Source organism: Chlorocebus sabaeus, chromosome 26 (genome assembly GCF_047675955.1).
Source record: "Chlorocebus sabaeus isolate Y175 chromosome 26, mChlSab1.0.hap1, whole genome shotgun sequence".
Lineage (NCBI taxonomy): Eukaryota > Metazoa > Chordata > Mammalia > Primates > Cercopithecidae > Chlorocebus > Chlorocebus sabaeus.
In genome coordinates this window covers 5,305,132-5,377,220 of record NC_132929.1, presented here as the reverse complement: position 1 = coordinate 5,377,220, position 72,089 = coordinate 5,305,132, and the positions used below count along the sequence as shown (strand labels likewise).

General features: G+C 44.6%; 1 pseudogene; it reads left to right on the top strand.

The window, feature by feature from the left end:
- The first annotated feature begins 15,201 nt into the window (after window positions 1-15,201).
- On the top strand, window positions 15,202-21,526 carry LOC140710424 (putative golgin subfamily A member 8I; annotated as a pseudogene).
- The last annotated feature ends 50,563 nt before the right edge of the window (window positions 21,527-72,089 follow it).

The window sequence follows — 72,089 nt, the reverse complement described above, 5'->3', positions numbered from 1 at the left end:
ACAGTGGCTCATACCAGTAGTCCTAGCACTTTTGGGAGGCCGGGGTTGGGGATCCCTTGAGTTCAGGAGTTTCACCAGCCTGGGCAACTTGCTGAAACATGGTGGTTGGTCCAAGGGAAGGGGGAATTTTTCTAAACCTGAGCTGTCCAAGCTCAGCATGAAGTGCAGTGGGCTGCTGAGTCAGGCTAGCAGAGGCAGCCAGGAACCCTGCAAATCTGCAATCCCTTCTGCCAGGTCTGTCCCAGCGAGTGTCACTAAAAGGCAGCCCTGTGTGCTTCTGTCACTGTGGCAGCCTTGACAAGGAAGGGAAGGAGACCCAGTGCTGAACTCCAAGCAGAGATGGGGCTTTTCTCTCTGCATATTTTCTCTCCCTTCCCAGCCTGCATTTGCAATAACACTGATTTATATTTGTATTATCAATCAAAAATGGTTGTAAGCAAGTGTTACACACAATGTTAACTCCTATTTACATTCCTAACTGAATAATGTCTAAAGAGGTACTTAAACTGACATAAAACACAGATGATCTTATGATCAAATGTTTACTGCAAGAAAAAACTTCAAATTCCAAGGAGTCCCTCCAAATATAGAAAGGACCAGTATTTTAAGAGGTACGTTAACTAAAATGTGGGAATGTAGGAGCAGAGCAGGAAGAACCTTTAAGTCCAAAACTTACAAGAAGTCAATTTCATAGTGAGTTTCCTTGGTCCTTCCACAACAAGCTTTGGCATCTGTTTTCTCTACAATGGAGGTAATAACAGTAGTTATTTCAGGGCAGGAAAAGTCTTAGAGCTGTGCTGGAATATGATCTTGGCTATATAAAGTTTCACTATTTGTATATTGTAACAAACGTACAGTGTATTTTTTATTGGTAGTCAATAACAGATTTCTTTTGGAAAAGTAGCAGCCTCCTGTCCAGGGAACACCTGCAGTTCCCACTGAGTGAACATTGGTGTCTGCTAACCTTTGCCTCTATTTCTCTCAATAATATACTGTCAAGCTGTTCCTTGATTTAGCAGTTTTATTTACTTTCCTTTTCTTTTCCCGTTTCCATTTTCGAGAGAGAGTCCCTCTATGTCGCCCAATCTGGAGTGCAGCAGCACCATCATAGCTCCCTACCACCTAGACGGCTGGGCTCAAGCAATCCTCCTACATCAGCCTTCAGAGTAGCTGAGAATACCTGCACAGCCCACCGGGCCCAGCTAATCTTTGTGGTTTTTGTTTTGTTTTTCCATTCTGGGTTTCACCTGGTGCGGTGGCTCATGCCTGGAATCCTAGCACCCCAGGAGGCCGAGGCGGGCAGATCACCAGAGGTCGGGAGTTTGAGATCAACCAGACCAAATGGAGAAACCCTGTCTCCTCCAGAAAAATAAAAAATTAGAGAAGCATGGTGGCTCACACCTGCAATCCCAGCCACTTGGGAGGCTTAGGCAGGAGGATCACTTAAACACGGGAGGTGGAGGTTGCAGTGAGCCAAGATCATCCCATGGCACTCCAGCCTGGGCAACAAGACCGAAACTCCGTCTCAAAAAAACAAACAAACAAAAGACAGGTTTCACCATGTTGCCCAGGCCGGCCTAGAACTCCCAGGCTCAAGTGATCCACCACACTTGGCAGTCCAAAGTCCTGGGATTACACTGTGAAGGTTCATTTTATGTGCCAACTTGACTGGGCCACCGGTGCTCAGATGAAACATTGTTTCTGGTGTGTTTGTGAGTGCTTCCAGATGACATTAGCCTTTGAGTCAGTGAATTCAGTAACGTAGATGGCCCCGTGGAGATGGGCATCATCCAACCCACTGAGGGCTTGAGTAGAACAAAAGGAGGAAGGGAGAATTCGCCCCTTTCTTTCTGCCTCTGTGCGTGTGCTGGGACATCTCATCTCATCTTCTCCTCCCCTGGGACTGAGATGGACACCATCAGCTCTCCTGGTTGTCAGGCCTTCTGACTTGGACACAATTAAATCACCAGTTTTCCTGAGTCTTCCAGTTTCCAGATGACAGCTTCTTTGCCTTCATAATCATGTAAGCCACGACCCCATAATAAATCTCTATTTTTTAAATTATACTTTTTTTTTTTTTTTTGAGGCGGAGTCTCGCTCTGTTGCCCAGGCTGGAGTGCAGTGGCGCGATCTCGGCTCACTGCAAGCTCCACCTCCTAGGTCCACGCCATTCTCCCGCCTCAGCCTCCTGAGTAGCTGGGACTACAGGCGCCCGCCACCACGCCCAGCTAATTGTTTTGTATTTTTAGTAGAGACAGGGTTTCACCGTGTTAGCCAGGATGGTCTCAATCTCCTGACCTTGTGATCCGCCCGCCTCGGCCTCCCAAAGTACTGGGATTACAGGTGTGAGCCACCGTGCCCGGCCTAAATTATACTTTTTAAGTTCTAGGGTACATGTGCACAACATGCAGGTTTGTTACGTATGTATACATGTGCCATGTTGGTGTGCTGCACCCATTAACTCGTCATTTACATTAGGTATATTTCCTAATGCTACCCCTCCCTGCTCCACCCACACCACAACAGGCCCCAGTGTGTGATGTTCCCCGTCGTGTGTCCAGGTGTTCTCATTGTTCAATTCCCACCTATGAGTGAGACCATGCGGTGTTTGGTTTTCTGTCCTTGCGATAGTTTGCTCAGAATGATGGTTTCTAGCTTCATCCATGTCCCCACAAAGGACAGGAACTCATCCTTTTTTATGGCTGCATAGTATTCCATGGTTTGTATGTGCCACATCTTCTTAATCCAATCTATCATTGATGGACATTTGGGTTGGTTCCAAGTCTTTGCTATTGTGAATATTGCCGCATAAATCTTTTTAAGAAAATGTGACATATATTCACCATGGAATACTATGAAGCTGTAAAAAGGAACAAAATCATGTCCTTTTCAGCAACATGGATGCAGTCGGCGGCCATGATCCTAAGGAAACTAACACAGAGACAGAATATCAAATACTGCATGTTCTCACTTATAAGTGAGAGCTAATCATTAAGTCCTAATTCTTAGAACTGGTAAATGTTACCTTATTTGGAAAAAGCATCTTTTCAGGTATGATTAAGTTAAGGATCTTGAGGGGAGATTATCCTTGTTTGTCTCAGTGGGCATTAAATCCTGGCACATGCTTCCTTAGAGAGATAAAGGAGATTTAAGTTCAGACAGAAGAGAAGGAGGCCATGTGACCACGGAGGCAGAGACCAGAGTGGTGAAGCTGCAAGCCAATGAATGCCAGCAGCCACCAGAAGCTGGGAAAGTCAAAGGATGCATTTTGCCTTAAGCGCCTGAGAGCACTGGCTCTGCTGATACCTAGATTTCAGCCCAGTGGTACTGATTTTGCACTTCTGTTACCCAAAACTGTGAGAAAATAAATTTCTGTTGTTTTGAGTCACCAAATTTTTGGTAATTTGCTGTAACAGCCACAGGAAACTAATATACATGCCTACCTGGGTCCAGCTGTGTCCTGTGACTCCTGCTTTCCTGGGACAGGCTGGTTGCTCCATGCCTGCTGGCCACCCTCCTGGAACTGGACACTGCAGGTTGCTCCATGGCTGCTGGCCATCCTCCTGGGTGCTGGACGCTGCAGGCTGCTCCATGCCTGTTGGCCATTCCCTTTGGTGCTGGACAGCACTCACATTGTGAAATGCACTGGCCGTGTGAAAAACACCTGCAAATGTTGCCAGGAGAGGAGTTAGTTCTTTTGTTGGCAACCCTTGCTTATTGCTTATGCCTTAACCTTTGTGCCTCCAAGATCCCTTCTCTCTGCCTTCATCGATGCCAGGAAGGCAGTCACCTTTTGCCTTCCTTTGCCTCTCAGCAAGTGGCATATCTCCATGTCACTTTAAGCATCAAGCACACAGAGCCCAATAAGATGCTGAGAAGTGTCTGCCTGCTGTTACAAGCTGGTGGAGACATTCTGAGCCAGTAAATCCAGGTCTCAGGAAAACAGCTGCAGGAAACCTAAAGTTCAAAATGCTGAAGTGAAAAATGGGTAATGACAACAAAGGGAATCACAAGCCCCTTCTTTTAAAAATGTTACGGTGATAGTCCGGGCGCAGTGGCTCAGTCCTGTAATCCCAGGACTTTGGGAGGCCAAGGCAGGTGAATCAGGAGGTCAGGAGATCAAGACCATCCTGATGAACACGGTGAAACTCCATCTCTACTAAAAATACAAAAGAATTAGCACAGCATGGCGGCGGGTGCCTGTAGTTCCAGTTACTCGGGAGGCTGAGGCAGGAGAATGGCATGAAACTGGGTGGCGGAGCTTGCAGTGAGCGGAGATCATGCCACTGCACTCCAGCCTGGGTGACAGAGTGAGACTCCGCCCCCACCCAAAAAAAAAGTGCTGATAAGGCACAACATAAAATTTGCCGTATTAACCATTTGTAAGTATACAGTGCAGTAGTATTAATTATATACATGTTGTTGAATAACGAGTTGCTAGAACTTGCTGCTCTTGGAGAACTGAAACTATACCCACTACACAGCAACTCCTCATTTCTGTATCCCCTGGCTTCTGGAAACAAGCATTCGATTTTCTGTTTCTATGAGTTTGACTAATGTCTAACCTAATGTAAGACAAATCATACACTATTTGGTTTTGTGTGACTGGCTCATTTCAATTAGTGTAATGTTTTCAAGGTTCATCTATGTTGTAGCATGTGACAGGACTTCTTTCTTTTTTAGGCTGATAATTGGCATGGATAGACCACATTTATTTATTTATTTATTTATTTATTTATTTATTTATTTAATTAGACAATCTCACTCTGTTGCCCAGGCTGGAGTGCAGTGGCATGATCATGGCTCACTACAGTCTGAACCTCCCATTCTCAAGCGATCCTGCTGCGTCAGTCTCCTGAGTAGCTGGGACTACAGGCACATGACACCATCCCTGGATATTCATTTTTCTGTGTAACTGGTTGAGAAACAGGGGTAACAGTAAAGAAACTGTCTTAGAATAATCTGGTGACAGCGGAAGAGAATATGAGACACATTGTCCTCACAGAGCCTTGAAGAGTGTGACAGTAGTTGAGGGCCACACTGTTGTCTTATAGTGAAGTGAGGAGAACACACACTGGTTTGGTAGTCCTGGGGATGGAACGAGGAATGAAATGTGAACCTCATTGGCGGCAGAATCAAAATGTCTTGGGTCTTTGTAGTCAACAATTAAATGAGAAGGAGGAATTATTGACTGACTTAGGAAGAAGTAAATACCAAGAAATACCAATAAAATACAAAGCTTGCAATTTTAGTCAGGGCAAAGATTAAGCATTGTGTGAATCTAGATAGATTACTGAGCAGTTTTGTTGCTTGTATTTTATATCCTGTATCTTCTAGGTATGAAGCTATTTCTTTATATCTAAACATAGCCAAACATTTTTTAAACTAACAGCTTTATTGTCATACAGTTTTTATATGATAAGGCCCCCTTCAGGTGTACAGTTCAGTGGTTTTTAGTATATTCGGAGTTATGCAAACATTACCACTACCTAATTTCCAAACATTTTCATCTCCCTACAAAGAAACCCCATACCCATTAGCAGTCACTCCCTGTACCCGTCTCCCCCACCGTTGATCCCGGAAACCTCTGATCTAATTTCTATCTCTGTAGATTTGCCTATCCTGGACATTTCATATAAATGAAATCATATAAAATGTGCCATTTTCTGACTGGCTTTTCTTTACAGAGATTATAAATCAAATGCCAGAAGAGCCTAAGCTTAGGATAGTGTTTGCTGTACAACTTTGACAACTCAACTTTTTTTAAAGTTGAAAATCTGACTGTCTGTATATGTAGCATATTATCCTTAGGTGACCCTTCCTTTGATTATTAAGAATTTTTTCCCTAGTATTATTGAACTGTTTCAATATTCAGCAGGAACCCTTCAGAGACAAAGAGCAGTAGGAATTTGGAACACATATTGACAAAATAAATGTCACTTAATACAGTAGTAGAGTCGACCACTTTTAGGTGTCGATGCTGCTGAAAGTGTATATTGAGGAAAGGTTTACTTATCTTACTTTTTGTGGAGGTGCTAGAAGTACTTTTGTCTTGTGTTTATATTTTAAGAAACCTTTGCAGAGGTACTATGTGGTTGTACAAATGTACTTTCTTTTGACCTGAAAATGCAAAAACTTCCTGTCTTTCCACTTTCTGAGACTCTGCAACCTTAAAGGAAGAGTGGGATACATTAAAGGAAAGGTGGTGGTGGCTGGGTAATGGGTAGCAATGTCTACTATATACTTTCTTTCCCAAAACAAGTCCCTGTCTACTGTCAGCATTTCCAAAATGTGAAGATCAAGTGTGGTGTTAACTCACTAACTAATGACTAGACTTTGAGTGGTTGTGGAAGCAAAATCTCAGTGAGTGCCTGGAGGTTCTAATTCTGTTAAATCAGTGAGTGCACATTCTATACAAGATTCTCTTAGCCCAGTGGCAGATTTAAGGAGTGGGAGATAGATTTCTATGTTTCAGAAATCAAACACACAAAGAGTAAAAATTTTTAATCCCATGATTCTTTGCCCAAGTTTAATTTTCTGGAGAGTTTTTCTTTAGATTTTCTTTCCTTTCCATTAAACTGTTACTTTGGAATGTCTCAGGGTTTGGGAAAGCAAGTGGGAAAGACACTGGCTTGGATTCTCCAGGAGAAGGGAGTGAAGAGGACTTCTTTCCCTCATTTTGTTATTGAATCATGTCATGATAACAATTATTAAGGTGAATGAATGGTCTACAGTAGAAGTTTTTAAATGCCTTCTCTACAAAATAATTTGGTTTAGTCAATGCAAGGATGCCTTTGGTTAGCTGGAATGGAAGATGTGCCGGCTGGAGTGGTCTTGGCAATTCTTCCGGGGGGAAATTCAGCATTTGGAAGTGTAGGAAGCAGAAGGAATCTCAGGCAAGGGAAAGGTGTGGGCAGAGACCCGGAGGACAGAACAGGTTGTGGTGGACATGGTGTCCACATAGACCTCATCAGTGGTCTTAGCTTTTGTGTTTTCAAAATTACCACAGTTTGTGTTCTAAAACTGTCATCCCCTTGATTTTATTTTTGGCATGCTATCTGTGTGTTTTCAAATTTAAAACAACAGTAAAGGAGAAATGAAATTATTTTGTTTGAGAAAAAGTTAAGGTTAAAACATCTTGATCTAAATAATTTTCTATGGGGAGATTTGATAAATCCCCAGAAGCTATCTGTCGTTCAGAGAACAGTCTTCAGACCTAGAAAGGACTTGAGGAGTCCCAGAGAGGAGCTGCATGGTCTGAACCATTTGATTCTCATGACAGAATGGGTAAAAACAATTTTAACCATGAAACCATGCAGATGTTCATATTCTGGATAGGGTAAGGTCAATGCCATTGTCAGAGGAAAAACTTTTGGCCATCACAGGATAGGAGAGAAAGTTTGAGTTGTAAACAATACTCTAATGCCATTTAAGGGAATGGGTTTTTCTGCCCCTATTCTTTGGAATATTTAGGGTTAATTTCTTAGTTTTTGACATCACAAAAATTTCCAACTATTTTGTTCTAAGAGCCATTTCAAACGATGGACTACAATTTCAGAGCAATTACATGAGAGTAATACCAATAGAATTTTTAAGTTACCCATAGTCTTATATCCCTAACAATTATGTTCATGCTTGCATGTTCTCTTTTCATCTTTACTGTGTGCATACTTTCTTAGTAACGACGTGTAGACATTTTTTAAGCAGGAATAATTCTCGAGATAATTTTGTATGTTTCCTTTTTTCTTTATAAGGTGTGTATTGGGTGGGGGAGCATTATGTATGAAACTGCTCACAAAACAGGTGATTATTTTCTTATAATACCCAATTTTCACCCTCAATAGAGTGTTTTGATAATGTAAGTTAGATTGTAAGTAGAAATTTCTCTTAAGGAAATTTTAGTTTTTTTTGGTTTTTTTTTTTTCATAATCCCTATTTTCAAGGATGAAAAAGGTAAACCAGTAAAATGAGATTGTACTTGGTGCTGAATCTATGCCAGGATAGGCATTAAGAGTGACCTTTATTTAAGGTTCTAATTTGCTCATGTTGGGCACTTAGAAAATTGGTTTGTTGCTTTTTGTGAGATTCTAGAAATGTTCCAATTTTAGTTTTCCCCCTTGACTCCGGACTTTTTAACACCAATCTGCTGCTGTGGAGGCATATGCCATTTTGTTAGGCCTTCTCAAGTGGGAATCAGGAATGCTGCTGTGTTCTAGAGATGTTTTGTTCTTCCTATAGGGATGAAGCAGTGCCTACTCGATAATTGGTCATTGTTCAAAGAAATGCCTCCTGACTCAAAGGCAAAGCCAGAGTGCAGCTTGGAGCAAAGAAGGTACTTTTATTAAGAATTTTAATAAACCATAAGATATATTTCGTATTACTTTGTGAGCCTTCTTCCTGTCTTGATTTAATTCTTTTTGAGAGAATTCATTTCATTTTCATTTGGTTTGTTTTCTTCTTGTTGCAAAGATGACCTATAGAAAATACAGAAGTATAAGAAAATTTGAAGATACTAACTGATAATCACTTAATGATTTAGTACCTGCTTGTTTAGTCTTTGTTATATTGACTGAAGACAAACATGGCTACAGTTGTAAATTATTATTGGTATGTATACCCTAGTAAGTTAAAAGTTATATGTACTTTGAAGTTTTGCAAAATTGGGTTCATATTAGGAATTAATTCCTGATGAACTTTTACGTGCTAGGCACTAGTCTTTTTATTTATGGATTGATTTTTACTTTTTTTTCCCCTCTGTGCCTATGCTTACCAAGCCTTTTTAATTTTTACTTTTTATTAATTCTTTCAATCCTCTTAATAACTTAAAAAGAGGGTATTACTAATATCTGCATTTTGTAGATGAGGTAACTGAAGGTGGGTAACTTATCCAAGGTCACAGGTGGCAAAGCAAGGATTAAAACCAGACAGTCTGGCTGCCCAAGGCCCAACCGAGAGGAGCTGAGAGCACGCCATGGGGCAGAAGGATGTTGTTCAGGCCGGTTTTCTGTTCAGCTAACATGAAATGCAGGCTGTAACCTTAATTCTAGGACATTACCGAGAAAGCCTTCCAAAGCCATAGCTTTTTTACCATGACCATGACTTTTAGCAAGAATTTTTGGTTTAAAGGCCACATGGTGCTCTAAGAACCTTCTGTTCACTTTTACGGAGGGACTGATTGTTGAGCTAAATAGAAATGCTGGAGCACACAACCTTTAGGGCAGCTTTGGACCTATTTCTGTGGTCAGGAAAGACACCTGTCTTTCCCTGCTGCCCACAGCCTCCAGTTATTCACCTTCAGAATCTCCTAGTCTGTGATCACATTCAGATGAAAGATCTGTTTTGTTTTTTCCAGGGTAGGAGGAAGGGAGTCACCAACAATACTAAGCAGTCTCGTCTTCTGTGTATAAATGAGCAAAGTTAGGGAGCCAAATTTGAAAACCTTGTGTAATCCTGAGATTTTCCAAGAGAATCTAAGAGAATGTCAGCATTATGCATGGTGGTGAAGTGGTCTTATATTAGTTGTATCCACAGCTCTCATCAAAAGCAGACACTGATACTTTTTGAGGGAAGTTTTCTCTAACTGAAGCCTATAGGTTGCCAAAGATTAAAAGCAGGCAACTATGAATTCAGATAAATCATAACATTCAAGTAGTCAACCCAACATGTTTGAGAATTGTTAAAAAGAATGAATAACATATTTCCCAAAGACTGTAGTTTTTGGAATTATCAGATACAGAACACAAACTTCAAATATTAAAATTGTGGGAAAATAGTTACATGTGAAATCTAATGTGTGTTTAAAATATATATAAATTCATTCATAAAATTGAGCAAGCAGGAAGACCACCAGAAATGATGAGGAAGACCTGAAAGGAAAATGTATGAAATAGAACTTACAGAAATAAAATACATAGCCTGGTATGGTGACACACACACCTGAAATCCCAGCACTTTTTGGGAGGCTGAGGTGGGAGGATAGCATGAACCCAGGAGTTGGAGACAAGCCTGGGCAACATGCTAAGAACTCATTTCTACCAAAAATACCCCACCACCACCACCAAAAAAAAAAAAAAAATTAGCTGGGTATGGGGCACCTGCCTATAATCCCAGCTACTCAGGAGACTGAGGTGGGAGGATCACTTGAGCCCAGGAGGTCAAGGCTGCAGGTTCGTGCCACTGCACTCTATCCTGGGTGACAGAGTGAGACTCTCTCTCTGAATAACATAAAATAAAAAATGTAATCGTTGAAATAAGAGACTCAGTGGATGGATTAGACACGAGAAGAAAGAATTAATCGGTTAGATGATTCTCTGCAAAAAGTAAGTCAGCGTGTTAGAGAGACATGAGGATAGATGATAGGGTAGAAGTTGGTGGACTTGGCGGGGACAGGGAGATCAGAATGAGGTCTAAAATATGTCTTAGTGAAATCCCTGGAGGACGTATTAAAATATTAGAAAGTGAGAGAAATAGAAGTTCCTTGTTTTGTTTTGTTTGTTTGTTTCTTTGTTTTTGTTTTGAGACAGAGTCTCGTTCTATAGCCCAGGCTAGAGTGCAGTGGAATGATCTCGGCTTACTGCAAGCTCTGCCTCCTGGGTTCACGCCATTCTGCTGCCTCATCCTCTCAAGTAGCTGGGACTACAGGCACCCACTACCATGCCCAGCTAATTGTACTTTTAGTAGAGATGGGTTTTCACCATGTTAGCCAGGATGGTGTCAATCTCCTGACCTCCTGATCCGCCTGCCTCAGGCTCCCAAAGTGCTGGAATTACAGGCATGCAACACCGCACCCAGCCCAAAAGCTTTGGTTTTTACAGATATTAAACATGATTTTTAAGACAAAAAACAATCTTAACAATAACTTAGGAGAATAAGAGAAACATTTTTCCAAAAATGAGAAACCATTGTGATTATTTTTTCTTATTGGAATGTTGAATAGTATAGTCTGCTTCATTAATCATCAAGCATGCTATGGATTTTCCATTTTTATATGATCTGTATCTCAGTTAACGTAATACTGGTAATTTTTGTACTGTATGAAAAATATAGGCCAAAATCATAGACCTTGAATAGAAGCTGGGTCATGAAGATAGCTCTGGAGAAACACATAGATACACAAAAACTGAAAAACACACATATAAAGTATACACACATATATTTTTTAAAGTTTTAAAGCTTTTAAAGGAAAAGCCAGCCCCTCACCTCTCCCAGAGTGGGTGGCCTCTGCCCCGTCTTAGACTGGGTGGGGACAGCAGTTGCATGGGCAGCTTTCCTTGTGAGCCACAGGGCCCTCTGGCCATGCTACTGTCTGGCCACACCCCCTTTCCCTTTCATCTTTCTCATTGACCAATGGGCTTGGAGCATTAAGGCCACACCCCTATTCTGCATTCTACTGGGGCCCTGGTTACGCCTCCTCTGGCTCAGTCACACAGCAACCTGGTCGGTGACTGGAGGTGTTGATCAGTGCTCGCTGGGATTTTGCTGATGTGGCCCCAACCCCGCCTCCCTCCCCACCCTGCGATGGCAGGAGAAACTCGAGAGAGCAAATTGGCAGCAGCCAAGAAAAAGGTAAAAACACACTAGGTCATGGCCCCCCAACCCAGTCACAGATCCCCTCCGATGACGACTCCTGCCAGAGTCCATACCACTTCTGAGGCACACCAGACTGGGTCCCCCACCCCAGTGCCTCTGGGCTACCCCCACCAAAGTTTTGTCAGTCAGCCCCACCCCTTCAGCAAGCAGCCCTGTCCCTGCCCTCAGCAGTCACCCCAGGGTAACTTTGGGCGGGTGACTCCTGGGGCTCCCCACTCCATTCATGGGCCCTCATCTCCTGCCGCCCCAAGTTTGACCTCCCTTGGCTCTTTGGGCTCACGTCTCCAAGAACCTGGGTTCCCCCAGCCCCAGGCCCCACCCTTGCCAGTCATCCCTGGGTGACTTTGGGACTACGGGACTTTGGGATGCTGCTGTCTCCTGGGGCTCCCTGCTGCGGACTCTGCCCTCCACTCCTGCTACCTCAAGGTCGCCCTCCCTGGGCTCTTTGCACTGGCATCTCCAAGGACCTGGGTCCCAACCCTGTTTTTCCCTCCCCCATTGTGGAGCAGTGACTCAGACACGCTACTGATGTGGTCCCTCCCCCCGACCTGGAGGAGTGGAATGTAGTGATGTCACAATCCACCTAGGAACTGTCATTACTGGAAGACCGGCCTTTGATCTTATGACCCAGTCCCCTAAGCGTTCTCACCCCATTTCTGGTTCCTCTGGTCACAGCGCAAATTTCCAGCTGGAAGGGGAATAGAGACTGTGGGACCTAGGAGGAAGAGGTTCCAGGCTGCCTCACTCCCTTAACATCGACATTGACAGGGGGAAAAGCCTACACTTCCCCCGTGAGCACAAAACATTGACAGTATCTCTGGGTGGCAATGGGAGAATGGGTTTGGTTTTGTTTTCTCCCAGGTTTCTACTTTCCAGAGAGATTTTAACATTTTTTTCTGAGTTCTCCACCTCATATTCTAATTCTCCATGGTTCTGGGACCAGACTGCCCTTCAGTCAGTATTCTCTGAAGTGAGATTTGCTCATCTTCTGAGGAATAGATCTTGGGGAACTGAATTTGACAGCTTGAATCTTCCTCATATTATCTCAACCTGCGGTACTTTGAGTGCCACGGGATAAATATGGGACATCTTTCTGAAGCGTCAGGTTCCCTTGATTCTCTTGGGATCAAGAGAAAAAACATTAATGTACTTAGGGATGACAGTCACATAGGTTTCTAAGAGTATACCAGACTTCTCTCTGAAATGAGGTTTGGGTTGTCCTCTTTCTGATAAATTCCCAGATTTCACAGAAAGGCTGCCTTCTGCCACGAGGACACATTGATATAAAAGTTTGAGAGGTACTGGTGCACTTCCTGACACTAACAGATGTGTGAGGATGTATGACTCTAAACCATGCAGTTCCTGCCTACCTAATGTTTACTTTTCTACCTCTGCCTCTGGTTTTGGTCCCTGGCAGTTGCTGATTCTTGGTAAAACCCCAGAGCTTGGAGTCAGAAGACTGAGTTTCAAAGTTCCAGTATTGCCTTTTTCTTTTCTTCTTCTTTTTTTTTTTTTTTCTATCCATATCGATCCCTCTCAGTCACTAAATGATGGTGACAACACCTTGTACGGTTGTTGGTGTCATTAAATCAGATGGTGTATAGAGTATTTTGTAAAAACTGTAAGGAGGATGTGGCTGTAGGGGCTGATGGTTCCCATGAGTATCACTGCTCTTCTTTCCCACAGTTAAAAGGATATTGGCAGAGAAACAGCCCTGGTTGTCCAACAGGAGCGAAGAAGAACGGGAAAACAAATGGCAGTGTCCCTGAGACAGCCACTTCTGGTGGTTGCCACTCACCTGGGGATGTGAGTCTTGGCTGACCAGGCTCCTGGGGACAAGGGGCGCAAGGGGCAGTAGAGGGTAATTATTAAGATTGTGGATGGACTACTGGGTACTGGTTCAGAATTCTGGGTTTGAATCCTGCCTCTCCGTCTGCTAGGGATATGATTTAGGGCAAGTTGCTTGAGCTCTTTGGGCCTCTCTTTGCACATCTGTATAATAGAAGTGGTATTGTTTGACTTCCATTTGTGAGGTTTAAATGAGATTTGTTACTGTTGTTTTTATGTTAATCCCTAGTACATGGCCTGCGGTAAACACCCAGGACACCCAGGATATGGTCATTGCTGTTCGATTTTCCTCATCCCCAGTCTCAAGGGGAAGCCAGGACAATGAGAACAGCCACTTGTCATCAGGATTCACTGAAAGGGACCCAGGGTGGGATGGTGGGGAGATAAAAAGCATGGGAGAAGTTGGCACAAAGGAGTTATGGGACAAAGGGTTCAAGATAGGCAGAAAAGAAAATGTTGCCAGTTGATGGGGAAGAAAGGAAGTCAGAAGGCTCTGACACTGAGGGGGACAGAACATCTCCACGTGCACTCTCATCTCTTGTAGTCAGCAACGGGTATCGATGGAGAGGTCCCTACGTCATCTGCACCCCTCAAGGATCTGGAGGTAAGAGGCTCTGGGCGGAGGTGCAGTGACCCTGCAGGCCAATCCTCCAACCTCCTCCCACAGCAGGGAGTGGGTGCCCCTCTGCCAGCTGAGAGAGCCCACACACACCCCAGCCCTAATGATTGTTCTCTCTACCTCTCCACGACTCCTCCTCCACCTCCTCCTCTCTGCATGTGCCTCAGAGCCTGTGCCAGGAACTACCAGCAGCCCTGGACTCGAGGTCCGTCAAAATCAGTCAACTGAAGAACACCATCAAATCCTTGGTAAGAGTCCAGTGGGGTCCCCTGATTCCACGCTGCCAATCCTGGGCTCCAGTTTTCCCTTGGGGCCCTGAAGAAAGGGGCTGGGGGCCCTGGTGCCAAGGACAAATAGGGAGCTGGGGTGCCCAGGCCTCACATGGAGGGACCCCAGAGCACGCAGCATGGCTCTTCTTTTGCAGCCCTCTTTGCCGACTGTCTCCTCTCCACACACCCCTGCTCCAGTCCTTGCTACACACGCCCTGGGGTCATTGCCTCTCGGGGAAGTGCTAGCCTGACTGGTTGTCAGGGGCCCCGTATTTCTGCTGTGACTCAGTCCCTAATTTGTTCTTTGATTCTGGACAAGCCGCCTCTGCTTTCTGGACTCGGGTTTCAGAGGAGGTAGTGAGTATCAAAGGTGTCTGTTAGCTCTGAGAGTCCGAGATTTAAAGGCCGCCTAGAATGGGAACCTCAGGGCCAAGGGCTCCTGACTGTCCTTTTCTTGCCTATATCTGCTGTGAAGAACCGTACCTGGCCCATAGGTGCTCAGTGAATGTTTATTGAATGAACACACTTTTCTAAATGACAAGCTGGCAGAAGAGGGGGCCTTTCTCAAACTCCATCTCTAGAGGTTTATGTTCTTGTCCTCTCAAGAGATTCCAGATTCAGACTTTGAGTTCTGTGGCTGTGGGCAAAAACCAACAAAGACCCGAATTCTCTGTCCTTGGGCGCTTGAGGAGAGTTGACCAGTTCGTGTTCCCACTGAGTCTGAGAACTCTGCCTTTAAAATCCATTCCTGGCCCCACCTACCGCTTCCTGGTGTGGGGAATAGAGTTGAGGGGCCACCCTCCATCACCTTAATTTGACTCTCCCCACAGAAACAACAGAAGAAACAAGTGGAACATCAGCTGGAAGAAGTAACGTGATTTCTTTGTTTCCTCGCGACATGACTGCTGGGTTTGGGGGGCTCTCAGATGTAGAGGCCCCAGTCTCCTCTCCCCTACTCCCAACCTGGGGAAGAAGGCTCACCCCTCAGATTCCACCCCATCCCCACAGGGTCCCTGATAACCTGATCCCATGGGTGGGCCTGTCCTGGGGCATCGGTGGCTTTCTGGGGGCATGTCTCTTGCTGTGCCATCTCTACCTCCCCCTGGTAAGAGCTCTGTCTTCCTCTTCCTATAGGAAAAGAAAGCAAACAACGAGAAACAGAAAACTGAAAGGGAGCTAGAGGTGAGTGGAGGGTATGAGGTTTTCTCCTGTCCTCCACGGAATGCTTCTTTCCTTCTCTTTCAGCACTTGCTTGGCTTTTCTCCCAAAGGTTCAAATCCAGAGACTGAACATACAGAAAGGGAAACTAAGTACGGACCTGTATCACACGAAACGTTCTCTCAGATACTTTGAAGGTGGGAATCTGGGCACCCTGTCATCCTTCAGCCTGGCACTTTGACAGGTCTTTAGCGGGAGTCCTTTGGGCCCCATCTCAACTCTCTCATTACAGAGGAGTCCAAGGATCTGGCCGACCGCCTGCAATGTTCATTGCAGCGTACAGGAGAGTTAGAGCAGGTGCTCTGTGCTGTCACTGCCACACAGAAGAAGAAGGCGAACCTGGTGAGTCCAACCACCTGCCCCGTCCCCTGGGAGCCCGGCTTCGCAGATAGAGGAGTGAGCCTAAGGGTCCCTTCTGCAGGATGGAGTGTCCTGCCCAGGAGGCAGCATGGCCATGTCTCGCTGCTTTTGTGTGTGGTTGTTAGAGGCAGCCTGGGGCTGAGTCAGCTGCTGTGGATGAGTTGGGGGGGCGCAGTGGGGGGTGAGCACTGGATGCAGAGCTTGGAGGCCAAGTGCCTGCCCTGCCCTTACCTGGCTGTGGTCTTGGCCAAGTCCTAGGTGGGGTATTGGGTACTTGTTCTGTGAAGGTACAGAAGATTACCTTTAGTATGATACCATTTCTGTAGAGAGAGGAAACGTGTGTGTGTGTGCGCACATATTATGATAGTATACGTAAAACATGTCTGCAACCGTTCAAAAAAACTCGGGAGAGAGCAACAGGGTGGCTGGGAGATACTTCCCTTCTGTACCTTCTGAGTTTTGGACTATGCAAAGGTATCATCGTTTCAAAAACTGAACAAAAGATTATTTTTCCCCTTCCTATCTGTGCTTTCAACCCCAGCAAGAAAATGGGCTTAGAGAATCAGATAGACCTGGGTGTTCAAATCCCAGCTCTGCCTAAGTGATGTTAAGCAAGCACTTAACCTCAAATACTCCATGTTTTTTCATCTACACAATAGAGGTCGTCATAGTAACCGTCTCCTATGGTGGTTGTGAGGATTAAATGGGATTGCTAGCATGGTGCCTGGTGAAACACTCCATAAAGGTTCAGACAGTGGTAGTAATAACAGTAATAACAATAGCAATATTATCTGATCTCTCTGGGCCTCTGTTAGGCAGCTGTAAATTCCATCTCATTCCCTATCCCTTCCAACTTTACTGAGTTCTGTTAAAAACCACACCATGGGCTTGGAAATGCCTCGATGTTTACTGACCGAGTTGTATATTGAGCCTAGCCCTAGCTCTTTTAAGGGGCACTGTGTGGAATGGCCCAGGCTCCCCAGATTGAAACTTCTCACTCTTCACCATCCAGTCCTCGAGCCACAGGAAAGCATATATGGAGTGGAAGTTAGAGCGGTCCACACGGGAGCAGGCAATTCTGAAAGCACAGCTGACGCAGGTGAGGTTTTGCAGAGGGAGGGATGTGGAAGGAAGATGACCCCAGGTGGCCAGGAGCAGGTGAGGACCAGTGACAGCCCTTCCTAACTTCTGTGCCCATTCTTGCAGTTGAAGGAGTCGCTCAAACAAGCCCATCTAGAGCGGGGCGAATATGTGCAACATCTGAAAGGAGAGAGGGCTCGGTGGCAGCAGAGGATGAAGAAAATGTCGCAGGAGGTGAGATCTGACCCTTCAGCCCCCTGACCTTAGATGGGTCACGGAATCTTTCTGGGCATCTGTAAAATGGGAACAGTACAGCCAGAGGTGGTCATGGGTCTGGGCTTTGTGGAGGTGGGGGCAGAGAGGGAGATGGCAGCCACCAGCCACCAGCCCCTCTCTCCAGGGCCCTTTCCCCCTGTGCTTTGGGCAGGTTTTCACCTTGAAGAAGGAGAAGAAGGGTGACATGCGTCGGCTAGAGAAGCTGGAGAGGAGCTTCTCCAAACTGAAGAACCGGATGGGTGAGATGGGGCTGGCGTGACCTGGGAGCAGGCCTGGCATCAGAGGGCTGTGAGGGGGGCTTAGAATGCCCCAGGGAGGTGGGTGGATGGAAGGGCTTTGAGGCAGAAGGAAAGAGGTCTGTGCCAGGAGACGGCAAGTCTTGTCATCTCCATGAGCCTCAGTGTCCCCATCAGCACAGAGGGCCCATTGTCAGCCACCCACAGTGCTCTGTATTGAAAGTGGTTGGAAGATTGGCTACCATCCGGGTGCGAGGAATCATTAGCAGTGCGGCCAAGTTTGGGGAGCCTGAGAGGAGCTGTGCACCAAGAGGAGGGGTTTTGTTGTTGGTTTTTGGTTTTGGAGAATACAGAGGCCCTTATTGACCGCTTCCTTTCTCAGCTGAACCCCTGCCCCCGGATCCCCCAGCAGTGTCCCCTGAGGTGGAGCTGCAGCACCTGAGGAAGGAACTAGAAAGAGTGTCAGCAGAGCTCCAGGCCCAGGTGCAAAACCATCAGCATGTAAGTCTCCTGAACCAGGCACAAAAGGAGAGGCTTCGGGAGCAGGAGGAGAGGCTTCAGCAGCTGCCGAGCCACAGAGCGGCTTCGAGGAGCTGGTGCATTGCCCCACCTGGGGAGCCTGCCCTCCTCCCTGGCCCTCCAGGCCTTTGTTTCCCCACCTGTAAAATGGGGCAACATAGCCCTCATGTGAAATGTTACTTCTAAAGGCACCTGTGAGCCAGAGCCCTGCTCTGGTGGCTGTGGGAGAGAGGGGATGATTTTTCTAACCTGCCTCCACCCTTCCCTGTGCCGTGGGAGGCAGACACCAAGTTCTGGGGTCTCCAGTTTCAGTGGGTGGCTGCTGATTGCTTCTCTCTGTCCAGAACAACAAGAGCAAGAGCGCACTGCAATTGGAGCAGCAAATAGAGGAGCTACAGGAGAAGCTGGACGAGGTGAAGGAGACGGTAACCTCCGCCCCATCCAAGAAGGGCTGGGAGGCGGGCACCAGCCTCTGGGGATGGGAGGTGCCAGGCCAGAAGCAGCTCCAGCCTGGGGGAGGTGACCCCACCACCCTCCAGGGCAGTCCTGAGACTGTTTCTTGCTTCCTGCCCTCTGACTTTTAGAGGTGGGTAGCCCTGGGCTCCCTCAGGTCTGGACATCATCATCCCAGCTAGAGGCATAGAGCCCCCCAATCATAGGGGAAGAGATAGTGGGATAAGAGGCTCCTTATGCCAGGCACGGTGGCTCACGCCTATAATCCCAGCACTTTGGGAGGCTGAGGCAGGAGAATTACTTGAGATCGGAGTTCAAGATCAGCCTGGCCAACATTGTAAAACTTCATCTCTACTAAAATTACAAAAAAAAAAAAAAAAATGTAGCCTGGCATGGTGGCTCATGCCTGTAATCCCACCTACTCAGGAGGCTGAGGCCTGAGAATCACTTGAGCTCAGGAGGTGGAGGTTGCAGTGAGCTGAGATTGCACCACTGCACTCCAGCCTGGGCCACAGAGTGACACTCTGTCTCAAAACAAAACAAAAAGGCTCCTTGATTAAAACTGGATTCCAGCCTCGGTTCCACTGGTCACCATTCAAGTACTTTGCATCTCTAAGTCTCTGTTTCTTTAACTTCAAAAGGAAGTTAGCATTTTCCTTACAGAGGTGCTGAGGATTAAATGAGCTAATACATGGAAAGCACTAGGCCTCTAACATGCTTAGCAGATGGCGGCTGGCTCCCACTGCTTTTCCACCAGTCTGTGGCCTACAGTTTAAATGGTGAAGGAGGGTGTGAGATTTGAGGCTGAGGAAGGAGGCATGGTGTTCTAGGAAAGGGAGGCAGTCACTTAGGCCTGGAGCAAGGAGCCAGGGGCCTGGGAAGACGACAGAGCCCCACAGTGCCCTCACTACCTTATTGATGAGCCCAGAATCTGGAAGCCAGCCGCCACATGCCCTCACACCCAGGGTCTTCCTGCAGGTGGAGCTGAAGAGCCAAGAGGCTCAGAGTCTGCAGCAGCAGCCAGACCATTACCTGGGTCACCTGCAGCAGTCCGTGGCCACCTATCAGCAGCAGGTGGCCGCCTATCAGCAGCTGACCTCTGAGAAGGAGGCGCTGCACAGGCAGTTCCTGCAGCAGACCCAGCTAATGAACCAGCTGCAGCAGCAGGAAGCTTGGGGCAAAGCGGTGGCCGAGATGGCCCGCCGAAAGTTACAGGAGACCCAGGGGAGGGAGCGGCTGAGGGCGGGGCCATGAGGGGGATGACCTGGCAAACTCCGTGCCTTCTCACTCTTTCCTGGCCCCTTAGGAGCACCTGGAGGCTGCCAGGCAGCAGAATCAGCAGCTGCAGGACCAACTGAGCCTCATGGCTCTCCCTGGGGAAGGTAGGGGAGACCACTCAGAGGAAGAGGACAGAGCCCCAGGAGGAAGGGGGGACTGTTAGCAGCATAGGATTGAGGAGTTGGAAGAGACCTTTAGAACAGCTGGTCATGATGCCAACCGGGTGCCTGCACTAAGTTCGGCATCAATATGGTGACCTCCTGGGAGCGGGGGGGGCACCAAGTTGCCTAAGGATGGCTGAACTGGCCCAGGTCAGAAAGGGAGCAGGTCAGAACTCCAGCACTGACCGGTAGTGGGACTGTGCCTGGGCAGTATAGCAAGATCTTGGGTCTTAAAAGTAAAAATAAAGAACAGCAGCTCATTCCTCTCTGGGGAGGGGCTGGCTCAGGGTTACCCAGTGAGGGTGGAGGCAGAGTTGGGCCCACAGTACCTCCCTTGTTGGGTTGTCTGAGGAGCCCTCTGGCCACTCCCCACAGGAGATGGAGGAGGACATCTGGACAGTGAGGAGGAGGAGGGACCTCGGCCCATGCGGAGCGTCCCAGAGGACCTGGAGAGCTGGGAGGCCATGGTGAGCCTGACTCCCCCTGCACCCATTTTGCCACCTTCCTCTGTGGTCCCAGCCCCAGGGACTGGAGGCGAGTCTGTGATCGGGGAGCCCCAGCAGGGCCTGCGGACAGTCATGGAGAAGCTGGAGGTGAGTGAGTGCGGGCATGGGCCAAGAAGGGCAGGGGTGGGAAAGGCTGCTACTGAGATGTGACCCCATTATTTTGGCTCCAGGGCAGCCTTACGGACCTCCTGGAGGAGAAGACAGACCTGAGAGAGCGTGTGGAGAAACTAGAAGCTCAATTCATCCACTACTGGAGGGAGAGATGCCATCAGTGAGTGGGAGGTCAGGGCACGGCAGGGGGAGCTGCAGGCCCTCAGAGGGGCCCCAGCGTCTGAGCCCTGTCCTCCCGCAGGAAAATTCGTCACCTTATAAATGAGCCGGGAGGCAGTGTTAAAGATGCAGCACGGGGAGGACATCATCAGGCTGGCCCAGGACAGGGAGGAGAGGAAGGTAGGGTGTGCAACATCTCTGCGGGGGTGGGGTGGGGGTGGGCGTGAGGCTGGGTGCTGGCAGCGGTGTGAAGGCCGAGCACCCCTCCCTCCAGGTGACGCTGCTGGCGCTGCAGAAGATGGTGTTGCGGCTTGTGCTGACCACAACAGCGAGCACAGCAAACTCCTGACCTCTTCCCAGAGCCCTGTTGAGGAGCCCGGTCCAGGAGCCCCAGCCCCCCAGGAGACTGGGGATGCCCACAGGCATGGCGGTGAGTAGAGCCCTCAGGCGGGGCGGGCAGGCAGGAGCGGGGTGGGTGGGGGGACGGGCGGGGCTTGCACTGTGCTCAGATCCCCCATTCACTGTCTCCAAATTCCCAACTCACTCTCTCCAAAGATCTTTGTGAGGTGAGCCTCACCGACAGCGAGGAGCCAGCACACGGAGAGGCCACGGAGGGATCTCCCCACAGCAACCCTACTGCACAGACCATCAGGCAGGAGCACCAGGAGCACCCAGGCTTGGGCAGCAACCGCTCTGTGCCCTTCTTTTGCTGGGCTTGGCTGCTGAGAAGGAGGAGATAAACATCACCATCATCAAAGAGCTGCTCAAGACCTTTTTAAAAAAGAAAGTGACGGGGTTAATCTCCTACACAATTCATTTCCTTCATTTGAATGATTATTTGTGTTTCTAATTTATAGTTAAGTTTATTTGTAAAAAGTTAAAAAAGGTGGGTCTCTGCCTTTCACTGAGGTTCACTCTGGCATCCTTTAGCATTTTTCTGTTTTAATTTCATAATTGTAAGTCATTAGCATGTATATTGAGTTTGCCGTTACGTGGTGGGAGTTCAAACACACAAAGACCCACTGTTTGCACAAAACTGTTCTCACTGGTTTGGAATATGCTGCCTTGCTTTTTCAATGTTATTGCAGCATGTATGTTCATTACAGAATTCAGATAAAATTTGCTTATGTTCTGCTATTGTTTGATCTAATCTTAATCACAGTGAGCTCTTCATTAGCTCAATATGTGGTTTACCTCCAAGTGTCACTGTTGATTACTTTGTAATATGCCACCGTGAGTGTCTGGATGGAGGGAGGAGGGAAGCAAAGAACAAAAGGGACTAAGATGGCGTATTTCCGGGTTCTTCATCACCAACTTTCCTGCGCCCAGGGGAAGACACAGGTCAACTGCGCAGGTGCAACCTGATGTCTGACCAAGGAAACGGAAACCTACCTGGCCACACCTACCACAGGGCCCGACCCGCCCATGTCCGGCCTACTGCCTTCCCACTGCCAGGCCCAAGACATAAAGCTGCTCCGGGCAGACAGGCAGCACGAACTTTCTCGGCCCCTCCTCATATGCTGACCCAGGAACTTCGCCCCAGAACGCTGGAGCGACTTCCTTGGCCTCCACCGCCGGAGACCCGTGAACTTCGCCCTTTCTTCTTTTACATTGGCTAGCTAATAAAAGTTTCTTTTTACTTTGCCTACTTGCCTTTTCTCTGGCGCCTGCTGTGGTGGTCGCACAAAACAAATCAGTGAGTACTGACATTAGAGTTGTTTAAAGTCCGAGAACTGGAAACAGCCTTTCCCCCATTTTCTGTGTACTGGTGATGGGAGTAATAACGTTTTGGGGGAGCTTTTTAAATCTCACAGAAGAGGACAGTGGCCTGCTCCCGCAGGTATGTGCGGGATACAGTGTGTTTCCTTTGTTCCGGTGCCAAGAGTGAGCGCTGTACTATGGCAGTTCCCTTAGGATTTGTGTGCGCTCTGGGCTCACGAAGATATTGCAGCACGAGCTGCAGCAGTTGTACTCTTTACCTGTCACCTAAAAAGGGATTATTTCTGAGGAATGAAAGGCTCCCATCATTGACTGTGGATGTGGAAAACATTTCCTAGCTTAGAGAATTTGTATCTGTAATACATTTGAAAATCAGAGTTCATGTTACCTGTTTTAATCACATGACTACATGTCCCAGTTCACAAAAGGGTGCTGGCTGGCATTCTTCTTAATGTATTTAGTAAAGATCATAAGAAATCGTTTGAGTTTAAATGTCCCTGGAACAGGCATACAGGCTCTAGTCAAGAATGAATTAAAGGAAAGCCGTGTGACACCTGGCATTCTTCTCTGTTCACGGAGCTTCTTTGAGGCTTGAAGATTGATTTTACCATCTAGACCTCCTGGCTAATACCTATTCTTCAAACACCTTGGTTACTCATAGGAATTTACTTCTTTTCCTTGAATGGAAAACACTTTAAAAATTAATAACATTATTATAAACTAATATATGTGAGAGTACTTAGTTGAAACAAAAAGGAGTTTTAGTAGACAGTATTATACTAGCTTTGAAAATCAAGGGGAAGTTTATGCAACTTAAAATGTTTACAAACTGCAGTGCAATCTACTGTTTGTGAATGTCAGTGTATTATCAGGAAACGTGTCTATACAATCACAGGTATATTTCCTCACAAACTACGAAGCGTGAAATATGTTTTTGTACCTGTTGGTTTCAGTTAGGGACATATTTTGTGCACTATTTATGTGATTGTGTCTATGCATGAGGAATGAATGAATTTCAGTCACACATTCCCTAAATCATAACTTGATGGTGCTTGGGAAAGAACAGTTAAAACCTCATGAAGTTCTAATGTCTCTTCAAAACACATCACAGTATTAGGATGTAGGAGGATATGTACATGTGCTCCCTGGGGTGGGGATTTCTAGTTACTAGACCATCTCCATTTTTAGCATTTGGCATCCTCATGATACTTTTATAAATATGACGTTAACAGAAGAGCAACAATATGATTTTACCGATGGAATAACAGATTTGCCTGCATTCACTGAAAGACTGTAAATATTGGGTCCTTGTGACTTCAACTGACTCTTCCAAATTGTATGAATGTATCAATACATTTGATAAACCCAGGTGCAGAATGATAAAGAAAAAATGTTAGACCCAATAATGTGGCTAATTAGCACTGGTCCAATTTCTAGCCCATGGATTTAAAATGGACTCACAGTCCTGTTCCTGCCTTTTATTTTCTGAACTTGCCGCTTTTGCATTCTCTTGAGTTCAGTTTAAAGACAGTTACTAGCATCTGTGACCAATCTGACAATAATGTGTTCCTCAGCTGCCTATGGATTAATCACACACTGGCATATTTCAGCTGAATGTCCGTCTGGAGAATAAATTGACTAGATTAACTGAAATTCCACTCTTTGTGTAGGTATTTGGCATATATTTAAGAAAAAGCTAAAAAGAATGGAAATCGTAGGACAGGAACTTAAGTCTTTCTTCAAAGTGCACACAGTCTTTTGGATACCTCATTCAGCCAAGTATTTGTGCTCTTCCTCATTCAGTAGAAGGCAGCTTTCAATTTGCTTAGAAGGCAACATTGGAAGGTTAGAGTTCATCAGAAACATAGAATTTTAAAATGTGAGTTCAACTGAATAAATCTGAATTTCTGTAGGAAGAATCAAAACACCTATTTAAAGATTGTAATATATAATAATCATTTTAAAGTATTTGATTAAATCTGATAGGTTTTCCAGAAAGGAAAAAAAAAATCAGCTCTAAAACCAAAGCTGATTTTTAGAAAATTTGAAAACATAAACCAGCCCTATCTATAATATAATTTCTCTAAAACTTTATCTTAGTCATTTAAAAATAATATAACTATTAAAAAATACAACTGCTATCTTAATGTTCTGAAATAAGTTAAAACATTTTAAAATATGAATACTGTAGCTTCAAAGAAAGAAATGGTGGGACGGAAAAGTAGAGAAAGAAATGCCAATTCCAGTCCAAAGCTTTATTTGCCAAGTTTTCTTAGAATGAATTTTACCAGTTTATGAATTCTTGTAAACAGAATGTATAATGGAAATACTGAAAGACTTTTGCCTAAAGTGGCATTATTGTCTGCTGGTGTGATGCTACTGTAATGTAATAAATTCTTAAGTTGTTGCAAAGTGCTGTTTTTGCCTTAAAATTTTCTTTTGTGTGTCTTGAAAACTGTAGTATTAAAGGTACTGATAGTGTGCAAATGCTGGGCATGCTGGACATGAGATAATCGGTTTCATTTTTACAAAATTGCAATATAACTATGCAAGTGTTTATTAAAAGAAAAAAATAAGAAAGTTACAGGATTAAAAGAAATTATGGGGTGAAAGTTATGGGATTAAAAAATGTAAAAAAATTGTGACCAAAAAACTTCTGGCAAAACAAGTAGAAAAAAGTTTTATGAAAAATTACCAAAACAAGTTACGAAGAAGAAGTTAACAGGATTTTTAAAAAAGTCATGGGATAAAAATAAAAATGAAAAGCAGGCTCCTGTCAGAAAAGCCTGGAGAAGCTGGGCTGGAGTCTCCACCGCCACCATGTCCCTGCCACCCCTTCCCAGTCACCCCTTTACAATTAGGGTAGCAAGACAAGACCTCTGTCTAATGGGGAAAGACAAACAGACCCTTTGCCACCTTGACCAGGGCTGAGTCTTTAAATTTCTGGATGATGATGATGATTGTTATTTAAAAGCCAGAGGCTGGTGGAGTTGGTTTGTTTGGAGGAGGCCTGATGGCCTCCTTTCTCTCACCATAGCAACTTTTCCCTCAGCGGGGCTCCCAGCTTCTTACTCAGAGAGGTAGTGAAAGGAGCTGGGCGCATTCCTCAGCCCCGGGCTCAAGACTCCCTGAGCCTAGTACAAACACATTCCATCCTCCCATCCCACCACATATCGCCATATCTCTCTCAAACTCCCTGAGCCCAGTATAAACACCACCTGGAAAGCCTCCGATAAGGAGACAGCCGTTCAAGGTTCCACTGAAAGCGCGGGAGCCAAAAGAATTTCTTTGTTCCCCTGTAACTTTCGGGCTATAAAAAGCAAACGCTCGCATTGTTCGAGGCCCTCTCTTGTATGCTGTAGAATGGAGGGACCAGGTTCGAACTTGTAATAAAGATCCTTGCCGCTTGGCTTTGACATTGGACTCTGGTGGTCTTCTTTGGGGAACAAACGGTCTGGGCATAACAGTAGCTGAGGCAGGACAGTGGGGCTAACTGTGGACCAGGCGAGGGCACGGGCTGCTGGGGTGAGCCCCCTTCCCTGGTGTACATACTGTGTCTGTGTAACGTTTTGTAGATTCCAGAGGGTAGGGCCGCCTCTGTATCGTACCTAGCAGAGGTTGAAGCTGGCACATGGGGAGGAGGTTCTAATAATTATTTGTGGCTGGGAAACTTATTTATTGCTAGCATAGGACAGAGGAAGGAGGCGTGGATGGGGTTGTGGCTCCCTGGTGGTGTGATCACAGCTCACTGCAACTTCCACCTCTCATGCTCAAGTGATCCTCCCACCTCAGCTTCCCAGGTAGCTGGGAGTATAAGCATGCACTACTATGCCTGGCTAGTTTTTAAATTTTTTTGTAGAGAAAAGATCTTGCTATGTTGCCCATGCTGGTCTTGAACTCCTGGCCTGAAGCGATTCTCCCATCTTGACCTCCCAAAGCACTGGGATTACAGGCATGAGACATTGCTCCGGTCCATAAGGTTTTCTCTTTATTACTGTGTTGTTGTTGTTGTTGTTGTTGTTGTTGAGAGAGTCTTGGTCTGTTTCCGAGACTGGAGTGCAGTGGTGCAATCTCAGCTCACTGCAACCTCCGCCTCCTGGTTCAAGCAATTCTCATGCCTGTAGCCTCCTGGGTTACAGTATGAGCCACTGCACCTGGCTAATTTTTGAATATTTAGTAGAGACAGAGTTTTGCCGTGTTGGCCAGACTGGTCTCCAGCTCCTGGCCTCAAGCAATCCGCCCTCCTCAGCCTCCCAAAGTGCTGGGATTACATGTGTGGGCCACTGCTCCTAGCTAAGAACCCGTCTCTGTTTAAATAAAAGAAGAAAATTCAGAATATGTGGAATACAGAACACCAAAGGCCAAAGTTATTTACCTCCCTGAGGTAATCTGTGTAAACAATTTGATATATATCAAGTTCCTACTTGCTATGCATATATATATACATATACACAAGTATACGTTGACACATTCCCCCTTCCCTGCTGTCGTGCTATTAGTCTGTGTTTTGTAGAAAGTGGACAACTCTATGTTCTTTGCTGGCCTGTATTTCTCCTATTCAGTGATGTGTTACGAATATGTGTTTAAGTCAATGTATGCAACTCTTGAATACCATTTTAAAAGGTTATGATACACGATCATATGAAGGTATTACAATTTATTCCAACATTTACCTTTTGCACGTTTAATAATTTCCATTGATTTGCCAGGGTGAACACTCTCATGTCACGGCTGAATCCTTTTGTATAGACATCCTCAATTATTCTCTTAAGTTAAACGTTTAAATAAACTTGCTAGATTAGTCTCATTTCTTAAAAAGTTCTTAATTGGTAGTTTATATGTAACATTGTAGTTTTATATGTACTTGCAAATAGCTATAGTTCCTGTAAAAAAAGTGATAAAATTAAACTTTAACATATGCCAAAAATATTTTGACTTAGCGCTTCATTAAGTGCATGATTACAGTCTCTATATCTTTTGATTTACCTTTCTATCTTTACAATTTTCAGACGAGACACTTAGAGGTCACATAGTAAATTAAAGTGTTCTTTTTTAATAATCTCCATCTTTCTAAATTTGGTGAGTCACAATAAGTTATTTTGGGGTTGTTGAAAGCTGTGGCTCTGTTCTAAATTTGAGCCCAGAAATCACGCCATTTACAAAATATGCTTTGTCTTCCAACATCAGAGTGTCTGGTAGAAGGTGACAGTTCTTGGAACTTAAAAAATCTAAAACAGGACAGGAACAGAATCTGGAAAATATTTCTGTTTCTGATAATATGGCTGAGTAGGTACTCTGCAAACCCTCTCTCATAAAATAGACATGCTGGATAGTCCCTGCCAAGATATACTTGAACTTGCCATAAAAGAAAAACCCAGACTCTCTAAGAATGAAGATGAAGTGAAAATCAGAAGGCTACTATGAGAATAACGGGGAAGTAGCCCCTGTTATCAAGGTTATGTGCGCATGTGTTCAATAAAAAGTTTCAAACCTAAAAAAAGTTGAGATAATTAATATTGCCCTACATATACACATCATCAACAATTTTTCATTCATGGCATGGCCAGCTTTTTGTTTGTTTTTTAAAGGTGGGGTTTTGCTGTGTTTGCCCAGGCTGGAGTGCAGTGGCATGATCTTGGCTCACTGCAACTTCTGCCTCCCGGGTTCAAGCAGTCCTCCTGCCTCAGCCTCCCGAGTAGCTGGGATTACAGGTGCCCGGCACCACATCCGGATAATTTTTGTATTTTTACTAGAGATGGGGTTTCACCACGTTGGCCAGCCTGGTCTCAGACTCCTGACCTCAGGTCATCTGCCTGCCTTGGCCTCCCAAAGTGCTGGGATTACAGACGTGAGCCACTGCACCTGGCCACAGCCAGCTTTGTTTCATTTATATTCCCACTTCATTTATATACATTCCTTCTTCCTCTGAATTATTTTGAAGTAAAACCTATAAACATCATCTTTTTTTTTTTAGACGGAGTCTCGCTCTGTCCGCAGGCTGGAGTGCAGTGGCGCTATCTTAGCTCACTGCAAACTCCGCCTCCCGGGTTTACACCATTCTCCTGCCTCAGCCTCCCCAGTAGCTGGGATTACAGGTGCCTGCCACCACGCCCGGCTAGTTTTTTGTATTTTTAGTAGAGACGGGGTTTCACCGTGTTAGCCAGGATGGTCTCGATCTCCTGACCTCGTGATCTGCCCGTCTCGGCCTCCCAAACTGCTGGGATTACAGACGTGAGCTACCGCGCCTGGCCCATCATATCATTTTTTAATTACCGTGTATGTATCTGTAGAAGACAAATAATTTTTAAAAATATATTCGCAATGCCATTAAATACCAAAAAAGTAATACATTCGGGAAATAGCCATAAATCTAGAGTTCACATTTTCTTGACTTACTCATAAGTGATTTTTTCTAGGTTACCTGTTTGCTCATATTTACATTCCTAACTGAACAATGTCTTAAACTGACAGAAAATGCAGGTGATCTTATGACCAAATGCCTCATGCAAGGAAAAAACTCCTCATGCAAGAGGAGTCCCTCCAAATATAGAAAGGACCAGTATTTTAAGAGAGATGTTAACTACAATGTGGCAATGTAAGGAGCAGAGCAGGAAGAACCTTTCCCTCGGAAACTTACAACAAGTCAATTTCATAGTTAGTTTCCGTGGTCCTTCCACAACAATCTCTGGCATCTGTTTTCTCTACAATGGCGGGAACAATAGTAGCTATTTCAGAGCAGGAAAAGGCTTAGAGCAGTGCTAGAAGAGGGTCCTGGCTATATAAAGTTCAATTGTTTGTATATTGTAACAAACTTACTTTTTTTTTTTTTTCTGGTCAATAACAGATTTCTTTTGGAAAAGTAGCAGCCTCCTGTCCGGGGAACACCTGCAGTTCCCACTAAGTGAACATTGGTGTCTGCTAATCTTTGCCTCTGTTTCTCTCAATAACATACTGTCAAGCTGTTCCTTGATTTAGCCATTTTATTTACTTTTTCTTTTTTTTCCTTTCCCTTTTCCTGAGACACAGTCCCTCTCTGTTTCCCAGTCTGGACTGCAGCAGCGCCATCGTGGCTCACTGCCACCTCCACCCCGGTCTCAAGCAATCCTCCTCCATCAGCCTTCACAGTAGTTGGGACTACCCCCCGGGCCCAGCACGCTCTGCTCATCATTGTGGTTTCTGTTTTTCCGTTGAAACCGGGCTTGGGGCCAGACTCAGTGACTCATGCCTGCAATACCAGCACCCCCGAAGGCCAAGGCCGGTGGATCACCCCAGGGGAGGAGCTGGAGACCAACAGCCCGACCAGCATGGAGGATCCCAGTCTCTACCAATAAAAAATAAAAAACTAACCGGGCATGGTGGCTCACGCCTGCAATCTCAGTCACTCAAGAGGCTGAGGCAAGAGAACCACCCAAACCCAGGAGGCAGAGGCCGCGGGGAGCGGAGGCCCCGCCACTGCACTCCAGCCTGGGCAACAAGAGCGAAACTCCGCCTCAAGAATGAAAAAAAGAGAGACCAGGTTTCCCCTTGTTGCCCGGGCCGGTCTGGAACTCTTAGACTCAAGCGATCCGCCACACGCCACACTCAGCCCTCCAAAGACCTGGGATCCCAAGCGTGAGCCACCACGCCAGGCCGATCTATTCCTGTCTGATTAATAAACTGGGCCTTAGGGACTGGCTCAGGCCTGCGATCCCAGCACCCCAGGAGGCCGAGGCGGGCAGATAACCTGAGGTCAGAACATTGAGACCAGCCTGAGCAACATGGAGAAACCCCATCTCTTAACAACAACAACAACAACAAAAATATATAGATACATAATTAGCCGGGTGTGGTGGCTCACGCCTGCAATCCCAGCCACTCGGGAGGCGGAGGCCGCGGGGAGCCGAGACCCTGCCACTGCACTCCATCCTGGGCAACAAGAGCGAAGCTCCCTCTCAAAACAAAAACCAAAACAAAAACCAAAAAAAAAAAAAACCCAGAGACTCAATTTCACCATGGTGCCCAGGCCGGCCTTAACTCCTAGGCTCAAGCGATCCGCCCCGCTTGGCAGTCCAAAGTCCTGGGATCACAAGCGTGAGCCGCCGTGCCAGGACGATCTGTTCCTTTCTGATTAATAAATTGGGTCGTGTGCGCTGGCTCATGCCTGCGATCCCAGCACCCCGGGAGGCTGAGGCGGGTGGATAACCTGAGGTCGGGAGTTTGGGACCAGCCTAACCAACATGGAGAAACCTCGTCTGTGCCAAAAAAAAAAAAAAAAGAACGAAATTAGTCAGGTGTGGTGGTTCACGCCTGCAATCCCAGCCACTGGGGAGGCTGAGGCAGGAGAACCACCCAAACCCGGGAGGCGGAGGCCGTGGGGAGCCCAAACCATTACATCGCACTCCAGCCTGAGCAACAAGAGCGAAACTTCGCCTCAAAACAAACAAAACAGACCTAATTTCACCATGTTGCCCAGGCCAGTCTGGAACTCCTAGGCTCAAGCGATCTGCTGCGCTCAGCCATCCTACATCTGGGATCAAAAGCGTGAGCCACCACGCCAGGCCGATCACGCCTATTGAGTAATCCCAGCACTTTGGGAGGCCTCGGTGGGTGGATCACCTGAGGTCAAGAGTTTGGAGACCAGCCTGGCCAACATGATGAAACCCCGTCTCTACCAAAAATATTTAAAAATTAGCTGAGTGTGTGGCGGGCGCCTGTAGTCCCAGCTACTCAGGAGGATGAGGCAGGAGAATCGCTTGAATCCGGGAGGCGGAGGTTGCAGTGAGCCACGATAGCGCCACTGCACCCAGCCTGGGTGACACAGTGAGACTCCGTCTCAAAAATAAAATAAAATAAACTGGACCGTGCACGCTGGCTCAGGCTTGCATCCGCAGCACCCCCGGAGGCCGAGGCGGGCGGGTAACCTGAGGTCGGGAGTTTCAGCCCAGCCTGACCAACAGGGAGAAACCCCTTATGTATCAAAAAAAAAAAAAAAAAGAAAGAAAGAAAATTTAGCAGGCTATGATGGCTCCTGCCTGCTATCGCAGCCACTTGGTAGGCCGAGGCAGGAGAACCACCCAAACCCAAAAAGCAGAGGCCACGGGGAGCTGAGACCGAGCCACTGTACTCCAGCCTGGGCAACAAGAGCGAAACTCCGCCTCAAAAACAAAAACAAAACAAACAAAAAAAGGGAGACCCGGTTTCACCATGTTGCCCAGGCTCAAGCGTCCATAGCGCTTGGCCATCCAAAGTCCTGGGATCACAAGCGTGAGCCACCACGCCAGGCCAATCTATTCCTTTCCGATTCATAAATTGGGCCTTACGCACTGGCTCACGCCTGCAATCCCAGCAGCCACGGAGGCCGGGGAGGGCAGATAACTTGAGGTCGGGAGTTTGAGACCAGCCTGACGAACATGGGGAAACCCTATCTCCACCAAATAAAAATAAACATTAAAAATACAAACTGAGCCGGGCATGGTGGCTCACGTGCAATGCCAGCCACTCAGGAGGCTGAGGCAGGAGAACCACCCAAACCCGGGAGGCGGAGGCCGGATGAGCCAGACCTCGCCATTGCCCTCCAGCCTGTGCAACAAGACCGAATCTCTGCCTCCAAAAAAAAAAAAAAAAAAGGTGACCGGGTTTCACCATGGTGCCTGGCCTGCCCAGGCGGGTCTGGAACTCCTAGGCTCAAGCGATCTGCTGCGCTCGGTCCTTGAAAGTCCTGGAATCACAAGCGTGAACCACCACACCAGGCTGATCTATTATTCCTTTCTGATTAATAAATTGGGTGGTGCATGGTGGTCCACGCCTGTAATCCCAACACCGGGGGAGGCCAAGGCCAGCGGATAACCTGAGGTCAGCAGTTTGATACCAGCTTGATGTACATGGAGAAACCGCTCTCCACCAAAAAATAAATAAATTAATTAATTAAAATACAAACTGAGCCAAGCATGGTGGCTCACGCCTGCAATCCCAGCCACTCAGGAGGCTGAGGCAGGAGAACCACCCAAACCCGGGAGGCTGAGGCCATGGGCAGCTGAGACCCCACCACTGCACCGCAGCCTGGGCAACAAGAGCTAAACTCACCTCGGGAAAAAAAAATAGAGACCGAGTTTCACATGGTGCCCAGGCCAGTGTGGAACTCCTGGGCTAAGAGCTTCCTCCCCGGGATTATCTTAAAGTGTAGTTGGAAAAAGTAAACTAGCCCCAAAAACTTTTTGAAAAGCCCTCACGTATAGGTGTTCCTAAATGATAAAATTGTGTTGCTTATTTTAAATATTTGAAGTTTATAAAACTAATTGAGTTGCTTATCTTAACTATTTTGACATTTATAAAACTGGTAGCATGAAATTTTTTGAAATATTTAACAACACACAGTATTTCTTGTAAACTTCATCCACACTCATGTATGGAGCGGTCGTTAACCCATTTTCACTGCTGTGTAGTATTGCATTGAATAAACTTTCCACAGTTGATCTATTTTTTTCCCATTCTTCCCGTCACTCAACTCCCCGGATTCCTTCTATAATCTCTGTGAAAAATTGTATTTCCCAAAGATGGCACAACAATATTCCTCATACCGTGTGCTCTTCTCTTTGTGACATTGCCACTATCCTATCAGGAAGTGGAGTTTAATTTCCCTCTCCTTGAATCTAGGTGGGCTCGCGACTGCTTCAACCAACAGAGCATTGCAGAAGTGATGCTGTGTGACTTCTGAGACTAGGCCATAAGTCTTATGATAGTGCAGTTTCCACGTTGTTCACCAGAACACTCATGCTCTGAGTGACCATGAGTCACCATGTAAAAAGTCCAACTACCCCAGGGCCACCATATTTTGAGGAAGCCACACCACATAGAAAGCCCAGTGTGTGCACACTGCAGTCATCAGTCCTGATTTTCAAATCAGTGTCGCCCAGGTGTCAGGAACATCAACGAAGGTGCTTGCTGATGTTCCAGGCCCCATCCTTTGAGTCCCTCCTAGCCTTTGAGTCTTCTCAACTGAGGTCTCAGATATCCTAGAGCAGAGACTAGCTAACCTCCTTGTGCTCAGTCCACAGTCCTAATCCATGGGCACAACTGTAAACAACTATTAATACGTTTTAGAGTAGTTTGGTGTAAGTTAGCTATACCAACCAGAACTGTTTCTTAGTAATGCCCCTCCTCTGGGCCCCATATCTACCTGGGAAAAATCATCCCCTTGCCTTCCAGGTCCCTCTAACTTTATCAACCAATGTTCTTTTCTCTAGTATCCACCAGAGCTCTTTCTAACTAAATCAGCTCATAATTCTTTATGAAAATGTTATAAAAACTCCGTACTAAAATCTTTTCTCTGCCTCCACCAGTTTCACAGGATTCTAGGCCTCCTGCTCAAGCAGAACCACCTTTCAACCATTTGCCACTCACTTCAACGTTTAGTTTCTCTGAAGACTTCTTCACCTTCGAGTAAATTTGTCTTAACAGTGTTTCTCCCAGTGTGGTCCACAGACCACCTGCATCAGAAGCACCTGGGTCCTTATTTAAACACAGGTTCTGGGCATCACCCCACACATACTGAATCAGGGTCGCTGCATTTGTGGCAAGCGCCCAGGTGTGCCTTAAGCATCCCAGTGTTTAAAAATCATGAATCTCTTGGGAATTATTTAAAGGGGGTGGGAAGTCAGGGCCTGTAGCGCTTGGTGTAAACTTGAGAAAAGAGACCTGGGAGAATTCAGACAGAAATCCTTTTCCTTTTGCCAAGTAAAGCTATTAAAACTCCAGTGCTCTATATCTCTAGCCCTGTTTCTTTTCCCGGGCACTATAAAACCATGACCCCAAAGTGATACAGCAGACGCTCAGAAAGCACTGCAAGCCTCGAACTTCAGGTAACAAATAAATGAATACATGAAAGAATGTAGAACTTACGTCTACAAATCATTACAAATGAGGTTCTGATTTTCAGATCATGGTATGCGTTAGTGTCAAGGATGGGGAATATATTTATAACTTTCAATGATATTTTAAATACATAATAGTCATATACACAAACATGCATGACTAACCATTAGCTCACTTACCCCAGGCATGGGTGTTTCACTAATGCTAAACAATCCCTCTGTGGAATTGCTCTCTCATTGTGCATGTTTATAAACATTCTTTCAGTTCTGTTTTCTTGTTGCCAAAGTTTGTTGTTTATAGATGTGTATATACCCTACCTTACTTCACAAAGGATTTTGAATATTTATTCCATGTGTATATAAAAACAAATACAGCCCGGGTACGGTGGCTCATCCCTGTAATCCCAGCACGAAGCAGGCAGATAACCCGAGGCCAGGAGTTCAAGACCAGCCTGACCTACATAGGGAAACCCTGTCTCTACTAAAAATACAAATATTTGCCGGGCGTGGTGGTGCGCGCCTGTAATCCCAGCTATTCAGGAGACTCAGGCAGGAGAATCTCTTGAACCCCAGAGGCAGAGGTTGCAGTGAGCAGTGATCATGCCACTATACTCCAGCCTGGGTGACAGAGGGAGACTCTGTCTCAAAAACAAAAACAAACCAAAAAACAAATAATAGGTGGCAAGAATGTTTCCGTCCTCAAGTCAGCTGTTTCCCAATATTAGAGGAGCAGAAGCAAAGAACCAGGATTCCCCCATCCCTGTTTATCTGAGAAAATTGTGAAAGTTGCCTGTCACTGAACTTGTCATGTAATGATCTAAAAGTGTTAGATCATATAATGATCTAAAAGTGTTTCTTGAATATAAGAAATATGTTCTTAGCTCTATTCATGCCAATGTTATAAGCTCCTCTTTCCCAACCACCATTTACTGTTTGTGTTCTTCTTCTAAGCCACCACAAAATGTGCATGTAAAAGGCGGGAAAGCAAGACATAAAGGAAAGAGGAGACAGGGAGAGGAAAATCTGAAGAAGAATTCCTAAATAGAGAAATCTATCTCTTATGTTATAAGAATCATTGAATTCTCAAATCTCAGAGATGATTCACTAGAATGCTGCATCAACTTGACACTTGCCTTGTGTGATTTTGTCTTATACAGTACTCTATTTACACAGACATTTTCCAGTAATTTATAAGTGCTGGGAAAGTACAGATAAAGTGTATTTTCACTAGTGAACCTTAAAATGATGGCAGTTGCTACACGTCCTTTAAGTTCTCTGTCAGAGAATTTCTCTCTTTTAATGAGACATAAAAGAGTTCACTTTGCAACAATGAGCTACAAAAATAGTAACCACAAAAGCAGCAAAATGAATGTAATGCTTAAAAAAATCCAGATCAGGCCGGGCCGGTGGCTCATGCCTATAATCCCAGCACCTTGGGCGGAGGAGGTGAGACGATGGCTTGAAGCCAAGACCAGTTGAAGTTCAAGTTCAAGACCAGCTAGGTCAATATAGCAAGACCCTGTCTCTATAAAAAATTTAGAAATTAAGTGGGTAAGGTGGTGCGTACCTGTAGTCCCAGCTACTAGAAGGGCTGAGGTGGAAGGATCGTTTGAGTCCAGAAGTTTGGTGCTGCAGCGTGCTAAGATTACAATACTGCACTCCAGCCTGGACAGCAGAGTGAGACCCTGTCTCTACACACACACACACACACACACACACACACACACACACACACAGACACACATACACACGCACACACACAGACACACACAGAGACATACACACACACAGACACAGACATACACACACAAAGACACACACACACACACAGACATACACACACACACACGTACCCACATACAGATCACATGTATTATTTCATTTGATCCTCACAGCAACCCTATAATATAGATGAAAAAAAGAAATTATTATATTTTCAGATTTTTTTACATGTGTTCTCTCTTTTTCTTGACACATACTGTCTTCTGATATCTACATAACTTCCTCCCTCACTTCTTTCAAGTTTTTCCTCAAATGTTACCTATTCAGAATTCTCCCTTGACTACTCAAAAAAAAAAAAAAAATAGTACGCCATCTCCTAGTCTCCCCCTCACCCCCTTACTCTGCTTTAATTTTCCCCATAGCACTTTTGCCATATGACAAAATGTAGTTTTTGTATGCTTTCTCTACTTGGATGTAAACTCCATGGTGGTGGTAATTTAGTTTGTTTGCTACTATTTCTGCAGTCCCAAAAGAGCACCTAGCACATAGTAGATGCACAATAAACAAATGAATGCATTATTCCCATTTCATGAAGAACAAGTCAGGAAGTATGGGCTTAAGAGATTTGACCAACATGGCACATCCAATGAATGGCAGATTAGTTTCTGCATCACAGGTGTAAATTCCAAGTCCCCCTATATTTTCAGGACCATCAGAAAGAAACTGTGTTAACTTGATGTACAACTATTGACTTCATCGGCATTAATTTCTGGAATAATGTGGACCTTCTTTTGCTGCTTCGCGAGTGTTATCTGGAGAAGAAAAATGAAAGCAGGCCACATTTCCTGATACTGGATAGGATGGCAGGAAAACATCTAAGCTGAGCCATAGGCAGGGCAGTCTGCAGCCCAGCAAGAAGTCATGCACATTTCCTCGGTGTCAATCCTACTTCCATGCTCCCTAAACAAGCCTTTTACAGATTATTTCGAAGCACTCTTTGCCAATAAGCAAACAGTGATTTCTTCCACAATGATAGCAGCTTGAGATATGATGCAATTAAGATAACAAAAACCATTGGCTATTCTCATAGTGGACCATTTAGCAGTATGACAGGTATGCGATACAGCCTTTGTAAATGGGTCCAATAATTGCTGTGCTTTCATCAGATTATAAGTATAGCAATAAAGAAGTCCTCATGTAATTTTAGACAGTACTTTCCCTTGGCCTTTCAAGATAACTAACACACTTCTAACACTAAACATAATTGAATTTAACCTAACTCACTTGGAAATAGTAAACTCTCTATTCACTACCATCCTATTAGCCTATTAACAGCCTATCCTCTATTAACCAACACTTTCAAACAAATCCTAGTAGCGAATGTTAAAATTGTAAGAGGCTTAAGAAATCATCTATTAAAAGTCCATTATTTTAAAAGAAATTTTTGCTAACTAACTTATCAGTTACACCCAGTCGGGAAGCAGTGCAGTCAGACTAGGACCCTCAATGTGCTTTCTACTGCACACAGGAGGGCTGAATTTTGCACAGGGTCTGCCATTCCAAGAAAACTGTTAACTGGATGGATTTGAATTTAATGGCCTTGAAGCCTGCAACATTGCAAAGTAATTTTGAATGATTGGTAAATCACTGGGAGGAACATACATTAAATGACCTTCATTACGCTATTTACGTTCTTTAGATAGTGTTTGATCTCTGAGAATTTATAATGTCAGTACAGGTTATATATAATAAATGTTATTAATGCAAATGTTTGGTCAAGCAGTACAATCAATTTTCTGACCAAACCTGAAGGTATAATTTTTTTTTAATTACAAAGTCGGAAGCCAGTAAGGAATGTGAAAGGCTAGAACACTGATCTAGAATTACGTCAGCTAATACCTATTCTACACTAATGTATTCTTTAAATTCACAAACATACACTAACCAACTCCCACGTGCCAGTGTGGAAAACCTTTATTAGCTGTTCACTAAACCATTTCCCTCTTCCCTCCTAGGCACAGCTAGACTACTCTTTTCAGCCTCCATTGCAGTTCGCTACAGCTGCATGCCTGAGTTCTGGTCACTGGGCTATCAGAAGCGGTGATATATACCATAACACTCTTCCATGTGTGATCCTCCATTTACCTTCCTCATCTTCCAACCAGATGCAGGAAATCTAGTGAAACTCTCTAGGAGCTCCAGGAGACAGCAGAGCCACAAGGTGGAAGGAGCCTGGGTCCCTGAGTCACATGTGCAGCAGAGGAATGGAAGTGCCATGGAAACACAATGGAGTATCTTAGGAAAGGCTTTCCAGAAGCTCTGGTAGCAGAGATGGATATTGAATGAAGGTTAAAATGGGAAGAAAAGAAAGCAAAGTCCCCTTAGGCAGAAGAGAAAGCATACATAGAACTTTAGATGTGAAAATACTAGACGACATTTCAGAACCAACAAGTTGTCTAAAGTAACTGGCATATGTAGTAAAACACAGGCAAAGCTTTGAATCTTAAGATAAAAATTGAGTTGTGGAAAGATTATGAACAGGCTTGTGTGCCAAGTTAAAGAATTTAGACTTTACCCTATAGGCAGTAGAACCCAGGAAAAGGCTTTAAAACTGGGAAGTGACATAAACAACACTATCCATTAGAAGGTAAACTCTGGTGCCCTGTGGAAAAGAACTTGAAGAGGGAAGCTGGCATGAGAAGGAGGCGAGTATTAGACTATTGGAAAAGTCCTGGCAAGAGGCAATGCAAGGAAGGATTCAGGCTGCATTAGAAGAAATTGATACAAAAACAGATACAAGAGACCATAATATTCACGTAGCTGTTAGGTGAAAGCCAGTGGTCCCCAACATTTTTGGGACCAGGGACCAGTTTCATGGAAGACAATTTTTCCACAGACTGGGGTGGGGGAGGATGGTTTCGACACGATCCTAGTGCATTACATGTATTGTGCATTTTGTTTATATCATTATTACATTGCAATATATAATGAAATAATTATACAACTCACCATAATGTAGAATCAGTGGGAGCCCTGAGCTTGTTCCCATACAACTAGACAGCCCTGTCTGGGGGTGATGGGAGACAGTGACAGATCATCAGGCATTAGATTCTCGTAAGGAGTGTGCAACCTAGATCCCTTACATGTGCAGTTCACAATAGGGGTTGCAACCCTGTGAGAACCTAATGCCGCTGCTGATCTGACAGGAGGCAGAGCTCAGGCAGTGGTACGGTTTGGCTCTGCTTCCCCACCCAAATCTCATCTCAAATTGCATTCGCCACATGTTGAGGGACGGACCTATAATCCCTACATGTCAAGGGAGGGAGGTGATTGGATCATGGGGGTGGTTCCCCCATGCTGTTTTCACGACAGTGAGTGAGTTATCACAAGATCTGATGGTTTTATACAGGGTTCTTCCCCCTTCGCACTCTCTCTCTCTTTCTGTCACCTGCTGCCGTGTAAGATGTGCCTGCTTCCCCTTCCACCATGATTGCAAGTTTCCTGAGGCCTCCCCAGCCCTGCAGAACTGTAAGTCAATTAAACCTTTTGATAAATTACCCAGTCTCAGGCAGTTCTTTAGAGCAGTGTGAGAACGGACTAATACAGGCAGTAATGTGAGCGATGGGGCACAGCTGTAAATACAGAGGAAGTTTCACAGACTGATACTGGTCCTTAACCCCAGGGTTGGGGACTCCTCGTGCAATCAGTCAAAAGTAACATTAACTGAGACAGGGAACACAGAAAAGATACAGATTAGAAGGAAAAGATGATAAATTTGCTTTTAATTACATTGAATTTGAAGTCCAAACTACGGAAGCTATCCAGTGGGCATTTTGCATTACATATGCAGAACTTAGAAAAAAATTCAAAATTGGAAGTACAAATTTGGGAGCTGGCAATGTAGAGATGGTATTTAATCCAATGGAATGGATGAGATCTGCCAATAAAAGAGTGTAGAGTGAGAAGAAAAGAAGGAAGAGATTTCACAAGATATTTGAAAGAGTGGTTAGAGGAGTATAGAAAGCATCAGGAGAGGAAAGTGTCATGAAAACCAAGGGAGGTGGGACTTTAAGACTCCCACTTATGCAGAGGAGGTCAGACCAGACCCTGCAAGGAAACCAGATATGCTAACTAGGTACAGAGCAGGGTTACAGCACCTGGAATCCTGTCAGGCACTGTGGGCATGTTCCAAAAATTTGCCAGAGAATGCAAATCTGTCATCAGATTGAACTGATAAGTTTTGGCTGGAAGTCAAAGATGGAGCAAAAGGTCAAACACCAAGTAAATGCAGAACCTCAGAGGTGGAGGATGGAGACTGGAAAAAGGCAAAAAAAAAAAAAAAAAAGGTCTGGGATTTTTGCTGGAGCTCCTGCTTGCCAAGTTCTGGCCAGAGGGTAGACTGGGTCAGAATAAACACAAGAGGTGATCAATTGTTTCCAGGAACTAGAAGCCTGAAGGGCCACTGGAAATTGGCTAGTAGGTATTGAAGCAATTTTGTTAGCTTTGGAAGAAGAAAAGGCAAACTACCGAAGGCAATGAGTGGAGACGTCTTCCTCAAGATTGCTGACTGTTAATGGAATTTTGTGTGGAAGCTTGAGGAGTAGGGAGGCTGAAAAGAAGATGCTGAATATATTTGTAGGCTAAGGGTAAGAATCTATTGAAGAAAGCGACATGGAAGATTGAAAGAACGCATAATGTAAGAAATCAAGGTGGGAGTCCTGCAGGAGATGGAACCAAAGGACCTATGAAGATGCTACCTCTGAAAATAATGTCTTCTCTTGCTTTATTGTCTTTGTCAGTTCTTGCCACCAAAACAAAACACCTGAGACTGGATAATTTATAAATAATATACATTTATTTCTCACAGTTCTGGAAGCTGGAAAGTCCAAGATTAAGGTGCTGGCAAGGCCCCACTTCTTAACACTATATTATCACATTGCGATCAAGTTTCAACATATGCATTTTGGAGGACACATTCAGACCATAGCATTGATCTTATGTTTTGGTGGGAGAGGAAAAACAAAACCAGGAGAATAATACGGCAGAAGTCTAGAGAACTGGTGAGGGATACTGCGGGAGTTCATCACTGATGGCGTTTGTTTTCTTAGTAAAGCCAGGCTGGGTCATGCACTCGGAGAGCTGGAATGTGGAGGGTGCTCACAGGTTTGAAGAGGAGAAAGGAAAACTTTGGAATAACGGGGGCTGCAGAGAAAGAGGACTGTCCGGGATAGACGAATAATTAGATTTGCACTGAAGGCACAGCTCAGACAGGGAGTCAGAATGAGACAAGATGTTTCCTAGAATTTCCTAGAGACGATTAGAGCCAGAGGGTCTAAGAACAGGGAAAGAAAGAAAGAAACCAGATAGTTTGCCTGCTAGGAACAAAGGAAACAAAAGAGGATAATGAATCCAAAAGTGTCAAAGAGGGTATGATGAAAGGACTGATTGACCAGTCTGCCCTGAGCTGCTTCTAGGCTGAGGTCAGAGCCTAGCACAGTTCCCACCACAGTGTCTGACACACAAAATACACGCAACAAATGTGGAATAAATGAATGAACAAGTGAACGACTGAATGAACAAGCACATGCTGGAAATTCAGGCTGGTTATGGAGGAAATGAAGTGGACTAGGAAGGAATCAAGAAGCAGGACTGTGTCCTGAGGCAGAAGAACAGGTTTTATGGAAATGGAAAAGTTTGAGAAGAGAAAAACACACAAGGTTGCCGGCAGAGTCATTTCAAAATTCAAATTTTCAGAGGAGCAGTTAAAAGTGATCCAAAAGTCCAAAATATACTTCTGCAAATGGAATTGGTAAAATGAAATGGAGGTAAATGTCTGTGTCAGGGCAGGCCATTGGATGGCTCATCAGTAAATATCATGATGTCACTAAAGTTGACAGTAGATGCTAGAATAGAGAGAAGCTGTGAGCCAAGCTCCAAAGTCCCTAGGATTAAGAAGAAATGACCCAGGGGTGACAGTAACGAGAACTTGAATAATTTATACATTTATTTATATCATCGAGATAATAACATGGGCCCTCCCTACCACCTGGAATTCTTGTAAGGATTAAATCAAAGAAGAATTCCATCAATGTTTTTGTTTGAAAGTAAAAGATGCAAGTGTTCAGGACACTTCATTGTTAGGTGAAAACTACACAAAATTGTCAGAAAGCAGTTTTGGGGAGCCAGGATAATGCTGAGTCCTTTTTAAGAAGTCAAAATAATATCCATTCTGACTAGTGTGAGATGGTATCTCATTTGGTTTTTTGTTTTTCTGGGTTTTTTTGAGACAGAATCCCACTCTGTTGCCCAGGCTAGAGTGCAGTGGTGTAATCTTGGCTCACTGCAACCGCTCCCTCCCGGTTCAAGTGGTTCTCCTGCCTCAGCTTCCTGAGTAGCTGGGATTACAGGCATGCACCATCATGCCCAGTTAATTTTTGTATTTTTAGGAGAGACAGGGTTTGGTCATGTTGGTCAGGCTGGTCTCAAACTCCTGACCTCAGGTGATCGGCCCACCTCGGCCTCCCAAAGTGCCGGGATTCCAGGCATGAGCCTGTAATCTAGGCTATAAACTGAGCCTGTAAATGCAGTTCCTAGATTCCTTCCTTATTTGTTGCCTCTCGGGGCCTGTGCCCCTGACACAAGTCTCCCTGGCCACACAGATGTATGTGTCTTACATTTTTAATATTCTTCCCACCATTGTTTTCTAATGATGACCTGTTTGGAATCCTGACTTCTGCTCATTCCCACCCTGCACTCCTGGACTTCTGAGTTTCGTCTATTTCATGATGAGGCACTATTCACTTGCTTTTCACTTCTAAACATTAAACCTTTTTGGTTACAGTAAACTTAACTGCTCTAACAAGTACAAAACTCAGGTACCCTTTAGACCACCACTGAGACTCTGGGATAGTGTTTCTTGGCTCTTTTGAGAACAAGCACTATCAAACCTGAGGAACCACTCTTGCCCGCCGCCCACCTGCAACTTCATACTCACTTGTTCTATCCCATCCCTCTCCCAAAACCTGTTCTAGTATCTGTACATTTCAAAGCTGTAGGAAAAGAACCATGGGGGAAAAAAATGAAAATGTTAGAGGGGAAAAAGAGAAAATAGAGGAGTTCGTTACAAGGGAAGAAGATAAACATTAATTCTAGATCAGAAGTATTTTGGATAACAGAAATAAAGGTTTTGAAAATGAAAAAGTATAAGAATGAGTACAGGGATAGTAAAAAGGTTCAGCCTTCTCTTCATCCTTTGATCCTGCCACAAGAATAAAAGGAGGGAGGGTCTTATTGCAAGAGAGAAAATTGAAAGAGATGAGATTGAGATCTTGAGGAGGTGAAAGACGTCTTCAAAAAACTGCTGCAAATAACTCCCCAGGAAATCAAGATGTTTTGAATTAAAAGAAGAGGGATGAGTCCATGTGATGTTACACAGCATAAATTGCAGTTAGCCCAATCTCATTATCATAAAATGCTGAGAGTAATAATGTACTTGCCGGCTGTTCCTATACAACAAAATAGCAACAGATGTTATTATAATCATGATAAGCTTAATAGACTTTTTTACAAACTACATTTAATCATTTCTGAGTAAAGGAATAGCCAAACAGATAATTTATTAATACAAAAAGTAGAATAAAAATGAATGCAGTACCCAGTTTAAAAAGCAATTTTTTGATTCTTGCTCTGCTACATTCTTTCCCGTAAAGCAAACTACTGTAACAAAATGAAGTTTGCATTTGGGTTATATCCAAGGGCATTATTCAATTTCACAATTTCCACTGTAGTTATCATACTGCTGTCATTTAATTCGTGGTGCCTAGAATCACTTAAAAAAATCTATGTCAACAATTATGGTCCTTTATTCTTTTCCCTGTGGGTATTATCTTGCCTGTCCTCAAACAACATAATGGAGAAAAAAAATGACTGTTAAGTGTAACATTAATTAAAGTGCAGAAAACCATAGTCAACATTGCACTTGCAAGGTCTGGAATGGAGAACTAATGTATAGAATATTGTCCAGGGGCAAAAATTCGTGTATATACAGGACATGGTAGATCAGCTTCTCTACTGCATTATATGCGTTCAGCTGGCTTAAGTTAAAATGAATGAATACATTGAAACTATAGCCACACAAATAACACAATCTTGGAATCATATATAATTCTATCATTTATAAAATGTTTGAGAGCTGTGGTCATTTAATTTTAATTTTTTTTTTTTTTTTTTTTTTTTTGAGACAAGGTCTTGCTCTGTCACCCAAGCTGGAATGCAGGGGCACAATCTCATTTCACTGCAACCTCCGCTTCTTGGGTTCAAGTGATTCTCCTGCCTCAGCCTCCCAAGCAGCTGAGACTACAGACGTACACCACCACGCTCGACTAATTTTTTTTTTCTTTTAGTAGAGACAGGGCTTTGCCATGTTGGCCAGGTTAGTCTTGAACTACTGACCTTATGTGATCCACAAGCCTTGGCCTCCCAAAGTGCTGGGATTACAGGCATGAACAACCGCACCTGGTCTGTGATCATTTTTGATAAATGATTTTTACAACAACCCAGTGAAATAGAAAATGCATTATGCTCACTTTAGAAGTAAATAAAGGGAATCACAGATAGGTTAAGCAACAACTACTAGGTCAGAAAGCTAATAAATGAAGAGTCAGTAGTTTGTAAGAACTTAAGTTCTCTAACTTTCAGACAGTTTTCTTGCTACTATATTTTGTAACATTGTAGGGCTTACCTAAACATCAATATCATCTACAAGTTCAATGAGACCCTTAGAAATCTTCTTGCATGTCTTGTCACAGTTCTTTCTCCAATTTCTAACAATAGAGTCTCCCAAGATTCTCTCTCTTCAAGAATGTTAGCCCACTCTTCCCTTCTGTCTAGAAGATGATTATATGATCTACCACTTGGAGAAACTTCAAGTCAGGAATAAATACCCAACTTGATATCTATAAAAGAACATATATTTTTAGTTTCAATATTTCTTCTAGACAAATAAATTATTTGCAGATAATTTTATTCCATTGATATTATGTTCTTTGTTGTACGGTCTCCTTTTTCATATACTATGTGCTACTAGGCTACTCTGTTAATTCAACAGAAGAATAGCAAACTTTCTGTCTCTACTGCTGTTGAAATTGCATTGACAATTCTATTATCTAGAAATCCAGAGTTTTACCGGTTTTCAGTGAAAAGGACCGGGATCTATATTGGGACGACGTTACATTTGCTGATGCTTAAATTAGCTAATCTTATCTGACAGTAGTAAAAGTAAAGATACATTTTGCATCACTATATCACTTCCTAAGGAAGATAAGTTTTTGGCTGTTAGGCTAACTCTATATAAATTCAAACTGGAGATAGAAGGAAAGCTTACACAATTTTGCTAAAGATAGGTACTCAAATATAATGGAAAGGCTGAATTTGGATGTTTCATTTTCTCATTACACTGTCTTAAAAGATGTGAATCAGAAAGCCTTTACATTAGTCCAGTACATTCTGTTTATCTAATTCTCACCACTACCTATTGATTTTATTTTCCAAGGCTTTTTGAATTAACATCCCTTGGCTGACGCATAAAGGGATTTGAGTTGAATAATCAGACTCATGCGTTAGGTTAGTATAGTCCCTGAAATAGCAACATCAGTGTGACTGGAATTTGTTAGAAATGCAAATGTTGGGGCCACTCTAAGCCTATGGGACCAAATACTGATGATGGAGCCTAAAATCTACGCTTTAACACACTCTCCAGGTGATTCTACAATAGCTAAAGTTTGAGAACCACTGCTTTAGTTAATTAAAGAGATGAAATCAGATAGAACCCAAACTCTCTGAAGAGAGTTCTAGAAAGAAAATCAGAAATTGATGCACTGTGTTTTGCGACATAGGTCTTTAGGAGCCACACTTCCCTGTGTGTGTGTTTACCCTCAAGACAACATTCTGAGACAATATCCACTGTTCTATAGTTGTCTTCAAGTGGAAAGTACGCTTCTAGAAAACCTGTGTTTGGGAGATAATAAGGAATTCCAACTTTATGTGATTTCTAACTAAAAGGAATGTAGTTTCATTCCTTAATTAATAATTGATTAACACTCCTTACAGAACATTCCCACAAACCTCCTTTTTCACAAACCTCGGGCTGACAACAATAGAATTTGCATATTGTAAAAATGATACAATATAATCATACGCTAACAGCTTTGAAGGTTTTACTGTGTATGAAATATGTAGATTTAAAAGTTCATTTTCTGCAATAAAACTCAAATAATTACTGATGACTTCTTAGTAAGTTAAATGTACACACTATTTTAGATACATTGGATGAAAACAGATGGTTACAAGAATTTTCAAACTAGAAGAGTAATCCTTTTACTTTTTGTGTGGCCTTCAGGAATAATTATAGTTAAAGATCATCTTCTGAAAAAAGAGAAATCTTCATATAAATTTTTACTGAATTATGTCATTGGTTTTTTACACTATCTACATAATTTTTTTTGTAATGACAGAAATATGTTACAATTAGTATGATCATTCTTAGACATTTTAGTACTTTCATTGACAAGTAATTGTTAGTATTGGAAAGTGGTATTTATAAATCTGAATGTTAACTGCAGTCATTACTCATAGTCACTCCTCTTTTGGAGGTCTGGGTAATGACCCTCGTGTTTCACCTTTCTTTGAATATACAACGAACCACCAAAGGCTTTCTCCTAAGTAAATCAGTTGCCATCAAGAGACTTTCATTATTCCAAAAATTGGTTAAGCTGACATATGGCTTATCATGTGGAAGTTTGCTTTGAATTTCTGAACTATGTCTTTAAAAATCAATATCCATAAGGATCTTTGTTATAAGTGGGCTAAGGACATGAATAGACAATTCGTGAAAGAAGAGCCACAAATGGCCAAGAAACATAAGAAGAATGCTCCACGTTACTAATGATCAGGGAGATGCAAATCAAAACCACAATGTGATACCACCTTACTCCAGCAACAATGGCCATAATCAAAAAAATATAGATGTTGGCGTGGATGCAGTGAACAGGGAACACTTCTACACTGTTGGTGGGAATGTACACTAGTACAATCGCCATGGGAAACAGTGTGGAGATTCCTGAAAGAACTAAAAGTAGAGCTACCATTTGATCCAGCAATCCCACTATACTGGGTATCTACTCAGAGGAAAAGGAGTCATTATCAAAAAAGATACTTGCATACGCATGTTTATAGCAGCACAATTCACAATTGCAAAAATGTAGAACCAACCCGAATGCTCATCAATCAACAAGTGGATAAAGAAACTGTGGTATATATATATATATACAATGGAATACTACTCAGCCATAAAAAGGAATGAGTTAATGGCATTCACAGTGACCCAGATGAGATTGGAGACTATTATTCTAAGTGAAGTAACTCAGGAATAGAAAACCAAATATCCTATGTTCTCCCTCATAAGTGGTAGCTAAGCTGTGAGGATACAGAGGCATAAGAATGACACAATGGATTTTGGAGACTCGGGGAAAGGGTCAGAAGGGGGTGAGGAATAAAAGACTACAAATAGGGTGCAGTGCATAGTGTCTGGGTGATGGGTGCACCAAAATCTCACAAATCACCACTAAAGAACTTACTCATGTAACCAAACATGACCTGTTCCTCAATAACCTATGGAAATAAATAAATTTTAAAAAAGTAAGTCAAATCCATTTCCTCATATAAATTAGATTATGATATAGGTTTTGATTCTTCACTAAGAGTCTACTGCTTAAATTTTTACAGCAATAGCCAGAAGTATGTTGCGTAATCAACTACCAGCTACGTATCTGTAGATTTGATTTTGTTGAAAGTTCCACATATATAAAGCAGTTCAAAATTAAGTACATTACCTTAAAATTGTATGACAGTTTTGATTTCATAGTACTATCAGACACAAATCCCGTAATTGCCAGTTGAATAAGTATTTAATATGGTTCAGTATGATAAACTGTATGTGTATATTTTTTAAAATCGAGTTTCCTGTTCAAGCTAGATTTTTCCCACAACCATTTAAAAGGAATATAAAGGACCATACATATATCCATAAAACAACTTTCAAGACATTTTAAAAGATAGAAACTATACAAAGTGTCTTCTCTGACCATTATGGACTGAAGCAAAACTGAAAAAAAACTAGAAAAATCAGAAACGTGAAAATTAAGCAAAACACACTTAAACAGTTAATGAGTGTCCATTGTTAGGCTGCCATAAAAAATTACTACAGACTTGGTGGATTAAGCAACAAAAAATTATCATTTCTATAAATGTGGAGGCTAGAAGTCCAAGATCAACATGACAACATGGTTGGTTTCTTCTGAGGGCCTCCAGCATTGGCTTGTATATGGCCATCTTGTATCTTCACATGGTTTTTCTTCCGTGTATTTTCATGCCATATTTTCTTACAAGAATCCTAGTCACATGAAAATAGGACCAACCATATGATTTAATTGTGGCTTAATTGCCCCTTTAAAGACTCAGTCTCCAAATACAGTCATATTCTGAGGTACTGGAAGTTAGGACTTCAGCAAATAATTTTTTAGTTCACAATAAAGTTCAAAGAACAAATAAATCATTTAAGATAAATAAAAATGGAAACAGCATGCCAAAACTTATGGGATCTAGCAAAAGCAGTGCTTGAAGGGAAATTTACAGCTATAAATGCCTACATTTAAAAAGACAGGATCCCATATTAACAACCTAACTTAATGCTTTCATTCTTATAGAGCCCCAGGTGAATCTCACATTTGCATATTAAAGATTCAATTTAAAATAAACTCCCAAGTCGCAATGGACATTTACCCTAGAATACATATTTCAGCATTGGCCTGGGGCCATGCAAGGACAATTCCTAGAAGGAGGTTACAGTCCACAGCTGTTCTAGTTATGCACCTTTTGTGTTTACGTTTACAAATGTTAGCAGGAGAATATGGACTGGGTAGCCCACCCCGGATGCCGAAAGAAAATGGTAAATTATAGAGACAAAATGGTATAGCAGTTTGACTTTTACTTCTTAAGGTCTTGTGGTTCCATTATCCCGGGCCACAGTTGGGTTCTCTTATGCGAGTAAGTTGGTGAAAGCTAACACCTGCTATTGGAAGTGGGGAGATACTGGGAGTAGCTTCTCTCTTAGGGAACAATAAATATTACCTAAAAGAAATGAACTCTGGAAAGAACAATTAGATGGTGCAGGGCATGTGTGCAAGTTAAGATATACTTGGGTTTGACTCAGGTAGCCGTTAATATCAGGACATCAACTTGGTACCAAAATTAGCTCAAGGCAATCCATCAACAACAGAATTTCTTTTCTCCTTTTTGGGTTGGTCCAGCCCCTCAGTCTAGTATTTCCTTACTAAATGATGCTGAGAATAACCCTAATATCAATAATATCTTTCATTAGTGTTAAATGAGAGGTACTATGTTAATTTGATATTTATTAATTTCTTAATATTTATTTAAAAACTTAAATGTGATAGAATAGCTTTCCCTTAGGTTAACTTTCATGGTTTCATGGTTAAAAAGGAAAAGACTTATAAAGAAAAAGAGAGAGACAGAGAGAAAAAGAAAGAGAATTCAGCTCAGGTATTCCTGCAGAACATTTAAATTAATTCTACTCTTTATGTAGTGTCACTGCTTTATCTGCCACCATGATTGCTTTTGCCTCATCTTCATTTGTGGCATAAGTTGTTTGGAGTTTGGCCAGCGTATCTATATGAGTAATGTGTTTACCGCTACGATGGGGAAGGTTCCAGTTTTAGTGCTTAGTGTTGCTTGTTCTGTAGTTTGTTGTTGGCTTAAAAGACTTACAGTACACGGGGTGTTTTAAGGCCTGATAATCTCTCTTTTTTTTTAATCCTAGAGATTTGCTTGAAAGGGGAAGCTGTCACAGAGGCACCCAAGGAAGTCGTGACAATTCTCCTTTACTGTGCAGCTTTATTTAGGAGAAATGCAGAAAAGTGCAGAAGTTGCAGGAGTGTAATGTTCACAGAAAAACAAATGTAGTCGTTTTACATTTTGTTCAATGATTTTGTTTTGTTTGAAGTGTTGCTTCTCCTGCGTCCCCCACCCCCACCTCCCACCTCCTTGGCTGACCTAACTTTTAACCCAAAGCACCTTCCAGTTCTTTTTGATTGAAAATTAGTTTCATACAGGGGAACTTCATCTTCCTCACATGATGACCAAAGCTGGGCCCCCAGACTTCCTCCTTCAGTAGGTTACACATTACATCCAGACATGCCTTGCTTGTCACATCCCCACCCTGACTTGGAGACATCCAGGGACATGGACACCTGCAGGAATCAACCCACGGCGCCAATTCCACTTTCCCATCTCCTTTCACGCCGTATCCCTGTAAGAGCTCTGCTCGTGTAAACTGGCTTATCCATTGTCACCCCAAACTGGCTTCTACTATCTCAACTTTGCCTGTTCTCTCATACTATTTCCTCTTCATTATTACTTTCTGTATTAGGATTCTCCAAAGAAACAGAACTAATAGGAGGTATGGACTCATGTGCACATGTATGTATGTATGTATGTATGCATCTACCTCTCTACGTATCTGTCTGCCTATGTGTATGTCTATTATCTATCTATCTATCTGTCTATCTATCTATCTATCTATTATCTATCTATCTATCCATCCATCCATCTATCATCTATCATCAAATAAGGAATTGGCTTGTGTCCAAAATCTGCAGAGTCAGTCTCCTAGTTGAAGTCTGCAGGTCATGGACTGCTGTAGAACCAGAAATAGCTAATGTTCTAGTTTGAAGGTCATCAGGTCAGACAGTAGAATTGTCCAGTATTTGGGAGAGAGTCAGCCTTTTGTTCTATGCAGACTTTCAGCTCACCCACGTTAGGGAGGGCAATCTACCTTACTCGGTCTACGGATGTAAATGCTAATCTCATTCCAAAGCACTCTTGTGAAAGTTTTCAGAATCATATTTGACTAAGTATCTGGACACTCCATGACCCAGTCAAATTGACACAGACAATCAACCTTCACACTCTCCTTACAAACACTTGAAGCCAGTTATGGTTGAAGCCAGTTATGGTTACTCCCCTAGAGACAAAGTTCTTCAACTTGAACCTCTCGGGTCTTCAGCCATTTCTCATACAGTGGAGTTTGAGGTATATTAGCACCTTGGTTGCCCTTTCTCCTCACCTCCTCACAGTTTTATACCAAAGCAGGGAGCTGGTTTTACTCCTCCAGTTCTCTAAGACTGACCAGACCTCCCTTGTCTTTTTTGGTTTTATCCTTTTGAGGCACTCAGTAAAAATGATTCCTGGATGTGTATGCAGAATAAAGAACTTCTATAGCCTCTAGGACCCACCGTTTATGTTTGGTTGAATGCAAGTGTTCATCTATTTGTGTTTTTCAACACACAGTGGAGATAGTTTATCAGACTGGGAGGAAATGGTGGCATGAGGTTTGGAGTTTTTGAAGCTGGCTGTATCAGAGAACAGAAGATTGGAATATTAAATCCTCATTACCTCAAGGGACAGCTGCGGCTCTGATTTTATTCCAGGCTTAAACAGAATTTCTTAAACTGTGTTTCTAGAAGTAATAAAAAATACAAATATTTAAAAAGAAAGCTCTATAGTCAAAGGTTGTCTGCCCTTTGATTAAATCATTGTAAAATATAAACTTTAGCCCAATAATAATTTTTCTTTTTTTTTTTTTTTTTTTTTTTTTTTTTTTTTTTGAGACGGAGTCTTGCTCTGTTGCCCGGGCTGGAGTGCAGTGGCCGGATCTCAGCTCACTGCAAGCTCCGCCTCCCGGGTTTACGCCATTCTCCTGCCTCAGCCTCCGGAGTAGCTGGGACTACAGGCGCCCGCCACCTCGCCCGGCTAGTTTTTTGTATTTTTTTTTAGTAGAGACGGGGTTTCACCGTGTTAGCCAGGATGGTCTCGATCTCCTGACCTCGTGATCCGCCCGTCACGGCCTCCCAAAGTGCTGGGATTACAGGCTTGAGCCACCGCGCCCGGCCAATAATTTTTCACTTAGATTACTTTAAGAGACATTGTTTTTACCCAGGTAACAGTTTCTGAGAAGGCCTGAGAACAATTCCAATGGTGTCTGTAGCACCTTGATAGCTGCACCAAGATGTTCGCACCAAGATGTCTGTGAGCGCGCCATGTTTCCAGGCCTTGGCCCATTCTGTTCATTCTGCCTGGAACACCCTGTCATGCCCGCCCACCTCAGACACCTTCTTCTTCACAGTGCTTCAGCTCAATGGTGTCTACTCTGAAAGGTCTTCTCTGACTTCAGCCAGCCAACTTCGGTATTCCTTCCTGGCAATAACGCACCATGCACATCCCATGATCATCTCACTTGTCACATGGGATGTTGTTCTCTGTCTCCACATTTGCCTTTCTGCAACAGCAGTGCCTTTGAAACATCACACCTTAATACATACTTGTTACTGTTATGCTTCTGATATTAGCGATTCAATGGTGAGCATTATAGATGCGGTTTGGTTGTATGTCCCCTCCAAATTGCATGTTGAAACGTGACCTTTAATGTTGCAGATGGGGCTAGTGGGAGATGTTCGGGTCATGGAGGTAGATCCCTCGTCAATGGCTTTGTGCTGTCCTCCTGGTGATGAGTGAGTTCTCATTCTATCAGTTCACGGGAGCTGGTTGCTTAAAAGAGCCCGGAACCCTCTTCCCTCTCTTGCCATGTGACATGCCTGCTCCTCCTCCACCTTTCACCATCAGTAAGAGCTCCCTGAGGCCTCACCAGAGGCTGCGCAGATGCTGGTGCCATGTTTCTACTGTCTGCAGAACTGTGAGCCAAATGAAGGTTTTCCTTATAAATTACCCTGTCTTAGGCATTCCTTTATAGTAATGCAGAACAGGCTAACACATGCTCCCAGCCTTGTGAACCTCCAAGCCTAATGTGAACCGAAGTCATGTCATCATTGTCACCAGTACTTATTAAATCAACAAATAAAAATGGATTTCTGCAGTAGACTCCTTAAATACAGGGACAATATTTATGTTTTTTTGTTTTTGGTTTTTCTTTGTGTACTCAAAACTTGGCATAATTATGTGTTGAGTGAAGGGAGGAATGATTAATTTAAGTAATTTCATTGTTGACTTTCAGTTTTAGATGAGCAAGTGACTTTTCAGAAAAATCTCATTTAAATGTTTATGTTAATTTCTTTTCATAAATGTTATTTGAAGCTGATACCTTTAGGGGTAATGAAAATTCAAAAGTCAGGTCATCTCCCAGGGAGGGTGAGTAGGAATGATATGACATTTTTACTAGCATGAGATATTTAGACAATTCTAACCATAGTTTCAGTAATTATAAAATTATTATCATCAACTGTCAGTTATTTTTAGATTTCAAAGGTAGAATTTAACCTTTAACTCTGTCCAAATCTGTCATGTAAACAACCTAAAGTAACTACCCTTTGAGATCAAAAATTAATATCTTACAAGGGTTTACTCAGAGTATGCTAATTCTTTGAAGCTTCCTGAAAACCAAATTCAAATTCAAGACAATTAAATGTTAATACCTTTCTAGTGATCAGAGAGACAAATACAAGGAAGATTAATATTCTTGCTCCGTGCTTTGGAGACAGGCTCTCAAAGTGATCAAATCAAGTGTTACCTTTGAAAGTGACACCTTACATTACAGTGCTTGGATGTCCTTCTATAGTTAATGAACAGGCAGAGGTTTTTTCTTCTTTCTGAGCACTGAGGTAGGTGCATGGGTTGGTGAGCTCCCTCGAGGAGGTCATAGTAAGAATAAAAATGTATTTATTCATTCAACAAGTTTTTATTGAGAAACTGTCATTGGCAGACCTTGTATTCAACACTGGGATTATAGACAAGAAAAGTAGGATCTTGTCCTGTGGAGCTGACTCCTGGGCAGAGGGATAAAACCACAAATACACAGAAAAATAAAAACAAAGTAATTAAGAAATAAAGACACCATCATTTGTAAATAACTCAAGAGAGTATTTCACAATTCACGTTTTGACCTAATTTTAGGAAGGGATTTAGCCAGAGCCTTGAGTTGGGGATTTAACTGTAAATGTTCACTCAGGATGCAAAGTTTTCACAGAGCCTCAGACCCACAGCCATCCCTGCCTACTGCCTAGCACACATTGCCACGCCGCGGAGCACACTTTCTCACTCGAGGAAATAAGGCTAATGTGGGAATCATTTAGCTCAGCCCTGTACCAGCTCTATATTGACCTAGGAATACAGAATAAGTCAACTGTTATTGTTTTTAAAAGTTAGAGCAATCTTGGCCGGGTGCGGTGGCTCAAGCCTGTAATCCCAGCACTTTGGGAGGCCGAGGCGGGCGGATCACAAGGTCAGGAGATCGAGACCATCCTGGCTAACACCGTGAAACCCCGTCTCTACTAAAAAAATACAAAAAACTAGCCGGGCGTGGTGGTGGGCGCCTGTAGTCCCAGCTACTTGGGAGGCCGAGGCAGGAGAATGGCGTGAACCTGGGGGGCGGAGCTTGCAGTGAGCCGAGATCGCGCCACTGCACTCCAGCCTGGGCGACAGAGCAAGACTCCATCTCAAAAAAAAAAAAAAAAAAAAAAAAAAAAAAAAAAAAAAAAAAGTTAGAGCAATCTTAACTGATAACCTAGGGGGAAAGCTTATTGCATGCATTAAAAACTGGAATTTGGTTTATTTCCATGGTTTTGGAGCAATTCAGTGTGCACGTATTTATTGCTTCGATGCATGCTATTACACCTATTACAGAAGTACAGAGGTTTAGGATTATATGTGTGTGTGTGTGTGTGTGTATATATATATACATGTGTATATATATTTTTTTTGAAATGGAGTCTCGCTCTGTGGCCCAGGCTGGAGTGCAGTGGTGCGATCTCGGCTCACTGTAAGCTCCGCCTCCCAGGATCACGCCATTCTCCTGCCTCAGCCTCCCAAGTAGCTGGGACTACAGGTGCCCGCCACCACACCCGGCTAATTTTTTGTATTTTTAGTAGAAATGGGGTTTCATTGTGTTAGGCAGGATGGTCTCGATCTCCTGACCTCGTGATCCACCCGCCTTGGCCTCCCAAAGTGCTGGGATTACAGGCGTGAGCCACCACGCCCAGCAGGATTATATTTTTAATGTCCTTTCTCTTAAACATGTTTTACTTTTCTGAAGCTCTTTTGTATTTTTCTGACCACAGCCTCATAGGATCACCTGAGGACAGGCCTCATTGTCTTGCATCCTGATTAATAAGATCAACACAGGAGCAGCTATGGACAGCAGCTGACTCCAGCTACTCTGAAGGTGACACGCTGTTTGTTCTGGGTGTTTCTGGGTTCTCTGCATCTGGCTTTCTGCAAGTGTTCACATCTGTGGTCAGAGCCAGGTCAGCTAGAGGGGAAGGGTCAGGGGATAAGGGTTCAGGGTCCTAATTGAGACTTTCCCACCTGGGGGCTATGGGCGCTGTGGATGTCATCCTGCTGCCCGCTCTTGATACAAGTCTTGTGGGACTGCCAAAGCTGGACGTCCAATTTTAGTTTTTCAGGAACCTCCATACTATTTTCCAAAATGATGTACTAATTTACATTCCCAGCAACAGCGCACAAGGATCCCTTTTTCTCTGCATCCTCACCAATCCTCATCTGTCATCTTTTTGATAATAGCCATTCTAACAGGTGTGAAGTGGTATTTCACTGTGGTTTTAATTTGCATTTTCCTGATGATTATTCATGGTGAATCACTTTTATACATCTACTGGCCATTCGTATGTCCTCTTTTTAGAATTCTAGTATGCTGGTATGGGATACTCTCAGAAACACGGTATGGTAGTATAAAGTGAATGACATCCCATAGGGATATTTATGAAATCACCTTGGACACACGAATTTCTCTGTCAGTTTTGAATCTAATATTTTGGCCTAATTAGCAACCTGCTATTCCTATTTTCTTAGATCAAGCGTGTCTACCTATTGCTCTCAGGCAACCTGTTACAAGCAAATGGTAGTGTCCAGTTTGAACTATCAGACCTGCTGCTATTACTCTTAATCAGTGGAAATCAAGCTTGCTGGATAGCAACTTTACCACCTCTAATCACTAAATCAGTTTTCCTGAACAGAATAGAAAAGAGAAGGTGCAATTTTTTTTCTTCCAATAGTTCCATTAATTCATGTTCAACAACCACTGGCCCCTTAATATTATGACTGTAATAACAGCAGGGCCTTTTTTTTTCTTTCCTTGAGACAGGGTCTGGCTCTTTCACCCAGGCTGGAGTGCTATGGTGCCATCTAGGCTCACAACCACCTCTGCCTCCCAGGCTCAAGCGATCCTCACACCTTAGCCACCGGACTATCTGGGACTATAGGTGCATGCCACTATACCTGGCTAATGTTTTGCATTTTTTTTTCCCGCACTCAAGTGATCCACCTGTCTCAGCTTCCCAAAGTGCTGAGATTACAAACCTGAGCCACTGAGCCTGGACAATAGCAGTTCTTTAAAACATCTTGTTATCTTTGTATACTGAAATAAATTAGAGCCCCTCCCCTCTTCATCTCTGTAACCCATAAGGAAAAGAAGAATATCAACTCTTGGGGAAAATAATTCCAATATTTCTGCATGTCCTTTTACAGCCTCATTTTCAATGATATTATTATTATTATTATTATTATTATTATTTGAGACACAGTCTCACTCTGTCGCCCAGGCTAGAGTGCAGTGGTGTGATGTCGGCTCACTGCAACCTCTGCCTCCAGGGTTCAAGTGATTCTCCTGCCTCAGCCTCCTGAGTAGCTGGGATTATAGGCATGCGCCACCACACCCAGCTAATTTTTGTATTTTCAGTAGAAACAGGGTTTCACCATGTTGGCTAGGCTGGTCTTGAACTCCTGACCGCAAATGATCCACCCGCCTCGGCCTCCCAAAGTGCTGGGATTACAGGTAGGAGCCACTGCGCCTGGCCCAATTATCTTATTAAACACCCTTTCAACATCTTTTTCTAAGTAACTCACCTCTGAAATTTTACATCTTATTAAATAGTGGGCATTTACATAAACATAGATATTTCGTAAACATTGATTCCTTAATTGAGCAACTAAGAACCTATTATGTGCCACAAGAATACTGGCAGTGAAGCAGTGAATGAACAGTACCTCCTCTCATGGGATCTGCATCCTAGCGAGGAAAGAGAGAGAAAAGAAACCAGGCTGAGGGGGATAATGAGTGTCAGAGGTTGGAGAGGAAGGAAGCTTGCTACTTTTTGAGTGACTGGGGAAGGGATCACTGATCGAATGACATCTGAGCAGACCCTGGAAGGAAGTGACAGAGTGAGCCATGGATTCAACGGGAACAGCTCTCTAGGCAGAAGGGCTAGCAAGTGCAAAGGCCCTGAACAGGAACATCCTTGTTCCATTCGAGGAACTGTATGAGGCCAACGCAGCTGCAGCACACTGAACATAAAGAACTAAAAATGAAGTCAGAAAAGTTGATGGGTCATGTAGAAGGAAGATAATCTGACTTTTTTTTTTTTTCTTTTGAGACAGAGTCTTGCTCTGTCACCCAGGCTGGAGTGCAGTGGCGTGATGTCGGCTCACTGCAAGCTCTGCCTCCCAGGCCCACGCCATTCTCCTGCCTCAGCCTCCCGAGTAGCTGGGACCACAGGCGCCCGCCACCGCGCCTGGCTAATTTTTTGTATTTTTAGTAGAGACGGGGTTTCACCGTGTTAGCCAGGATGGTCTCGATCTCCTGACCTTGTGATCCGCCTGCCTCAGCCTCCCAAAGTGCTGGGATTACAGGCGTGAGCCACCGTGCCCAGCCACTTTTTGTTTTTTAATGATGCTGCCTAGTAGTTTGAGAGTAGACTGTGGCAGGGATACCAGTTAGACTGCTATCAGAATAATCTAGGTAAGGGATAGACCAGTTTAATAAAGCTAAAAGTTGTGAGAAGTGGTCAAATTCTGTGACTGATTTGAAGACAAAGCCACTAAGATATGCTGGTTGATTACGTATGGGATGTAAATGAATGAAAAGGGTCAAGAATGTATCCTAGGCCTGAGTAATTGGAAGGCTAGAAATTGGTGGGGAGAGCTGAGAGGTGAGGTTTGGGTGAAGAGTCAGGAGATCAGGGCACCTTCAGTTTAAAAGTGATACAATGATAGAGGAAGAGAGGGCATGCAGCTGAACTTGCCAGCTTGGAAATCAGGAGAGAGGTCCAGACTGGGGATAGAGAGTTCTGGGTCGAGTATGAATAGTATTTAAATAGCAACTGGACGAGATCACCTAACAAATGAGGGTAAGCAGGAGAAGAACAGAAAGGAAGGACAGAGAGGAGTTGAAGAATCAAACCTTGGAGCAGTCCAACCTTTAGAGATTGGGGAGACGAGAAGAAACTAGCAAATGAGCAGAGAAGAAACAACCAGTGACAGAGGAGACCCTAGAGAAAGCTTCGTTTTTGCAGTCAAATAAACTGTTCCAAGGAGGTAGTGGTCAGCAGCATCACATAGTCAGAAGTGAAGGAAGCTGAGGACTGAAAATTGACCTTTGGGCATAAAGTGACAAGAGCTGTCTTAGTGGCATGGGGCAAATGGTAGCCTCACTAGAGTTGATTTAAAAGCAATTTAAAAAAAACCATAAAACTCCCTTTTTCTAAAGATAGGTTATTACTGACTGTGCTATTTTGTTACTTAGAGGGACAGATTTAATTTCCCAAATCAAATATAACTATTGCATCTACTTTCAATTCAGAAAATTAAGATATTTGTATTTTATTCTTTTTATTACTGCTAAACAAAACATTAGGAATACTCCTAAAAGAAATGCAAATTTTATAGCAACACTAACAGAAGGATAAATATGGTAAAATATCTTAAAATAAAAGTTAGTGATAGAAATAGTAACAGAAGTAGAAATAGATGCTAGTGCAATGTCACTTAGGCATTTTTCAGAAATTAACTTACTAAATCTTAGAAGTATTTCTTGGCTTAGAAGTATTTATTTATTTATTTATTTGTTTATTTATTTATTTATTATTTTGAGACAGGGTCTCACTCTGTTACCCAGGTGAGAGTGCAGTGGTACAATCTCAGCTCACTGCAGCCTCCACTTCCTGGGCTCAAACAATCCTTCCACCTCAGCCTCCCGAGTAGCTGGGACTGCAAACACATGCCACCACGCTCGGTTAATATATATATATATTTTTTGTAGCGTTGAAGCCTCACTATATTGCCTTTTTGGAAACAATTGAATCAAGCTAGTTATATTTATCACCTTACATACTTACCATTTTTTGTGAGAACATTTAAAATCTCTATTTTCAATTATACATTATTATTAACTATGCTGTACAACAGATCTCCAAAATTTCTTCCTTCTATCTAACTGAAACTTCATAGTTTTTGACCAACACCTCCCTCTTCTCCCCACCTTCTTCAGTCCCTGGTATCCAGCATTGTACTCTCTGCTTCTAGGGACCTTTCTAGGGTCCATGTATAAGTGAGAGGATGAGGTGGTTTTCTTTCTGGGCCTGGCTTACCTCACTTAGTATATAACATCCTCCAGATTCATCCATTTTGTCACAAATCACAAGATTTCCTTTAAGGCTTAGTATTCCACCATGTGTGTGCGCATGCATGTGTATCACCTTTTCTTTTCTTTTCTTTTCTTTTTTTTGCAGGTTTTTTGGACATTTATTAAATCCTTACAAAACAGAATACAAAATTCCAGCATTGACAGTTGGTGTAAAGGCAAACCTTTGAGCTCTATCAGTTTGAGAGGTGACAGTGTGCTAGCAGCCCTCACTCTCAGCGCCTCCTCGGCCTGGGCCTCCACTCTGGCGGTGCTTGAGGAACCCCTCAGCCCACCAGGGCACTGCGGGCGCCCCTCTCTGGCCTGGCTGAGGCCGGAGCCGGCTCCCTCTGCTTGTGGGGAGGTGTGGAGGGAGAGGCGGGGGTGAGAACCCGGGCTGTGCCAGGCACTCACAGGCCACTGAGAGTTCCCGCCGGCGCTCCAGGGGCCCCACACTCGGAGCCACTGGCGGGCGCTGCCGGCCCTGGGCAGTGAGGGGCTTAGCATCCGGGCCAGCAGCTGCAGTAGGTGCGCGGGGTCCCCCAGCAGTGCCGGCAGCCCCAGGGACTCAGCTGCCTCCCCATGGGGCAGGGCCCCGGGACCTGCAGCCCACCATGCCTGAACCTCCCCACTCCTGGTGGTGGGCCCCTGCACAGCCCGAGTGACCACTAGAACGCCACCCCCTGCTCCATAGTGCCCAGTCCCATTGGCCACCCAAGGGCTGAGGAGTGCTGGCACAGCTCCCTTGGGACTAGCAGGCACTCCTGCCTGCAGCCCTAGTGGGGGATCCACTAGGTGAAGCCAACTGGGCTCCTGAGTCTGGTGGGGACTGGGAGAACCTTTGTCTAGCTAAGGGATTGTAAATACACCAATCAGCACCTTGTGTCTAGCTCGAGGTTTGTAAATACACCAATAGGTACTCTGTATCTAGCTAACCTAGTGGGGACTTAGAGAACTTTTCTGTCTAGCAATCTGTGTCTAGCTAAAGGATTGTAAATGCACCAATCAGCACTCTGTGTCTAGCTCAGGGATTGTAAATGCACCAATCAGCATCCTGTCAAAACAGTCCAATCAGCTCTCTGAAAAATTGACCAATCAGCTCTCTGTAAAATGGACCAATCAGCAGCAATCAGCAGGATGTAGGTGGGGACAGATAAGGGAATAAAAGCAGGCTGCCCCAGCCTGGCCGCTATAACCTGTTCCCTTCGTCTTCTGTGGAAAGGAAGCTTTGTTGTTTTGGTGTTTGCAATAACTCTTGTGGTTGGTCAATGTCTAGGTATGCACTGCTTTTATGAATTGTAACATTCCCTGCAAATGTCAGCAGTTTCATTGCTGAGGTCAGCATAGATTATGAACCCAAAGGGAGGAATGAGCAATTCCAGATACAGCCCCCTTAAAAGCTATAATACTCGAGCTATAATAGTCACTGCAAAGGTCTGCAGCTTCAAGGGTGAGGCCAGTGTAGACTATGAACCCACAGGGAGGAATGAAAAACTCCAGACATGTGATCTTAAGAGCTGTAACACTCAAGGCAAAGGTCTACAGCTTCAAGCCTGAAGCCAGTGTAGACTACGAACCCACAGGGAGGAATAAACAAGTTCAGACACACCATCTTAAGAGCCATAATACTCACGATGGAGGTCTGCAGCCTCACTCCTGTAAGCCAGCGAGACCACAAACCCACCAGAAGTAAACTCCGAACACGTGTGACCACCAGAAGTAAGAAACTCCGAACACATGTGAACGTCAGAAGGCACAAACTCGAAACAAACCGTCTTTAAGAACTGTAACACTCACCACGAGGGTCTGCGGAAAAAACTGCTAGCCGCTGAGTTTTCAAGACCTGATGGTTGTAGATGCCTGCAGCGGCTGGGTGTCTGTCTGCTTGTTCTTTTATACAAAAAGGCAGTGAGTTCCCCCATTGCGAGATGGAATCACTGACAGGTGAGACGGGAGCAGGCCGCGGGGAGGGTGGCCTGCCCGTCTGCCCTCCCGCCTGCCCTATCCCAGGGGTCTTCGGAAGGGGCAGGCCACAGATACGGGCAGTGGGGACCAGGGAGGGCACAGCACCCCCGTGGCCGCCGGACTGTGACCATTGTACGATACTTGGGTGAGGCAGCTGGGCTGGGCAGACGGTGTCTGAGGCACCCACTGATGTGTTTGTGTATTTGGTCCTTGGAGGAAAAAAAAAAAAACTAAACAGGACTTAACGATCCCTGACCAGGGATTTAGAAGCCAGAGGGGCTGCCCCAGGCCTGGAGTTCGGGGGCAGGGCTGGGAAGGGCAGAACGTGACCCTAGTTGTGCTCACCAGCACAGCTGCGTGTACTTCTCGAAAGTGGAACCTTGTATTGCATAGAACGTCCCCACCCGCAGGAAGTGGCGGCAGGCTCCGCAGCCCCCGGGGTTTGGAGCGTGGATGGTTGGGGGACGGAGCAGACCCCCCATTCCTGGGTGCCCGAACGGAGGCCGAGGCCATGGCCATTTTCCTGAAGGTGGCAGACCAAACACGCTGGCCTGCGGGTGGGGACTTGGCCAGAACCTGGGGTCTGGGCCCAGCTCTAAGAACAAGGACTGAGCTGACAAGCTTCTATGCCAGGCCTAAGGGGCGGCGTGAGGCAGGACGTGGCCATGGTCAGACTGAGCCCTGAGAAGGGGCAGTTGGGTGCCCGGAGGGGGTGTCTTCCAGAACCCGATGTTGGCTGATGGTGCCTTTTCAGCCCCTCTGCCTGCTGCCGCGGAAACGGCTTCGGGCCAGGCGGGGCTCCTGCTGTCTCAGGTTCTGGTGCGGTATCATCTTTTCTTTATCCATTCAAGCGTTGGTGGACACTGAGGCTGATTTCATGTCTTGGTTATTGTGAATGATGCTGCAGTAAATGTGGGAGTGCAGATACGTCTTGAACGTACTGATTTCATTACCTTTGTATATACACCCAAGTGTACATACCCCAGTGGAATGCTGGATCCTATGTGCCATGGTTTGGACATGGTTTGTCTGAGCTTGCCAAGTCCCATGTGGAAATTTAATCCTGTGTTGGAGGTGGGACGTGGTGCAGGTGTTTTGGTCATTGGATCCCTAATGAATGGCTTGGTGCTATCCTCAAGGTAATGAATGAGTTCTCACTCTATTAGTTACCACAGAACGGATTGTTAAAAAGAGCCTGGCACCTCCCTCCTCTCTCTCTTGCCCCCTCGCGCACCATGTGATCTCCACACGGCTGCTCCCATTTCCATTCCCCCATGAGTGGAAGCCGTCTGATGCGGATACCAGTACTGAGTGCTTTGTCCAGAACTCTAAGCCAGATTTGATTTGTAAATTCCCCAGCCTCGGCTGAGCAGTGGCTCACACCTGTAATCACGGTACTGTGGGAGGCTGAAGCAGGAGGATTGCTTGAGCCCAGGAGTTCAAGACAAGTTTAGGCAACATAGCGAGGATCCTGTCTTTACAAAAAATAAAATAATTTCTCTGGCCTCAAGTATTCCTTTGTAGCAACACAAATGTACAAAGACAATACAGTAGTTCTATTTTTAATTTTTTGAGGAACCCTTAATACTGTTTTCCATAATGACTGTACTAATTTACATTCACACCAGAAGTGTACAAGGGTTTTCTCAAAAGATAATCGCCAAATTATCTTTTGTCTTTTCAGTAGTAGCTATTTTAATAGTTATGAGGTGATATCTCTGTGGTTTTGATTCGCATTTCCTGGTGATTAGTGATGTTGGGCATCTTTTTCATATACCAGTTGGTCATTTATATGTCTTTTTTTTTTTTTTTTTTTGAGACGGAGTCTCGCTTTGTCGCCCAGGCTGGAGTGCAGTGGCCGGATCTCAGCTCACTGCAAGCTCCGCCTCCCGGGTTCACGCCATTCTCCTGCCTCAGCCTCCCGAGTAGCTGGGACCATAGGCGCCCGCCACCTCGCCTGGCTAGTTTTTTGTATTTTTTGGTAGAGACGGAGTTTCACCGTGTTAGCCAGGTGAAATAAAATAAATTTTTCTTTGGCTTGGAGGTGGGATTTCACTGGGGACCTTCCCCTATCTGCCTAGGCATTTGGCTGCCTCCTGTCCTTATCACCTTGAGCTCATGAAAGGCATTCTTCATTTCTGTTAACAGTGGCTTTGATCTTGTGTTAGGCTGTTTTTGCATTATTTTAAAGAATATCCAAGGCTGAGTAATTTATATAGGAAAGAGGTTTAATTGGCTCATGGTTCTGCAGCCTTTACAGGAAGTGTGATGCTGGCATTTGCTCGTTTCTGGTGAGCCTCAGGAAACTTTGACTCATGGGAGAGGGTGACGATGGAGCCAGGAACGTCACACGGTGAGAGTGGGAGCAAGAGAGCAAGGACGGAGGTGCCATGCACATTTAAACAATGAGATCTCTCGTGAACGAACTCATCAGCAACGGGATGTTGCTAAGTCATTCACGAGGGATCCACCCCCTTGATCCACACACCTCCCACCAGGCCCCACCTCCAACAACTGGTATCACATTTCAACATGAGATTTGGAGGGGACAGATATCCAAACCATATCAGATCAGTAGCATTTCTTTTTATTCTTTCTTAGAATGTCTCTCTCTCTGCTTACATTACCTATCTGTTCTTGCAGGTTGTCTACGTTTTCCATTAGAGTTCTTAGCATATTAATCAGTTGTTTTAAATTCCCAGTCTGATCATGCCAACATCCTTTGCATGTCTGAGTCTGGTTCTATACTTGCTTTGTCTCTTCAACTGTGTTTTTTGCCTTTTACTGTGCATTGTAATTTTTTATTGAAAATTGGGCTAGGCGCGGTGGCTTACCCCTGTAATCCCAGCACTTTGGGAGGCCAAGGAGGGCAGATTGCTTGAGCTCAGGGGTTTGAGACCAGCCTGGACAACATGGTCTACCAAAAAAAAAAAAAAAAAGCCGGGTGTGCTGGTGTGTGCCTGTAGTCCCGGCCACTTGAGAGGCTGAGGTGGGACGATGGCTTGAGCCTGGAAGATCGAGGCTGCAGTGAACTGTGATCACACCACTGCCCTCCAGCTTTGGAGACAAAATGAGACCCTGTCTCAGAAAAGAAAAGAAACAGCTACCTGCCTCATTCAGTGAGTGTATTAGTTTTCTAGGGCTGCCTTAACAAGTACCACATGCTGGGTACTGGCTTAAACAAGCGATTTGTTTTCTCACAGTTCTGGCAACTAGAAGTTCAAGATCAAGGTGCAGGCAGTGTTCATTTCTTCTGAGGCCTGCCTTCTTGGCTTGTAGATGGCTGGCTGTCTTTTTCCTCTGACTGTGTATGTCTGTGTGCCAATTCCGTCTTATAAGGATACCAGTCATATCAGATTAGAGTCCATCCTAATGACCTCATTAATTAATTTGCAATTGCCCCTTTAAAGATCTATCTACAAATACATTCACTTCCTGAGGTGTACCATGGGTTATGACTCCAACATGGGAATTTTGAAGGAACACAATCATCCCATCACAGTGAATCACGAGAAAGGTTTACACAACTCAAGATCAGTTTATACTAATAGCTAAGCATTAGTAATAGCAAATGATATGGAAAAGAAGGGAGCTGGAAAAATATATAAATCGGGCATGGTGGCTCATGCCTATAATACCAGCCCTTTGGGAGGACGAGGTGGAAGGATTGCTTGAGGCCAGGAGTTCAAGACCAGCCTGGCCAACAGAGTGAGACCCCAGTCTCTCTTTAACATACATACGTATAACATCAGGGGAGGTCCAGAGAAGCCCAACACAGGGTTCCAGTGTCCTTCAGTTGAGAGGAAGCCACACAGGATGTGATCTTTCCCTCTTGAGCAACAAGCCGCAGAGCATGGACAGAATGTCTCTGCCCAGGGAAGCCTGTTTGGAGTTTCACCATCTGAGAGGCTCAGATAGGGGCTGGTCACACACATATAACCTGCTAGCAACTGGCCATGGCACCCAAAAATGAGGACCCCAAGCATGGATCCGGGTTCACACACGTCATCCATGTTTGCACAAAGTAACCTGACAAGCTGGTAAGGGATGTTCTGTTGCTCCAGGTGTACATAACAAAATCACCGATCAGTAACAGAAAGAACACTCTGAGGGCCACATTCCCAGGGGATAGCTAAGGGTCAGTCATGGTTCCCTTGGAGACGTGAAAGAAAGAAAATAACAGAGCTGGTCTGTTACCTCTTCGCTCAGAACACCCAACCAGATTCCCCTATTCCTGACTCCCATCACTTACAAATGGCAGTGGAGGCACAGCTTTTAGGGATAGGGAAGTGAGGGGGTGAGGGAGCTAGGGATTGGGCACCATTTCGCCTACAAATTACACGTATCCAGGAATCATGTTTTTATTGAAACTATCATCTTTACCCTGAAAAAAAAATGAAAAATGGATACCTCTGCTTTTCTGGGCTTTTTTTCTGATTACGTCAACCTTCCCACCTCTTGGAACAGAATGCACAGTCTGTTACACAGAGCCCCATCTGATCTCCCCAGTCCGGGAGCTCCCTGCCCTCATCTCCCACTGCCTGCTTGCTTCATGTCTTACTCCAGCCACCCTGGCAACCCTGAGGATCGTCACACACACCAGGTCCCCCCACCACTCCCCCCGGCTTCAGAGCCTGAGGATCCTCACACACACCAGGCCCCTGCCTGCTTCAGAGCCTTGGCTGGGGCTGTTTTGTCTGCCTGGAGTGTTCTTAGAAATCCTCTTCACTGTCCCCTCATCTCCTGCATGTCTCTCAAAGGTCACCTCATCGGAGGCCTCCTGGCCACTAGTATCTAAAACAGCAGCCCCTGCCATTCTCTGCGCCCTTTTGAGAGGTGATAACTGCCAGCAGCCCTGGCTCCCTCTAGGAGCTTCCTCAGCCTTGGCGTCCACTCTGGCTGCGCTTGAGGAGCCCTTCAGTCTGCCGCTGCGCTGTGGGGCCCCTCTCTGGGGCTGGCCAAGGCCAGAGCTGGATCCCTCTGCTTGTGGGGAGCTGCGGAGGGAGAGGCGCAGGAGGAAGCTGGGGCTGAGCGTGGTGCTGCAGGGGTGCGGGTTCCAGAAGGGCATGGGCTCTGCTGGCCCTACATTGGGTGCGGTCCGACAGAGCCTGCTGGGTTTGATCAGGGAAAGAGCTCTCTCTGGGCTGCCAGAGTGCCCGGGTTGGGTGCTGCAGAGTCCTGCAGGGAGTCCAGTGAAGTGGAGCTGGCTGGGCTTCTGGGATAGGTGGGGACTGGGAGAACTTTTGTGGCTAGCGAAAGGTTTGTAAACGCACCAATCAGCGCACTGTGTCTAGCTAAAGGTTTGTAAACCACCAATCAGCGCTCTGTGTCTAGTTAATGAAGTGGGGACTTGGAAAACTTTTTGCCCAGCTAAAGGATGTAAACGCACCTATCAGCACTCTGTGTCTAGCTAAAGGTTTGTAAACACACCAATCAGCACCCTGTCAAAATGGACCAATCAGCTCTCTGTAAAATGGACCAATCAGCAGGATGTGGGTGGGGTCAGATAAGGGAATAAAAGCAGGCTGCCTGAGCCACCAGCAGCAACTTGCCAGGGCTCTTTGTAGTCTGTGAGAGTGTTGTTCTTTTGCTATAAATGTTATTGCTGACTCTGCGTTTGTGCTCCCTTTATGAGCTGTAACAGTCATCACAAAGGTCTACGGCTTCTCTCTTGAGGCCAGTGAGACAACGAAGCCACTGGGAGAGATGAACAACTCTGGACTGGAACAAACAATTCCAGACATGCTGGCTTAAGAACTGTTAACACTCACTGCAGAGGTCTGTAGCTTCACTCCTGAGGCCAGCGAGTCCATGAACCCACCAGAAGGAATAAGTGCTGAACATGTCTGAACATTAGAAGGAACAAACTTTGGACACACCATTTTTAAGAACAGTAACATACCGTGAGGGTCCGTGGCTCATTCTTGAAGTCAGCAAAACCAAGAACCCACCAATTCTGGACACACTTTCTTCAAACCTGACAATATATTGTTAATCTGAATATTTAATTATTTTTTACCTGTTCCTCCTCCACCTCCAAGGAGAATGCTTGCATCATAGAGGTAGGGACTGTTTTTGGTTCACAGTGAGGTACTGAGGCCTAGCACCATGCTTGGCAGAGTTGCTATTGAATGAATAATGTCGATCCAGACACACTGGGTGGAAGAAGGAAAAGATTTAGGACACGATAAGATTCCTTAGTTTTAGCTCCAGTCTACAGAGGAAATACTCAGCTAAATTTAACTTTTCTCTTAGGCTTCGTTTCGTTTATGCAAATAGTACATCACAAAATTTCTTTTAGGAAGGTGATTGTTGCTCCCCTTTAAGGAGCTAACCCTAAAGGTATTTTTTGTCATGACAAGTAACATTTGTAAAAGAAAATGTAGGTCCTTTGGACTGGAGGTTAGGGGGAGAGGAAGAGCTGGGGCTCACACATTTTGAAGGGGACAGCTGTCACACTGGTGGCATCATCATGGCAGCTGTGTCCATAGGGCTTACCAAAATGTCCCCCTGGAAAAAGTGGCCACATCAACCTGTCTTCTCACTTTACTATTTGTGTCTTTTGCCTGTTTTTCTATGAAAATGTCCTTGAATGTGTATTTTATTTTTAAAGTTTTTGTTATATTAAAGTGTTTTGTCTGTCCAACAAGTTACTAATTCTTTTCTCCAAATTATTGACTTATAACTTTGTGGTGCTTTCCAGCATTCAGAAGGGAATTTTTTTTTTTTTTTTTTTTTTGAGGCAGAGTTTTGCTCTTGCTGCCCAGGCTGGAGTGCAGTGGTCTGGTCTGGGCTCACTGTAATCTCTGCCTCCGAGCTTTGGGTGGTTCTGCTGCCTCAGCCTACCAAGTGGCTGGGATTGCAGGCCTGAGCCACCCTGCCTGGCGCATTCTGTATTATTTTTCAGTACAGATAGAATTTCTCCATGTTGGTCAGGCTGGTCTCAAACTCCCCGACCTTAGGTGATTCCCCACACCCCACCCCCAGCGCCATGCCGCCTTGACTTCCTGGGGTGCTGGGATTGCAGGCCTGAGGCAGCGCACAAGGCCCAGTTTATTAACCAGAAAGGAATAGATCGGGCTGGCATGGTGGCTCATGCTTGTGATCCCAGGACTTTGGACAGCTGAGCGTGGGGGATCGCTGGCGCCTGGGAGTTCCAGACTGGCATGGGCAACATGGTTGAAACCTGGTCTTTTTTTTTTTTTTTTTTGAGACTGAGTTTCGCTCTTGTTGCCCCAGGCTGGAGTGCAGTGGCGCGGTCTGGGCTCGCTGCAGCCTCCGCCTCCCGGGCTTGGGTGCTTCTGTCTCATCTCCTGAGTGGCTGGGATTGCAGGCGTGAGCCACCGTGCAGCGCTCATTTTGTATTTTATTACCATATATAAATATTTTTTTTGTTTTTGGTAGATAGGCGGTTTCTCCATGTTGGTTGGACTGGTCTCCAGCTGCTGACCTCGGGTGATCAGCCCGCCTCGGCCTCCGGGGGTGCTGGGATTGCAGGCGTGAGCCACTGCACCAGCCCAGTTTATTAACCAAAGGAGTGAATCGGCCTGACGTGGTGGCTCTACGGTTGTGATCCCAGGACTTTGGACGCCCGAGAGCGGCGGATGGCTTGAGCCTAGGAGTTCCAGAGGGGCCTGGGCAACATGGTGAAACCCGGTGTCTTATTTATTGATGTTTTTGAGGCGCAGTTTCGCTCTTGTTGCCCAGGCTGGAGTGCAGTGGTGCGGTCTGGGCTCGCCACGGCCTCCGCCTCCTGGTTTGGGTGTTTCTCCTGCCACAGCCTCCCAAGTGGCTGGGATTGCAGGCATCAGCCACCATGCCCAGCTAATTCTGTATTTTATTTTTTTGGTAGGGACGGGTTTCTTCATGTTGGTCCGGTTGGTGCTGAGCTCCTGACCTCAGGTGATCTGCCCGCCTCGGACTCCCGGGGTGCTGGGATTGCAGACGTGGGCCACCGCGCCCAGCCCAATTTATTAATCAAAGGAATGAATTGGCCAAGCATGGTGGTTCACGCTTGTGATCCCAGGACTTGGACAGCCAAGCGCAGCGGATCGCTTGAGCCTAGGAGTTCCAGACTGGCCTGGGCAACATGCTGAAACCCAGTGTCTTTTATTTTTATTTTTTGACATGGAGTTTTGCTCTAGTTGCCCAGGCTGGAGTGCAATGGCGCGATCTCAGCCCACCCCAACTTCTGCCTCCCGGGTTTAGGTGATTCTCCTGCCTCAGCCTCCCTATAGCTGGGATTACAGGCAGGAGCCACTATGCCCGGCTAATTCTGGATGTTTCTTTAGTAAAGAGGGGTTTATCCATGCTGATCGGGCTGGTCTTCAGCTCCCAACCTCGGGTGATCCGCCCACCTCTGCCTCCCAAAGTGCTGGGATTGCAGGCGTGAGCCACCGCGTCCACCTGAAACGCAGTCTTTTTATGGAAAATCAAAACAAAACCCATAAAGATTAGCCAGGCATGGTGGGCCGCGCGGGTAGTCCCAGAGGATTGCTTGAGCCTGGGGGTCCAGGTGGCATTGAGATATGATGGCGCTGCTGCACTCCAGACTGGGCGACAGAGTTGGACTCTGTCTCAGAAAAGGGAAAAAAAGAAAAACTAAATAAAATTGCTACATCAAGGAACAGCTTGACAGTATATTATTGAGAGAAATAGAGGCAAAGGTTAGCAGACACCAATGCTCACTTAGTGGGAACTGCAGGTGTTCCCTGGACTGGAGGCTGCTACTTTTCCAAAAGAAATCTATTATTGACAGCCAATTTAAAAAAATTGTAGGTTTGTTACAGTATACAAATACCTAAACTCTATGTAGCCACGACCATATTCTAGCACAGCTCTAAGCCTTTTCCTGCTCTGAAATAGCTGTTGTTACCGCCATTGTAGAGAAAACAGATAGATGCCAAAGCTTGTTGTGGAACGACCAGGAAACTGACTATTAAATTGACTTGTTTTAAGTTTCGTACTTAAAGTTTCTTCCTGCTTCGCTCCTTAGATTGCCACATTTTAGTTAACATGCCTCTTTAAATACTGGTCCTTTCTATATTTGGAGGGACTCCTCTTGCAATTTGAAGTTTTTTCTTGCAGTAAGCCATTTGCTCATAAGATCATCTGCGTTTCATGTCAGTTTAAGTACCTCTTTAGACATTGTTCAGTTAGAAATCTAAATAGGAGCTAACATTGTGTGTAAAAGGAAATAACAGCTGCTTACAATCATTTTTGTTTGATAATAGAAATATAAATCAGTATGTTATTGCAAATGCAGGCTGGGAGGGGAGGGAAAATACGCAGAGAGAAAAGCCCTATCTCTGCTTGGAGTTCAGCACTGGGTCTCTTTTCCTTTCCACCTTCCTTGTCAAGGCTGCCACAGTGACAGAAGCACACAGCACTGCCTTTTAGTGACACTTGCTGGGACAGACCTGGCAGAAGGGATTGCAGATTTGCATGGTTCCTGGCTGCCTCTGCCGGCCTGACTCAGCAGCCCACTCCACTCCATGCTGAGCTTGGACAGCTCAGGTTTGAAAAATTTCCCCTTCCCTTGGAGCCACCACCGTGTTTCACCAAGTTGCCCAGGCTGCTCTTAAACTCCTGAGCTCAAGCGATCCCCCACCCTGGCCTCCCAAAAGTGCTGGGACTACAGGTATGAGCCACTGTGCCTGGCCTCCAGCAAACTTTTTAAGAAATGCGTCTAAGCTAGATGGTTCACAAGGTTGCCAGTTCATAGCTCACATGGAGCAGATAAGCAATTAAAAGTTTTGGCTTAAAACTTTTCTCCTGCTCCCAAAAAACAATAGGTGTTGTTGCTGTTGTTCTTGGTCAATAAATCACCTATAACACTAAGAAGGTAATAGGACATATCTGAGAACAATCTGTTGAAATGTAGCTGAGACTACAATCTGAAAAACTGAACAGAATTCCAAAAGAAAGCCGTGTTATTATAGCATAGTAAAGTGTAATATAAAGTGTACCGTGTGTCTGAAATTGAATGTGTCTGGAGTAGTTAGGAATTTCTATAGCTCCACCAACCCATTCCACCACATAATCATTAAGATTAAACTAGCTACTAAAACTTAACAAACAAGGAAAATGGAACCAACAGAAAACTATACTATGTTAATTTGTAGAGAAATTGTGTCCGGAATTGGTGGGTTCTTGGTCTCACTGACTTCAAGAATGAAGTCGCGGACCCTCGAGGTGAGTGTAACAGTTCTTAAAGATGGTGCGTTCAGAGTCTGTTCCTTCAGATGTTCAGATGTTTGGAGTTTCTTCCTTATGGTGGGTTCATGGTCTTGATGGCTTCAGGAGTGAACCCTCAGACTTTCACGGTGAGTGTTGCAGCTCTTAGGGCAGGGCGTCTGGAGTTGTTCATTCTTCCCAGTGGATTCATGGTCTCACTGGCCTCAGGAGGTAAGCTGCAGACATTTCCAGTCAGTGCTATGGCTCATAAAGGCTGCCAGGTTGCTGCTGGCTGGGGCAGACTCAAGAGCCCAGCTGGGTTCACCTAGTAGATCCTGCACCAGGGCTGCAGGAGGAGCTGCCCGCCCGTCTAGAGTTGCACCTGCACTCCTCAGCCCTTGGGCGGTGGATGGGACCAG